At 33.2% G+C, this 72,089-nt stretch overlaps 7 protein-coding genes across 12 annotated transcripts in view; 3 read left to right on the top strand and 4 right to left on the bottom strand.

Moving 5' to 3' along the window:
• The window catches only part of LOC112290470 (uncharacterized), an 8,470-nt gene extending 3,810 nt beyond the window's left edge, over positions 1 to 4,660 (bottom strand). The window contains exons 1-10 of the mRNA XM_090255404.1: positions 3,686 to 4,660; positions 3,092 to 3,245; positions 2,761 to 2,918; positions 2,421 to 2,564; positions 1,844 to 2,002; positions 1,475 to 1,675; positions 1,073 to 1,152; positions 697 to 847; positions 305 to 514; positions 1 to 28 (exon numbers count right to left, since the gene is read on the bottom strand). The exon at positions 1 to 28 is cut by the window's left edge and continues 32 nt beyond it. Coding sequence (XP_090111530.1) covers positions 1 to 28; positions 305 to 514; positions 697 to 847; positions 1,073 to 1,152; positions 1,475 to 1,675; positions 1,844 to 2,002; positions 2,421 to 2,564; positions 2,761 to 2,918; positions 3,092 to 3,245; positions 3,686 to 3,910 — 1,510 coding nt within the window. The 5' untranslated portion in view covers positions 3,911 to 4,660. The remainder of the gene's footprint in view (positions 29 to 304; positions 515 to 696; positions 848 to 1,072; positions 1,153 to 1,474; positions 1,676 to 1,843; positions 2,003 to 2,420; positions 2,565 to 2,760; positions 2,919 to 3,091; positions 3,246 to 3,685) is intronic.
• Positions 4,661 to 37,637: 32,977 nt separating this feature from the next.
• Positions 37,638 to 39,007, top strand: LOC112290867 (disease resistance response protein 206). The gene has a single exon (XM_024537665.3). It carries the CDS (start codon positions 38,233 to 38,235, stop codon positions 38,791 to 38,793), a length of 561 nt encoding a protein of 186 aa, XP_024393433.1. The 5' UTR covers positions 37,638 to 38,232; the 3' UTR covers positions 38,794 to 39,007.
• Positions 39,008 to 39,298: 291 nt separating this feature from the next.
• On the bottom strand, positions 39,299 to 42,617 carry LOC112290866 (uncharacterized). Its single transcript, XM_024537664.3, has 2 exons — positions 40,729 to 42,617; positions 39,299 to 40,627 (listed from the first exon to the last, which is right to left on the bottom strand). The coding sequence occupies exons 1-2, from the start codon at positions 41,428 to 41,430 to the stop codon at positions 39,701 to 39,703; spliced, it is 1,629 nt and encodes a 542-aa protein (XP_024393432.1). The 5' UTR covers positions 41,431 to 42,617; the 3' UTR covers positions 39,299 to 39,700.
• Positions 42,618 to 48,831: 6,214 nt separating this feature from the next.
• Positions 48,832 to 52,520, bottom strand: LOC112290775 (PRA1 family protein A1). Its single transcript, XM_024537444.3, has 7 exons — positions 51,991 to 52,520; positions 50,728 to 50,768; positions 50,390 to 50,468; positions 50,025 to 50,111; positions 49,650 to 49,735; positions 49,284 to 49,355; positions 48,832 to 49,087 (listed from the first exon to the last, which is right to left on the bottom strand). The coding sequence occupies exons 1-7, from the start codon at positions 52,146 to 52,148 to the stop codon at positions 48,984 to 48,986; spliced, it is 627 nt and encodes a 208-aa protein (XP_024393212.1). The 5' UTR covers positions 52,149 to 52,520; the 3' UTR covers positions 48,832 to 48,983.
• Positions 52,521 to 55,235: 2,715 nt separating this feature from the next.
• LOC112290847 (putative N-acetylglucosaminyl-phosphatidylinositol de-N-acetylase) lies at positions 55,236 to 59,235 on the bottom strand. The gene is made up of 11 exons (XM_024537626.3): positions 59,194 to 59,235; positions 58,787 to 58,879; positions 58,515 to 58,578; positions 58,260 to 58,333; positions 58,042 to 58,106; positions 57,531 to 57,575; positions 57,269 to 57,349; positions 56,822 to 56,889; positions 56,526 to 56,604; positions 56,167 to 56,327; positions 55,236 to 55,908 (listed from the first exon to the last, which is right to left on the bottom strand). Coding segments are annotated over exons 3-11 (645 nt in total). The 5' UTR covers positions 58,517 to 58,578; positions 58,787 to 58,879; positions 59,194 to 59,235; the 3' UTR covers positions 55,236 to 55,838.
• Positions 59,092 to 61,356, top strand: LOC112290848 (uncharacterized). Of its 2 annotated transcripts, XM_073538209.2 has the most exons (6): positions 59,092 to 59,214; positions 59,449 to 59,634; positions 59,941 to 60,037; positions 60,385 to 60,463; positions 60,696 to 60,777; positions 60,926 to 61,356. In XM_073538209.2, the coding sequence occupies exons 2-6, from the start codon at positions 59,602 to 59,604 to the stop codon at positions 61,064 to 61,066; spliced, it is 432 nt and encodes a 143-aa protein (XP_073394310.1). In that variant the 5' UTR covers positions 59,092 to 59,214; positions 59,449 to 59,601; the 3' UTR covers positions 61,067 to 61,356. The 2 variants fall into 2 exon arrangements, with proteins under 2 accessions (XP_073394310.1, XP_024393395.1); XM_024537627.3 differs by lacking the exon at positions 59,092 to 59,214 and having other exon boundaries at positions 59,215 to 59,634.
• A 5,590-nt stretch (positions 61,357 to 66,946) lies between these two features.
• The window catches only part of LOC112290566 (AT-hook motif nuclear-localized protein 7), a 6,089-nt gene continuing 946 nt past the window's right edge, over positions 66,947 to 72,089 (top strand). Inside the window, exons 1-9 of one of the 5 annotated variants that reach the window (XR_002972197.3) lie at positions 66,947 to 67,194; positions 68,230 to 68,544; positions 68,997 to 69,467; positions 69,745 to 69,809; positions 69,969 to 70,100; positions 70,361 to 70,525; positions 70,739 to 70,801; positions 71,456 to 71,623; positions 72,076 to 72,089. The exon at positions 72,076 to 72,089 is cut by the window's right edge and continues 92 nt beyond it. Coding sequence is in view for 3 of the 5 variants with exons in the window: in XM_024536955.3 (XP_024392723.1) it covers position 68,544; positions 68,997 to 69,467; positions 69,745 to 69,809; positions 69,969 to 70,100; positions 70,361 to 70,525; positions 70,663 to 70,801; positions 71,456 to 71,623; positions 72,076 to 72,089 (1,155 nt within the window). In the remaining 2 variants the exon portion in view is untranslated. Of the gene's footprint in view, positions 67,195 to 67,410; positions 68,545 to 68,996; positions 69,468 to 69,744; positions 69,810 to 69,968; positions 70,101 to 70,360; positions 70,526 to 70,662; positions 70,802 to 71,455; positions 71,624 to 72,075 lie in introns of those variants that run through there. The other 4 variants (XR_002972196.3, XM_024536953.3, XM_024536955.3 and 1 more) reach the window with 4 other exon arrangements.

Raw genomic sequence — 72,089 nt, 5'->3', positions numbered from 1 at the left:
ATGCATAAATTGCTGCAGATTTGCCACACTGAATACCCACACCAATCACAGGTATCAATCCACCCCGTCAGATACATCTGACTGAGAGTTACAAGATTGTGTAGAAAAAGTTGAGAATGGCAGAACCGTAAACGTTGAAGATTACTCTGGCCAACTGACTCCTTACATGCACTGAAATAAAAGGACTTGAGACTCGCTGGTACAAAATGTAATGCAGATTAAACAGATCATAATAAAATAAAATAAAGTTTAAAACCCTCAACTTTCGCAATTAAATGAACAAATTAACTTTGAATGAGCTTACCCCAACAGGTCCCGTGACAAGGAGACAATTATATAAATCGTCATTGTCATCGATTTCGGAAGGCGAGTCTTCAAAATCACTGTCATCATCAATGAAGCTGCCTTCTTCTTCTTCTTTATTTTTCACTGAACCCTTTTGTTGAAGAATCTTTTCTCCCCAGCTCTGAAGCCAGGAGCTTAGAGTTTTAACACACTCTTTATTTCCACAAACCTACAAACCACATAGTAAAATGCTTAGAAGACTCAATGACCAACTGAGAAGCCGTTGAACTACTTGCATCTTGCAACAGAGAAACAAATTCTGCAGCAGGAAAGAACTTGTCAATATGAAGGATTCATCAATTAGATGTTATTGGAATCAAAACACTGACATAGCGGCAAAAAACTAATGACCTCTTGACATGTTTGAGGCTGATATTGATCAGTCCACAATGCGTTCCGACTGCTATTAACATCTTTCAATTGACGCTCTGTCGAAGTTTGTAGTGCTGAATTTGGCTCAAGGAAGTCTTTATGCACATAGGGATAGTAATACGAGGAAAACCTGTAAAAAATCAAGTGTTTCATCCACTTAAGTCTCGAAAACAAAAAGGAATCCCAAATATCAAGTCCACAGAAAGAACTAGGAAAGTTGATGTTAGATGCAAAGTTCTAACATGAGCTGCGAAGAGGACCTCAACAAAAACTGTGGCGTAAACAGAAGCGGTTCAGGATATTAGCACAACGGAGTTTGAGGAAAACATGAGAAGGAAGCTACGACGAAACTCACATTTGCACCAGCTTATGGGTTTCAGCAGCGACAGATTCCACCTCCTCACCAAGCAAGAACTGTGTACCTGCATCTTTACCCTGTCACAGCAGGGTACCAGCCTGTTCAGCACAAGTTCTAGCTATCTAAAACCTCTTGAACTGAAGTATGCCAATTCCTGAAAATGAGTTAATTTCAGAAATCCTTTTAATTTAGGTCTCATTCAGCTCGCATTAGATTGTTCGCCTAGAAGCTTAGAATGGCCTACGCCGACTCATGATGATCCACTTAATATCTTGGCACAAGACCTCGATCAATTATATAAACATCTTGACCCAAGATCCTAAGAAGACGAGAAGGTGGTCTACAATTTCCATCCTTGGATAGTGAAAAAGATCTTCTAAGAGCTGGTGTGACATGTACCGTCAAGTAGTCGATAACACGCCTAAAAGCATCAACTCTTGAAAGGGGTTGCATTTTCCGCTTCTCTGAAGACGGCCAAGTCCATGAATATGAAGGCTGGGAGGCTAAGAACGAATAGACCCCCTCAATTTTCTGATCTGCTTTAGCAGGCATATCACGCCACGTCCAGTTTGAATTCCATACCGGCTTTGTCTCATCCTCCTTAAAATCCTCATCCCACAACAGTCCAATGTAAACGAACACCTCTTGTGCAGGTAGACCTTACAAATCCAACTGATTCCTAACTGAGATTGATGCGAGCAACCATCGCTAGCAGCTTCACAAGCGTAGCATAAATGAAAGCATGAGTCCATCGATCTAACAACATACCGCCATATTTTGTGTTATATGAAAGGGCGCAGAAGGAGGCAGACTGTCGCTTTCCAAGCTATGCAGAGGCTCATCAACTGTCATGGCTTTTGCACCCCCCAAATTTTGTCGAGCAAAAAAGGGGTGAGGGGGTTTAAGGGGGCTCATTCGACGAGGTTTCTGCAGACAGACGATGATGGCTGAAGTTGATCAAATAAAAATAAGGTTTTGATTTACTTGCTTCCAGTTCTGGTCAGCTAATCGGAATTTTATTTAAATTAGTAAACATGTAGTGGCGTCACACGTTGGCAATTTGACATGTACATCATTCACCAAAAACCTTCGTGCTTGCATAACATACAGAACTCAACTAAAAGAGAAACATACTTGTGGAAATTGTTATTGAGGATCCAAATTGGTGATGGCTTGTCAGTGGATATTAGACACAGAACTGATTAAGCAATGAAACAACTCGTATAATCTGAGCAAAATCCGTCAAGAATGAACCAGCACATAGCTTCTTTGCAGTCCAACACAACGTAAGTACAGAATGACATGTTCTGAACAAAGAAATACCCAGCAGATTCAGGATTCGTACCTCGGCACAGTCTGAAGCTGAATTAAGACTCCGACCTTTAGTGGCATGTATTGCCTCGTCTGTACCCAAAGACCGTGCACCACCCGACTTTGGACGAGCAAAGAAAGGATGTGTTGCCTTGCCTGCACTTAACCTCGTATTTTCCTACAGAAAACACGATGATACGACGTTTAAGGGAGAGTGACACCACAAGCTGATGTGTCATCACACATCAGTTTACCCCTACTTGAAAGCATATTACGAAAATAATCCGCTAGTGGGTTGAATATCGCAATGTCAGTAAGATTTTATGAATAATTACTAAAGTGACAGTATTCGTAAGCAGACTTGGATGGCTTACCTCTGCCGCAAGCCTTGCTTGCAGAAAAAGGTCAGCACCATGAACTCCCACAGATGGCTTAGTATCCAGAACACTCTGCTGAGGTTTACGTTTCTTCTTTGCTGTGGATGTCTTCGATGATTTTTTGGAGGGTGATTGCCCCACTTCCTGTTTATGTTCTGAGAACGAGCCAACGGACATTAAATGACATTAATTGAACCGAAAGCCAAGAAAATATGAGATGTTGAGCGAGTACAAGAAAGTTACCAGTAGAAAAATAGAGAAAATCAATCCTAGTATTAACAGAGTTTCAAAATGAAATGCGCGCAAGTTATAGGCCTAACGAATATACCGGGGGGGCACTGAAGTTGGGATCCTCCCGTCTGAACATCTTGCAATGAAGGTACATTTTCTACCTCCTTTTTCTGATCTTTTCGTACATTTGCCTTCTTACGAGATGGTTTCTTGTCAAATATTGTCGCCAGGACCGACGTCACCGAGGGCTCCTGAATAGATTTGGCAATACGCAAATTAGCCAACATATAATTCAAGCTCGAGTGGAACCCAGCCCAATTGAACACAGACGAACGCATTGAATTGAAAAATAACATAGAACCCAGACGCCCCGCCAACTGAAATCCTCCTCTAAAATAATAAAAACTTTAAAATACTGAGCTTCACCTCGAAGTAATGGTATTAAACTCATACTGAAATGTGTAGCTCCTGAGGTTTGAAAGTTAACGGCAGATTGGGACGCAACCTTATCGAGGAACATTCTCCTACACCTATCTGTCTATCGCTTTAGCCATTACTGGACAGTTCTACCTCAAAATTCAATATTAGGCTATGTTTCATTTGAGTTCAATGTAAACACATACAGTACGGAAAAGCATCACCAAATCAAACAAATTGATGGACTCGGCGACCAGTGAATGCTAGGAAGCACCTGAAAATCGTCGTCCTTCTCTTCCCCTGCAACGCTTGCATTCTTATTAACTTCTACCACAAGGTCCGCTACGGGGGCAAGTTTCGCCTTTTTGGACAAAGGTATGAAAAAACTGGCAGCGGCATTTAAATTTCTCTTGCCCTTCGCCACGCCTGAATCATGCTCAGCTGTAGCAACCACATTTGCATTAGTGGGGTCATCGTCCCCACCGCCACCAGTCGCCATCCTGCGTGCAGAGACCTGTCAACCACCCGTGTTGCTCGAAAAACCCAAAACCTGCGGTTCCGAAACCTCCGATAACACCCAGAACCTGCAACCTTTCCATGTGCATCAAACCCGACACAATCCGGCGTCTTCAATTGCCCCCCACCCACATGGAACCAGAATAGAAAGCCCAGCGTCAACCTCAAGCTCCACTGCACCAATCCCCGTCCGACGCGACACAGCCGCCCTGGGTTCCAAACACACGGCTCCCCTGACTGTTCTTCCTCCACCAACACAATGCACTTACCACCTGCTCCTTCTCGGAGAAGCAAGCACATCACAACAAGAACCCTGATCGGAGCCTCCTCCTCCTCCCCCTCCTCCTCCTCCTCCTCCTCTTCATCAACACCCCTTCATACCCCACCACCAACGAAACCTTCCCGACCCGACCCGACCCAATTCAACTCCATCGTTGACCCCCCAAATTCCTCGAAACCCAATACCGTCGTCAAATCCCCGCTACGCACTCAAAAAAAACCTCGACGTGCAATCAGAGGTCGGACGAGGCACGAACAGAAGAGAGTAATAAAAAATAAAAATTAAAAATTAAAAAAAAAAAGTGAGAGATCCGGATACAAAATGAGCAACCCACGTGAGTGGGTTTTATGAAACTCGAGCTAATATAGTTCCGGAGCACAACGGCGGTATCGCCATAGCGATGGAGGCACCCACCCACCCAACCACGATGATCCTGTTCGGGTTTCTTCTTCGGGTTTCTACTTCTTCTTCGGCTTCGGCGTCGTCGTTTTTCTTTCTCCCGCTCCGGGATTGCCTCCCCCCCTTCCTGGGCGGAGGCGGGAGCGGGGTTCCAGTTTGGACCAGATCTGGGGTCCCATTCCCACCGCCACGTTCGCTCATCGTTAACTAGTTGTGTGAAAAGGGATATATCATATGTGGCATTTGGCTTTCGCTAACGTGTGAAGAATCAGACTGTGGAAACTATTTTCTTTTTTTTATTATTTTTAGAAGTGACATTGTATTATTTTCAATTTTGTATTTTGGATATATATTTTTAAAATATATATTTTTTACTTCTTTTTTCATATATATATATATATATATATATATATATATTTTTTTATATATATTTATATTTATATATGTTTAAACTAATTATTTAGTTTAGCATAACTGAATATAATCATTGTGTCCAAATTATTGTATTAGAAACTACAATATATTATTCCATAGTTTAATACAGCACTTTGAGAACAATCAGATAAAATCCCAAAAGATACATAATTTTCTTCTTGAACAATTTTTTAAATATTGCACATTGATTGAACCAATAAACATAGTATAAAAGTAATTGTAAACCACATTTTAATTGGATTTATATATGTGTGTGTGTGTGTATGTATATGTATATATATATATATATATATATATTTGTTTATCAATCTTTTATATACACATAATTTGTGGAAACATTATTTATCAAATTTTGTAACAATTAATTTTTTTTTTTCCTGTAAAGTCTTCTTATAAATTCACTAAAGTACATACATAATACTCACATAGTACATGTGTAAGTATTTTACATAATGCATTACAATAGGATTTGATACTATATTTCTTGTCTTAATTATTTTGTGTTCATCGTAGAAAGTTATCAACTACAGTACTAGTGCAAAAAATCAACTTTTTAAAGTAAAAGGAAAAAAAAAAAAAAAAAACATAATTATACATTATAATATTTTAAATTTTTTAAAAAATATTGGTCAACACTCTTAATAGTAACATACATCTTATATCATATAAAAAAACAATAAAATATTATGTTATATATAACAAATTTTATTAAAAAAAAATATTGTGAGTTTCTATTAGTATGTAAAATTCTACATATTTTTTTTTATGTAATAGAAAAACAAGTGCACATGAATAATAATTAAGTTTCTAAATTTTTTAAAGAATAATTTTGAATTACTAAAATTAATTAAATATAAAAGATTATATATTTTCAATACAAAACTTTAAATTAAAAACATGATTTTTACTTAGTTTATTCTTGTTGTGCTCTTATGTTATTTATTGTAAAACAATATGATACATGCAAATAATTTTTTTAAATACATTTAATATTCTTGAAGATTTTATATTCAAGTATATATATATATATATATATATATATATGTATCTTCTTATCTTTTTGTATAGTATATATCTATGCTATTTGCTATGATATTATCCTACTTATCAACTCTTATTACTATATAATAGAAAATATCAAATATTGTTAAATCAAAAGGAATCCTTATAATTAAAAAAATTAAGTTTAAATTAAATTATATATCTATATATCATTTAATAATAAATATAATTTCAAATTTCATATTTTAACTTCAAAAACAGAATAAATAGTATAATTAATAGTTTTTTTAAAATTTAAAAATGTATTGCTAATGTCATGATTTTTTTGAAGTATATATATGTATATATATAATTTATTTTATTTATAAATATATAAAAATATTTTCATAGTTTGTATTTTAATAAAATTTTAAGGATACATAAAAGAAAATAAATAAGATTTATATATAATAAAACTATATTTACTTACATTGATAATATTCTATTAAAATCTTTTATAAGTTTTTGAGATTTGTAATTTTAGCTGAATAATATACATGAATGTAATTTATTAAAGTTTTTGAAATGAAACGATATTTTATATTATTAATGTTTATATACCATCTCATTAGAAAATAAAAAGAAAAAAAAGAAAAAAAAGAATCAAAGTCAATAATAACTATAGTAAAAGGAAACAAAGGAATAATACAGTTTTTACATATTAAAAATATTCAAATTAATAAATGTAGAACTAGTACAAAAACCATATAAGAATACACAAAGACTAATTAACTTAAATATTAATGCATCAAATATATAATAAATGTCAAAGACAAGCAATACAAAGACTATTACAATTTTGTAAGAAGAATAATAGTAAAAACCAAGGTGGCTATATATACTATACAAAAAAGTATAAAGAATAATGTGACTATTGCAAAGAATACATATTTCTACAAATTTCAATAAAAACGTATCAATAATATTATTACATAAAATAAGTTATTAAGAACATTTATAAAATTATATCAAAGCTTAGATTTAAAATGAAGTTTTTTGTAAGATTTTAGCACAAAAATAATATTATATCATCAAGACTTTAGTAAGAAATATGATTCTTTAGTAATTAAATCTAATATATCATGAAAAAATTATTTAATATTCAGATTTTGATTATTTCATAAATATTAATAAATTAAAATATTTTTAATATATTTATTTGAGTGTAGTTATATTTAAAAGATTTAAAATTGAAAATAGATTAGAATTTCATCATAATAAAATATTTCAATTTCTATATATAACTATTTATATGTATACATATAAAATACTTATCAAGTAAAAATAATCATTAAAATGCACACAAATACTTTTAAAGTTAAAAAATAATTTAATATTTTTCTTTAATTTCAAATCACTTGTATAATTTTAAATTTAATATTAAATATAATTTTGAATTTTAAAACTAAAGTTTTAGAATATTTTTAATTTATTATTTCTTATTTATGTTTTAAATATTATTTTATTTTTAATACAAAAACTTCAAAACTGAAAATTGATTCAATTGGCTCCAATGACAACTATCAAATTATGCTATAAAATTTAAAAATTTATTAAAAATAATTTTACCAAGTTAATTTTTTTTAAATCTAATATTTCAAATTTTTGTAGAATCAATACTATTAAAAATAAATCGCTTTTGAATAGAAATCTAAAATTCAATGAAAAAAATACATCAAGCATAAAAGAAATTATTTTGATTACAATCAATTTCAAATAAGAATCATATATATTGATTTAAAAAAATAATATAAGAAAAAATATTTTAAAAAAAATTATATATTTAAAGACAAATAACTATTTGGACATTAAATAAAAGTAAAATAAAAAACCAAATAAATCCTATAATAAATTATTTTACATATTATAGCTCAATTTATATTGCATGTTGTAATACTTAAGAAGAAATAGCTTATTTTAGACATATATCTAATTTGTATCAAATATATATTTTGTTTGATAAGCTACTAATCATTTATTAATAATAAGTATATAACAAACTATATCTTGATATCTCACATGTATAATATTTATTTTTATTTTCAACATTACTATGTTTTTTTTTACACATAGAATGATCAATTATTTTTTTGAAAATATAATATAAATAACTAAATAAATACTTTACTAATAATATTTATATTTATTTTGATAGTTTTATTTTACAAATATGTACAATCAACCTTATTACCAACAATAATTGTAGATGATTTTTGAATTCTTTAAATTCAAGAATTATTATTATAATATATATTTCTAGTAATGTATAATTATGATCATAAAAAATAAGAGCAAATCCATGATTAAATCATCAACAAACTTTTGAAGAATATAATTATTAATTTTAAATAATTCTTTTGCATTCCTTGAGAATTTCTTTGGAATGGATGCTCCATCTAGAAGGAAGATTTAGCCACTTATGATTTTTATCTCAACTAATTAGAGGAGACCAATGATACTTGACTTGACTATATGCAAAGAATTTGAGTCCCACTAGAAGTCGATATGAGTTCATGGAATATAATGAATTTGATTATGGAATAGATAAAATACTTAGATGAAAATCATCTATAAATACATGGAATATGTAGTCTAGTACAAACAATATATGCCTCAATATTTTTTAAGATTATTGTGTTAAATAATCTTTTATATTAAAATAAAAAATAATATTTTTATCAGTCCTATAAGTATGGCTTGACTATCATCTCATTGGACAATAGAAGATTTGTGTTAAGTCCATTTCTTATGTCTATACTTATAAAAGGATCTCTCCCTCTCCTTCCTCCTCCTCTTTCCTCTCTTTAAAGAAACTATGCTATAACAATGTTGATCCTTGAACTACTTTGCATGTATTGAGCATTGCAATTAACTAAATTGATATTGGTGAGAATAATGTGTAAGTTGCATTAGACTAAATCTTATTATGGAACTAAAAAGAATATTAGGGCAAGTTTAAATTGAATTGGCTAAAGTTGAAATCATTATTTTTTTCATCTATGGCAATAATGCAATAAGATCTTATAAACTTGGCCCAAAATATGCCTTGTTTTTTATGTCACTTCTTCTTATAGTATGAAACTACATCAATGATGATGAACTCTCTTGTATATATAATATTTTTTTTATAGCCATCATTTTATAGATATTGTACTTTTTTAATATTATCATGGACTTAAATGCATAAGTAGTTGATATAATATAGTAAATGTTTTAGCCAAGCATTCAAGTTAGCAGACTTTATTACTATGAAGGCCAAATCCAATAGAACTATAAGTAATTACAATTTGGAACCATACAATATTTCAAAGAGAGAGCATCATGTACTCAATTGCATACTTATGCAATAGGCAAGAATGATTGCTAGTAGCATTATGTATTAGTACTCATTATTTTTGCCATTTTCATGTAGTAATATAACTATAAAATAAAAAATAAAAATATGGATGTTATTTTAAAAGATTCTAATAAAAAAATGTAGTAAAAAATAAGTATAAATAATAAAAAGATAATAAAAAATTTAGTCTTAATATTATATTTTGTAGAAATGAACTTCTATTTACTTTATAGAAGTATACATAAGCCACATCAAAATAAATAAAATAAGATATTAATATAAGAATATTTAAAAAATAATTAATAATAAGTTAATATAAAAATTATCTCAAATTATTAAAATTTGATATTTAGAGAGGACTAGTTGTCAACCAAGGTCGAAATCAGATTCTAAGGCATAAAACTAAGCATTTACATTATTTTTAGAGTTCTTTTGTAAATCAAAGAGTAGAATTTGGAAACAAACTTGAAAAGAGATTTTTGAGAGTTTTTTTCATATTATTTGGATAGATATTAAGGTTTTGAAGGCTTTTCAAAGTTAGAGATGTACTCAATAGGTTTAGATTTTGAAAAATAAAAATAAGTTTATAAATTTCAAGATTTTATAAATAATACAATATGTATATATATATGTAAATTTGGATGTTTTTTTTATTATCCTTATTATAAATATATGTAAGAAATTTAAAGTCTATCAAGTAGTCAAATTTAAGAGTACTAAAATTTATATGGATTATGGTCTTTGATAATTGAGATTTAGGATTAATAATTTTTTTATACAATACGAAAATATTTGCTAATTTAATTATTGCAAAAATTGATGAAAAAAAATTAGATTTAAATATCTATATATAAATAAAATTTTGAAGCAATTGAATAATTCAACAAATAGAAATTTGTCTTAAAAAACCAATGTTGAAGTAAAAAAAAAGGCAACTAACAATCTGAAGGTTTTAGAAGCTTTTCTTGCAATTAAGAAGTTTAATTCTTCTCAAATTTTTTATGCTTATTAATTTCTTAATGATTAAAGTCAAGATAAAAATTGAGTCAAAATCTATTATTCACTTAATATTTATTGAGGTTTCAAAAAGCTATAGTAATTGATAAAAATTTATAGTGTTGTATTTAATTAAAGATTGATTAGTATTATTATAAATTAATTAAAATTTATTTAGGATTTTATTAGAGTTTTTAGGATCATTTTGTTGCAAGTTCTATTTTTCCATCTACAACTAGGTATTCAATACATTCTCAAGTAAACTTCACGTAATACAACACTATATTTTTCAATAAGAAAGCATAACATTTGGTTAAATTTTAAAGTCAATTCATTACATTGCAGATGGTATGATAAGATAGTTCTGTGCTTTCTATGGAGGTAGATGGCCAAGATATCCATCAATACATTATAGAATTTACTTTCTTTGTTGATTAATATTTCAATGAAACTACTATGCAACATTATGATGGAAGCAAAGAAGAATTGAGAAATTGGTTTGCAATCTTTTAACTCCAATGCCTAAACTTCTACAGATTTTGTGAAATAATAAGTAATAATTATCATATACTTGTGACCATTTATTGTTGTTATTGATAGTTTATAAGATTTATGCCAACTTAAGCAGAAAGTTCAAAAACAAAAATAAAAGTTAATACATGCAACTTGATACTTTTGTTATAAATACACTTCACTTGGCATATTAGGCATTCATGGATAAAATTTATTTTGTTGCTATCTGTACTAATATAATAATAGATTTTATGTAATCATTTAAAAATTTGTTGTGCTACAAAATGTCTCGATTTATGTGCCGTATGATATAATTCTAAGATTTAAGAGAAGTTAGAGGCTTTGAAAACTCCCAAGATATAAATATCTTTTGAAAGTATTTTTTTATAAATGAAGATGTATCAAGGACATAAATCTTAAAGAAAAGAAAAAATTCAATACATTCTTGTGTTATTGAAGAGAACTAAAAGGTCACTCAAAAGGTGATGTAATATTAAACTAGAATAGCTATTGCTAAAAACAAGAAGTCTGGAAAGTCTAGAAATAAGATTAAGGACTAAAAAAGCATTGATAAGAGTGAAGAACGCTTCATTCTTGCCTCCATATATACTCTCTAACTAATAGCTATATGGAAATATTCTATAGGACCTCCAACATGTGTTGACTTTATTAGCTACATGTCTTAACTTACAAGACAAGTTATCTATATATGTATCACGTAGTTAGCTTGTTCTACAAACTACTATATGGAATTAACTTGTTCCACAAGCTATCAACACGTGGTTAACTTGTTGGCCAAGTTTCTAACCTACAAACACATCTAAGGTCAAAATTGTATCTATAAATCTTCTAGGAAGTTTTTCTAGAAGGCTTTATGAAATTAATCCATATTTATCTATTTTTATCTAATTATATAAGTAACTATTAGAATAAATATATGTATCTGTGACATTATCCTTCTTTTTTAGGGACAAGCTCCATGAAGAGCGGTCATCATCTTTGATAAATCTTTACAATTCTTCAACTTGGTTTTCATGGGTATCGTCAATGAAAGGCTTCAATCTTCTTTGTTACATTTGCGAGATTTTTAGTTGGTTCCTATGTATATTTGCTAATATCATATCCATACCTATAAACAAGATATTCTAACATATTTTGGCGCTGTCTTCAGTTTAAAACTTCTTCCATCTTGAACTCTTGATTATTATCTATTTTTATAGGAAGAGGTGGCATTAATTTTTTTCTAAAGATATTCATTATCTTATACGGCTCAAGAAAGAATACATAAAATACAGGGTGGATCTTCATAAAATCAGGTAGATATAATCGATAAACAATAGGATTGATTTATTCACAAATAGGAAAATGTCCTTGTCTACAATAGTCTAACTTGTCATAAAAAATAGTAGTTTTGATATTATGACAAAATAACTATATCTTGTCATCCACATTGAATTGTGATTGCTTCTTGCAATAGGCATCTACATATGTCTTTTGTTGTTCTTGAGCTTCTTTTAATTATGTCTTTATTTTTGCATGTAGCTTTGACAAATGATTTGTTAAAACTTCTACTGCAAGATTATCTACTTTTGAAAAGTCAAAAGTATCAAGATGTGGATAATAAACATAATTAACAAAGAAAGGTGTTTGTTGAATAAAATAATATACCAAATTATTGTATGCAAACTTTGCTAATGACAAAAGTGTTGTTCAATCAACTTGATGATAGTTGATAGTACACCTCAAATATTCCTCCAGAACTTGATTCACCTATTCCGTTTACTTATCAGTTTATAGATGAAAAGTTAAAAAAAGCTTTATATTTATCTTTAGAATGTTGAATAAGATTCTTTAAAATCTTCATACAAATTGAGTCTACCTATCTGATACAATATCCTTTGGTAATCCATGATAGCAATACATATTGTCAATGAAAAGCTTAGCTATTTCTTCACATGAAATAGATTTTGTATATTGTACAAAATGTGTCATTTTAGTAAAGCAATCTATAATTATAAATATAGAGTCATTTAAATTTGAGACTGGAAGATCCATGATAAAATCCATAGAAACAGAAGACCATGGTTGTTTTAGAATTGATAATAGTTGAAGTAGTCTATAAGCTCAATGGCGAGGAGTTTTGGATTTTGAACAAGTATCACATGATTGTACAAAGTCTTTGACTGTCTTCTACATTTGAGGCCACCAAAAATTTCGTCATATTAATTCCAAAGTCTTATTGTATCCAAAATATCCGACTGCTGAAAAATCATAACGAGCTTGAAGGACACATAATTGTGCCTTGCCTTTTGGAATATATAGATATTTTTTTAAATATAATAGGTTATTTTTAAACTCAAATTTTGAAGTATTATAAGACTTAGAAGAAGTATTCTTGATATCATGAACAAGAAGATCAGAGAATATACTTGATTGAATTTGCTTGACAAAGGTTGTATCAACAGTCAATATTGATTTTATTGCTCGAAGATGAAAATGCTCAAGCTTCAAGAGAATTGTATTTTGTTGATCAAAAGATACATCTCTTTCTTTTGGTACAAGATAAGAATGTCTATAAAAGGTGTCAAATAGACTTTGTTATTTTTCAAGTCGATAATTGATCTTGAAATTGAATCTAAATAAAGACATGCTCTAATGGGCCTGACGACAATTCAAAACATGTACTGACATGAAGTACTTGAGGTTCTTATAATCTATATATATGATGACTGGACTTGAAGTGCCTTCTAGATAATGATGCCATTCTTGAAATGAATCCGAAATTTCAAAGAGCTCTTTATCATGGATCTCATAATTAAACTTGGCTACTGAAAATTTCTTGGAATGAAAAGCTACTGGGTGGAATTTATCGTCTGTTCTCATTTGTGATAATACATCATTTATAACAAAGTTTGATGCATCTATTTCTATAAAAAATATCTTAAAAAAGTTGATACAATACAAGATTGGTGCAAAAATAAAATCCTTCTTTAAAGCATTAAATGATTCTTTTGCTTCTTTATTCCATTGAAGTTTGTCTTTACAAGTCAAACATGTAAGTAGAACTGCAACTTGAAAAAAGTTCTTGATGAAGATTTGGTAATAATTAACAAAGTTTAAAAAGTATTTCATATTTTGTATTGTTTTTGCAATCTTCCAATCTATGATAGTTTGAATCTTCTTAGCATCTATCATAAGGCCTTTGTTGGAAATGATGGACCTTAAAAAATCAACTTGAGTAGTGTAGAATATATACTTTTTCAACTTGGCATATATTCTTGCATCTCTAAGTTTTTGTAACACATATTGAACATGTAGTTTATATTCTTCTGTATTCTTAGAATAAATTAGAATGTCATTTAAATAACAAACAAAAAAATCATCTAGAAACTCACAAAAACCATCATTCATAAGATGTTAAAAAGCAGCTGGTGCATTTGTGAGTCCAAAAGTCATGACATTATATTCAAAATATCCATATCTTATTTAAAAAGTAGTCTTCTATTCATCTCTTTCTTTAATACAAACTAAGTTATATGCTCATCATAGATTTATTTTGATATAAATCTTTGTTTGATTGAGTTGGTCAAGAAGTCCTGAAATCAAAGACAAAGGATACCTATTTTTGATGGTGATCTTATTGAATCCTCGATAATCTATACACATTCGCAAAGATCCTTCTTTTTTCTTCACAAATAAGATAGGAGTCTTGACTGAAGATTTAGAATGGCATATGAAATTCTTTGCCAAGTCCTCATCAATGTACTCCTTTAATGCAGCCAACTTATTCTGCGATAAGCTATAGATTGGTCCGAATGGTTGTTGAGTTCTTTCTTGAACATCAATTGAACAATCATAAGGTCAATGCTTTGGAAGAATATCTATATTATTTTTTTTAAAAATGTGATGAAATTCTTGATATTGGCTAGGAATACCACTTGATATTTTTTTACTATTAGAAATGGGCATTGCATATATAATAAAAGATGATCATTCTTTTGTAGCATGTATGAAAGCTCTTGTACATATCAGTAAAGGTTTGGATGTACAAAATTTATGTACTTCTACTTCATTAACTTGATCTTGAATTATACTATTACAAAAATTAAGATTAGAAAAAATCCAATCTATTTAAGAGTTATATTTTTTTAACCACAATAATCCTAAAATAGCCAGATTGGTAAGAAATCTTTTTATATTAAATACTACAACATTGTTATAAACTTTAATTGTTACATTTGAAGAAAAAATTTCTTAGATAACATTTTCAAAAGATAACGAATGACCATCTATGACTTCTACATGTATGGGTTTAGTTTTCTTGATTAAAAATATTTTTTGATTTTTAGCAAAATCTTTGTTTATAAAACAAGCTGAGGCTCTTGAATCTAATAAAGCAAAGACTTTGTAATTTTTAGGTCCTACATACATCTATTATAAAACAAGATTAGAGGGTCTAAGGAGAAAATATGACCTTTATTAGGTGTTGCATATAATTCCAATCGCACAGTCCCTATTATAGTTGAAGCAATTCATTTTCCAACACATTATCTTCTTTGGTAATTATGTTCTTCATTTTATAATTGCCTTACTTCTTTAGACAATGTTGAGTAGTATGCTTAGCTTCTCCACAATATAAATACAAACCCTCCTAGTAATATTGAGTCTTGTCCTGCTCGTTGAGAGGTTTAAAACATATTGTATCAATTTGTATTTGTTTTGACCTCGATGAATATATTTCAGAAAACTATTACTTGACTTATTTCTTTCCAGCCAAATCTTTATTCTTCATACCTTTTAAATAATTAATTATTACATGCAATGGCTTGAGTAATAAATATTTTTAAAGATTTTGCTTTTGATATTCTTAATAACAAATCTTTGATGCTATTCTTCAATCCATATCAAAATTGATTGATAAGTGCTTTGTCATTTCAGTCCACATTGTAAGCAAGGTTTTAGAATTCAGCAACATACGTGGTGGCTGATTGGGATCTTTGTCGTAAAGATAAGAATTTGATCTTTGCTACTTGTTCTTGATTACTTTCTCCAAATGTAGGCGTAAACACTTTTAAGAATTAATTTAAATCATAAAAAATTTATGAATTTTTTTCCATTAAAGATATAAATAAAAAAAAAGTACTTTTAGATAAAAGTGTATCTATAAAGCCAACTTGAGTAAATCCATCTGCATATTGGAAAGTGTGTAATCTTAAGTAGAACTTAATTTTTTGTAATAACCTTCAAAATTTTGATCTTGTTCCATCAAACTTTTGAGGCATATTAATTCTTGTCTCTCTTGAGCTTATAGAAGTAAGACCTCTTGAATTTGGCTTTGAGGTTGATTGACTTATTTCCTTCAAGTGCACAACTTTTTGACTTAGATTCTGGACTTCTTCTATAAGTATAGGAGTAATACTCCCATAGTTGACTTTGGTAATATGTAAAATTTCCGCCCTAAGAATGTTGTCAATTTCGTGAAGATCCACAATAGTTGCAACTCTATTCTTATTTTTGCTAAGAGTAAGATCCATAATCTTTCCTTCCATAGATAACTCAAACAAATCCAAAAAGTTAAATTAGAGGAAGGTAATCCACAATCTCTAATAAAAATTTCTACAAAGAAGGATAATTCACTTTCTTTAAGAAAAAGATTAATATTAAAAAAGAAGATTTTTTGTTTAAAGGTGGATAGTCTACAATCTTCAAAACATAATAATGGAAGTAGAATAATCCACTTACTTCTAAAATAAGATAGAAATAATATGTTAGTACTTTTGTCAAATTGTCAAGGACATGAATCTCGAAGAAAGAAAATCTTTACTATACTCTTGTATTACTAAAGAGAACTACAAAGTCACTCAAAAAGATATGTAATATTAAAATAGAATAGCTATTGCCAAAAACAAGAAAACTAAAAAGTCTTGAAATAAGACTAAGGACTAAAAAGGCGTTGACAAGAGTGAAGAAGGCTTCATTCTTGCCTCTATATATACTCTCTAACTAAGATCTATATGGCAATATCCTATAGGACCTCCAATATGTGATGACTTTACTAGCCATATGTCTTAACTTGCAAGATAGGTTATTTATGTATGTGACACGTAATTAGTTTCTTCGACAAGCTATTATATAGAATTAACTTATTCCACAAGTTACTATATAGAGTTAACTTATTCAACAAGCTACTATATAGAGTTAACTTCTTCTACAAGCTACTATACAGAGTTAACTTGTTCTACAAGCTATTATATGGAGTTAACATGTTCTTCAAGCTACCAATACGTGGTTTACTTGTTGGCCAAGTTTCTAACCTAAAAACACATTTAAAGTCAAAATTGCATCTATAAAGCTTCCAAGAAGCTTTTTTAGAAGAATTCATGAAATTAATCTATATTTACCTACTTCTATCTAATCATATAAATAACTATTAAGATAAATATAGATGTCCATGATAAGATGCCATCTTGTATAAAGTATTAAAGAATATGGTATTTCATTCTTATGGCCAAAATTTTGTTTAAATTAATGGCAATTAAACCAATTTGGCAAGTATTTTCAAGTATTTTAAACAATATAGCTTCTATAACAAATATTCACTTTGTATATCAAACAACTTGTCTTTTTGAGGATTGAATTAAAAGTCTCTATTTTTGTAATTTCTATCCTTAAGCATTTAAATGGTATGTCACAAAAGTAGAGCTCATTATGATTTAGTCATATTTTTAAAACATCCTAAGAATATAAGCTAACTCCATATAATATAGCCTTTATTATTAATTTTAGTATTTAATAATTTACAAATATATAATTTTAATGAACTTTGAACTCAAATCAAAAACAACAATAAATATATGATAAACACATAATATAATTAATTACTTGAATTAAGATGTTATATTACATGAAGTCTTACTCGAGAATGCATCAGACACCTAACTGTAGAAAGTAGAATGGAAAATATAAAAAAAATCTAACTCTAATAAAATATTAAATAAATTATAATTAAATTTTAATAATAGTAAGAAATTTTTAATCAAATTCAAAAGAAACCTTAAAGAAATTACAAAAGAAACAATAAGAAATATTAAAGGAGTTAAAAAAAATTCATAATAAATCTTAAAAGAATCTTTAAGAAATTTGAAAGAAATATTAGAATAATAAAAAATATATCTTAAATAAATTTCAATCAAGTCTTAATTTAATCTTAATTAGGACCCTAATGGACTTCAACCAAATCTTAGGCAAAATTTCAAATCCTAAGCAAATTTTAAATCCTAAGTAATTCTAAATCTTATATCCTAAACTTTAAATAAATCCTAAACTTTGAATCTTAAGCAAATCCTAAATCAAATTCTAAATCCTAATTTAAGCTTAAATCCTAACCAAATCCTAAACCAAATCTTAACTACAATCTAACCAATTCAACTTAATCTTAGCACAGCTTAGAACCTCAATATCTATCAATTAAACCATTGATCTTGCTTAAAATTTCATACACTTTTTAATAACTAAGTTGGAAAAAAGCACAAAAAATTGAAGAAAATCGAACTTATTAAATACAAGAAAAATATCAAAATCTTGTCAAGTGTCAACCAGCCTCCTTTTTCAACCTTGATGTTAGTCTTCTAGTACCAATATCTCCTTTTTATACTATCTATTTTTTTTCAAAATTCACAAATATATAGAAAATTAAGTCTATTATCTTTATACATAAGTTTTACTTAAATTCAACTAATAGATTGCTAAAGATCTTAGAAATTCTAACTGCCTATCAAAGTCTAATTTTAGAGATCTTAATCTACTTAAAATTCAATAACCTTTAATTCAACTATTTGATCAAGCTCAAACTTATAGCATATACTCCAAAAAATTATTATCACAAGTCCTAAAAATTTGAACTATAGATCTATCATTAAATTCACAAAATTTTATAAAACATAATATCTTTTTTATTTTATAAATTTTAAAGTCACTCAAAATATTTGTGACTTTGCAAAGCTCTTACATAGTTATTACATACTCAAATCAATCAAAATAAATGCTTAAAAAAACCTTTTTAAGTTTGCTATCAAGTTCTATTCTTTGATCTGCAAAAAAATCCTAGAGTCACTATAGGTGCATGGTTTTGTATCTCTAGGTCTGATTTTGACCCAAGTTGGCAATTAGCTCTCTCCGGGTATCAAATCTTGGCTTCTTGAGGTAATTTTTGCTAAAATCTACTCTTAATTCCCTCCTACACATGTTTATATCATTTTATTTTCCAATCTACTTTGTTTCACCTTATTTATGGCCCTACAAAATAAATAGAAGCTTATTTCATAAAAAGGCAGTAATAATACTCTTTAGTTTTATGATCTTTTGACTATTACCTATTTTCTAAGATATTTTCTATAATATTTTAAAATAAGAATTTTTATAATATAATATTTTTCTTTCTCTTTCATTCATTAGTCATGTTACATCACGACAACATGCATAAATCCTTCCAATCTTTTTTCTTAGAGGCATATAATATATTAAGTTAAAGTAGTAAGGAACTAAGATCCATGAAGTTCTTTAGTATTGAAGAAGTAATAAAGCTGATGTATTGAGTTGAAATTGCAAAAGATAGAGTATGGTTTTGTTGTAATAAATTTGGCCCAAGTTTATGCATTGACTTGCTTCTAGATGATATCATGTAGGTTTCTTGATTTGTGGAAAATTATGAAATCATAAAATAGGAAGAATAGTGCCTATTGTACAAATTATTCTATTAAATTTTGCAACTTCATTAAGATGCAAAGAAGTATACAATTAATTTTTATTATAAATTATAATCTATAAAGATAAAGTTAGAAATGTTTAACTACAAAGACAACAAGACCTTCTTTGTTAGTGATCTTATAGTTTTTTCAGCTTTAGAGAGTTGTATCAAAGCATTAGCTACCATATATTTATCATTATCAATTTTTTGGCATAAAATGGCATCTAAAGCATCATAACCAGCATTGGTTTCAAGAATAAATGGCATGTGAAAGTGGAGGAATATAAAATGGGAAGTTGTATATAAATTGAGCTAAAACTTCTTATAAACGAATTATATGATTGATTCTTAAATAAAGTCTATTTTTTTATCAATTTATAGAAGAATGTGGTAGTAATAGCAAAGTCACATACAAACCATGGATAGTGATTGAGTAATCTAATAAAAGATTGAATATACTTGAAATTAATAAGAATCAAGAATTAAAAATCTACATAGATTTTATTGAGGTGTGATTGTAAACTTACAATAAAAATAATGTATCTAAGGTTGGTGAGCTTTAGTAGTCCAATACAAATTTTTTTATCTTAAGCTTGAACTCAATATCTTGTATGCAAGCAAACATATATTAGATGCTAATAAAATAGAAATCAATGTCTTTAGGATATATATTGATATTATGAATATATGCCAAGACACATTTCTATCAAAGCTTTCTCAATATCATATCCATGAAGGACTAGAAGACATAAGTTGAATTACATAGCTATATTGATATTGTGTTAAATTAAAATAAGTTATATTGGTAAAGAAGGACTATTTTTTCTTTGACAACATTAGATTGAGGTACTTGCCAAAGTCCGTTGACTAAGTTAAGTAACAAAAATATGGTGGCTCCTTGAAGTTGATTCAAAGTATCATCAATATATGAGAGTAGATATGTATTGTTCTTTGTGATAACATTTAGGCATTGATAGTTGATATAGAAGTGCATATTCTTATCTTTATTTTATTATCACAACAATTAATAATGTCCATGATAAAAGGAAGATACTAGCAATGCCAACATCAAAAAGTTTTTGTACATCGTCTTTGATTACTTCATATTATTTGGTGCTTTGGCACTAATCAACTTATTGAATGGATGGTGTGGTCATAATGATGTTATAATTGAACAGATTGATTCTACCATAGTTAATTAGATAAGTACTATATTTATCAAGGTTTTTATAAATTAGCTAAATAATATAATATTGTTTCTTGGTTATTTAGTTGGTATTGATTTAAATATCTAGCATGGTTGTAAGAAATTATTGTTAGTTGGCTAATGAAATATATATAAGATTGTATTGTGTATCAGCTAATAACATGATAATTTTGAGATAGGATATATTATTGATATCAATGTTGGTACCACTGGTGAAGGAGAATTAAATAACTACCTTAGTAGAAATGGAAATGAATTGAGCCAAGACTTAGTATGCTTGTATATAAATTGGAGTAGTAGAGGGTTTATCTACAAATATAATATTCTTACCTTAATAGTAATGATCATATATCATGTGAACTACTATATCACAATACTTTTTTAAACAACAATTGTCATAGTTGAATCTTTAAGTAGTGATGAGAAGGACATGTAAAAATATTGTTAGTACAATATATGTATTGAAAAAATAGGGGCATTATAAATACAACAATTATGTAGACAATGGTGGATTTTTATAGCATTGGTATTAAAAACTAAGCTTTTTGATTGTGACTTAAGAGCATTCTAACAAAAAAACAATCAAACTATCAAATAAGCAAAAATTAAAAGCCAATCAATTGTAATGCTTGTGGTTGGCTAAAAGACCAAAAAATGAGATGGTTGTGGTGGCAATTTCTAAGGCTATGGTTATACTAAATAATAAATTTATTTGTGGTATTGCATTGGATAGATTAAGTATTATGAATCAATGGACAACATCCAATAGGCATGATGTTTGAATCATCTAATTGAAACCAAGCAACATTGTATCCTTAAAGCTTGTAATAGCATCTACAAAGGCATTGATTCTTGTCATATAGATAATAACTAAAACTTTATTAAAGAAGCAATAGGTAGCACCATTGGTAATTGTGACATAAATGTCAATAAATTTGATGTATAAGTTGAAGGATTTTATAATGGCTAAAAAAACTCATCTTATATTGCATCTTATATTAATAATTAATGATTTATTGATGCCTTGAATTTATCTTGGTGTAATTTAAGATTGAATAGAAGCAAGCTTATTAAAAAGAGAGACATAATTGAATTGAAAGAAGACAATTGATATTATGATGGATGATCTTACAGAAGTCTTCACATCTTTATTATTTTGAAATAAACTATTTTATTTAAATGGAGCCTTGATGTTGTTTGGACCTCCAACTTCTTTTTTATATTTTCAAGTTTTTTGAACATTAAAGGTATCAAGTATATGAATTTCAAAGAAAAAAATCCTCAATACATTCTTGTATCACTAAAGAAAACTAAAAAGTTACTCAAAGATGATATAATATTCAACTAAAATAGCTATTGCCAAAAATAAAAAAATAAAAAAGTCTTGAAATAAGATTAAAGATTAAAAAGACATTAGCAAGAGTGAAGAAGGCTTCACTCTTGCCTCTATATATACTCTCAATTAGGAACTATGTGGTGATGTCCTATAGGACCTCCAAAACATGTTGACTTTGCCAAATAAATATTTTAACTTGTAAGAAAAGTTTTTTAAATATATGCCATATAATTAGCTTATTTTATAAGCTTTCAATACGTAGTTAACTTATTGACCAAGTTTCTAACCTACCAATCAACTACAAATACATGTAAAATCAAAACAATATTTGTACAACTTCTAAGAAGCTTCTCAAGAAGATATTATGAAATTAATCTACTTTTATTTATTTTTACCTATTTCTATGTAATCATATAGGTATTTACTAGAGCATATATATATATATTTGTGACATTACATGTTATATGAAGCTTTGTTTGAAAATACACAAAGCACCTAGCTGTAGAAGTTAGAAAGAGTATTGAGACAACAAGATTCTAATTTTAATAGAATCTTAAATAACTCCAATTAAACCTTAAAAATTCTATAAAAAATTTAACCAATCCAAACAAACTTCAAAGGAATTACAAAAGAAGCATGAAGAAATCCTAAATAAATTTAAAAGAAGTATTAAAATAAAATCCAAAATACATCTTTAAATTTTTTTTAAATAAATCTTACTTTAATCTTAGTTAAAATTCTACTAGTCCTTATTTAAAATCTAAGTCAAATTTTAACTAAATCATAAACAAACCGTAAATCTTAATCAATTCTTAAATCCTAAAATAAATCCTAATCAAATTAACATAATCTTGGGGCAGTTTAAAACCTTAATATCTATCAATTATATCATTGATTTTGCTTAGGATTTTACACACCTTTCAAAAACTAGGATAGAAATAAGCACACAAAATTTGAAGAAGATCAAAATTACCAAATAGAAGATCAATCCTAAATTTTGCTCGTATATTGGCCGACCTCTTACTTCAATCCAAATGTTGAACTTTCAATGCTAATATCTCCTTCTTAAATCATTGAATTACCTCCAAAATATACTTGAATTGTGAAAAATCAAGTTTAGTCTTTATACAAAAAAAAAAAAAAAAAAAAAAAAACTTCAATCCAATCAACAGACTATTAAAGATCTTAAAAATACTCACTAATCCTCAAATTTCAATTTTTGAGACCTCAACCCATAAAAACCTTTGTACACTTTAATCAAACTATTTGATTGATCTCAAAATCTTCACACACATTAACATCTATCCAAAATTTATCCATATATATACTACAAAACTCAAGAAACCATCAATTTTGTAAACATACCTTTATTTTTTTAAATCTAATCCAACCAAGAATATTATTAATTTTGAAAATCTTCCAAAAACTGAATATTAACTTGATTGGCATAAAACTAATGCTTAAAATTCTCTTTGCTAGTGTCATCTCAAATCCCACTTTTTGATCCACCAAAGAACCTCAAAATTGCCATAGGTATGTGATTTTGTGCCTCAAAGTCTGATTTTAATCGAAGTTGATAGTTAGTCTTCTCTAAGTATCAATATTTGAAACTTTGAAGTAATTTTTGCTTACATATATTGAAGTAATTTTTTCTTCTAAATATGTCCATATTAATTACTTATTTCATTTACTTTAATTTTAAGTATTTATGTTCCTATAAAATAAATAGAAGCCTCTTCTCTAAAAAGCAATATTGAGACTAAAATTTTTATTACCTTCTTATCACTTATCTTTGTTTTTCTACTATATCTTTCTATCAGATTCTTCTATAATAACATCCATGTTTTTATTTTTCACCATATAGTTGTATTATTATATGACAGCGATTATCATGTATTTACTACATAGTCTGATCTTTATTTTTTTTGAAGATGGTTAATAGGTCCTCTCAGCCATCAATAGTATTCCATACCAAGGCAAAAAACCACCCTATTATTTGATTGTTGTTTAAATATTTATAACTTCCTTCAAATAAAACATTTGAAATACCATCCAAAGTTGGTTCTATCTCTAATAAAATTACCATACATTAGAAGTTTCTTCCAAGGTTGTGATACCAAAGACATTATATCTTGTCATCTTTTTGAGGAAGGATATGTCGTCCTTGAAGATCTTTATCTCAATTATGTCATCTTGAAGATTGTGACAATTACAATGTCTCATTCAATAAGTCAGCAAGTAAAAGCTCTTGAATTGAATCTGCTGATTATTGGTTCTCCATCTCTTTAGTGTCACAAATACATAGAAGCTACAAAAAAAGGATAGAAGGTAGAATGTTGTTTTTTTTGGATCTTCTTTCTTTTACAGTGAAGATTTGCTATTCTTCATCTTGGTTTTGATGGATGTTGTTGATGAAAAGCTTCAACTCTCTCTGCTACATTTGCAAGATTTTTTGTTGGCTTCCATGTATATTTGCCAATATCATATCTACACCAATGAACAAGATATTCCAACCTATTTTGGTGCCGCCTTTAATCTAATACTTCTTCCACCTTGAACTCTTGATTATTATCCACTTCTATAAGATGAAGTGGCATTTATCTTCTTCTTGAGATATTTACTATCTTATATGGCTCAAAAAGAGACATGTAAAATACAGAGTGGATCTTCATAGACTCTGATAGATATAATCAATAAGTAACATAATTGATTCGTTTACTAATAAGAAAAGGTCCAAGTCCATGATAGTCCAACTTGACTTAAGAAGGAGTAGTCTTGATATTGTGAGAAAGCAATCATATCTTGATATCCACATTAAATTGTGATTGTTCCTTGTAATAAGTATCTGCATTAATCTTTTGTCATTTTTCGGCTCTCTTTAATTGTATCTTCATTATTGTAGGTAGCTTTAACAAAAAAATTACCAAATCTTTTGTTACATGATTATCAATTTTTGATAAGTCAAAAGTATCAAGTTGTGGATGATAACTATAATTGACAAAGAAAGGTGTTTATTGAGTAGAAGAATGTACTGAATTATTTTATGCAAACTCTCCAAATGATAAAAAAAATTGTTTAATCATCTTGATAATAGTTGATGGTACATCTTAAGTACTACTCCAAAACTTGATTCATCTCTTCTATTTGCCCATTAATTTGAGGATAAAAAACCAAAGAGACCTTTACATCCACTTTTAAAATCTTGAAAAGAGTTCTCCAAAATCTTGATATAAATTGAGTCCTCTTATCCAATATAATATCTTTAGGTAAACTGTGATAGTGATAGATATTATTAAAAAAAAACTTAGTCATTTCCTCACTTGTGATAGATTTTGTATATGATACAAAATATGCCATCTTTGTAAAATAATCTACTATCACAAATATAAAATCATATGAATCTGAGATTGAAAGATCTGTAATAAAATCCATAGAAACAAAAGACTATAATTGTTCTAGAATTGATAATGGCTGAAGAAGTCCATAAGGTCTATGGTAAGGAATTTTGAATCTTGAAAAAATATCACATGATTATACAAGTCTTTGACTGCCTTTCACATTTGAGGCCATCAAAAATCTCTCGATATTAGTTCTAAAGTCTTGTTATATCCAAAATGTCTAGCCGGTGGAAAGTCATGACAAGTTTGAAGAACATATAATTGTACCCCATCTTTTGAAATATATAATTGTCTCTTAAAATAGAATATATTATTTTTAAATTCAAACTTAGAAGTATCATGAGACTTAAAAGAATTATTTTTAATATCATGGACTAGAGGATTAGAGGATATACTTGATTGAATTTGCTTTACAAAAGTTGAATCAATAGTTTATATCAATTTTATTTCTTAAAGGTGAAAATACTCTAGCTTCAAGAAAATTGTTCTTTGTTGATCAAAAGATGCATTTTCTTCTTTTGATACTAGATAAAAATGTTTAAAAAAGGTGTTTGACAAACCTTGTTGTTTTTTGAGTCAATAAATGATCTTGAAATCAAATCTTGATAAAGACATGCTCTAATAAGTTTAACAACAATTCAAAACATATATCAATATGATATACTTAAGATTCTTGTCATTTGCATATATGATGATTGGACTTAAGGCCCCTTCTAAATAATGATGCCATTTTTGAAATGAATCTATGATTGCAAGGAACTATTTGTTGTAGATCTCATAATTAATCTTAGCTACTAAAACTTTTTTGGAATAGAAAGCTACTACATGGAGTTTGACATCTGCTCCTATTTGTGATAATATTACACATATAGTAAAGTTTGATGCATCTATTTTTATGAAAAATGCCTTCAAAAAGTCAACACAATATAAGATTGGTGCATAAGTAAATTTTTTTTTAAAGTATCAAATAGTACTTCACCTTCTTTATTCTACTTAAGTTTGTCTTTACAAATCAAATGTGTAAGTGGAGCTATAACTTGAAAAAAATTCTTAATGAAGGTCCAATAGTAATTGGCAAAGTCCAAAAATCATTGCACATTTCTTATTATTTTTGGAATCTTTCAATCCATGATAGTCTCGACTTTCTTTGGATCTATCATTAGTCCTTCTTTGGAAATGATGTATCTAAAGAAGTCAATTTAAGTAGTGTTGAATACATATTACTTTAACTTGAAATATAATCTTGCATCTCTAAGTTTTTGTAATACATGACAAAGATAAATTTTATGTTCTTCTTTGTTCTTAAAGAAGATTAAGATGTTGTCCAAATAATAGATAATAAAATTATCAAAAAATTCATGAAAGACATCATTCATTTAATGTTGAAAAGTAGTTGATGCATTTATTCAGTCCAAAAGATATGACATTATATTCAAAATTCCCATACTTGGTTCAAAATGCAATTTTTCATTGATCTCCTTCTTTAATATATATCAGATTATATGCTCCTTATAGATCTATTTTTCTATAAATTTTTGCTTAATTAGGTTGATCAAAAAGTCTTGAAATCAAAGATAGAAGATACCTATTCTTGATGGTGATCTTGTTGAGTCCTCGACAAACCACATATATCTACAGAGGTCCATCTTTTTTCTTCATAAATAAGATAGGAGCCCTAACTAGAGATTTAAAATAGCACATAAAATTCTTAGCCAAGTTTTCATCTATATACTCCTTCAATGCAATTAATTTATTTTGTGATAAGCTATAGATTGATCTAAATGATGATTGAGTTCTTCATAAAGATCAATAGAACCATTATAAGAACGATACTTTAGAAGAATACTTATCTTATTCTTTTCAAAAACGTCCTAGAAATCTTAATATTAATTAGGAATATTAATTGTAGTCTTTTTATCATTAGAAATAGGCATGGCATAAATAGCAAAAGATAACCTTTTTTTTTACAGCGCGCATGAAAGCACTTGCACCTATCAATAAGAATTTGGATGTATTAGACTTGTGTATTTTTACTTAACTAATGGAATTTTGGATTAAACTATTAGAAAAATTAAGGTTATGAAAAATCCAATCTATATAAGGATTATATTTTTTTAACTAAGATAAGTCTAAAATAATCAGATTGGACAAAGATCTTAGTATATTAAATATTACTATGCTATTATGATATTTAATTGTTACATATAAAAAAATAGTCTTAGGTGTAACATTTTTAGAAGATAGCAAACAACCATCTCTAACTTCTATATGTATAGGTTTAATTTTTTTAATAAAAAATATTTCTTATTTTTTGATAAAATCTTTGTTTATAAAATAAGTTGAAGTTCTTGAATCTAATAAAGCTTGGACTTTGTGATTTTTTGGTCCTAAATAAACTTCTATTATAAAACAAGGTGAGGAATCTGAGTAAAAAATAGAACCTTTATTAAGAATTATGTAAGATTTCAACTGTACGGTCTCTATTGTAGCTGAAGAAACTTATTTTTTGATACATTGTCTTCTTTGGCAACCATGCTTCTCAGTTTGTTATTTTGTTGTTTCTTTGGATAATATTGAGCATCGTGTTTAACTTCTCTATAATATAAGCATAAGCCTTCTTGACATTGTCAAATCTTTTCTTGTTTCATGAGAGATTTAAAACATATTATATCAATTTGTATTGGTTTTAGCCTTGATGAATAAATTTCTAAAAACTTAGGATTTGCTATCATTATTTAATTTTTTCTTTTCTAGCTAAGTCTTTGTCCTTGATATCTTTTAAATAATCAATTGTTACATGCAATGGTTTGAGTAATAAATTATTTTAAAGATTTTGCCTTTAACATTATCTATAAAAAATCTTTGATATTATCCTTCAATCCATATTAAAATTTATTGATAAGTGCTTTATCATTCTAATTTATGTAGCAAGCAAGGATTTGAAATTCAACAACATATATGGTGGCTGACTATGATCATTATCATAAAAATAAGTACTTGATTTCTACTATTCTTTCTTAATTACTTTCTCCAAATCTAACTATAAATAGTTGAAGAATTGAATTCAAATTATAAAGAAGTTGTGAATTATTTTCCATTAAAGATGAAAATAAAAAGAAAGCACTTTTTGATAGAAGTACGTCTATAAATCTAACTTGAATAAATTGATTTAAGTATTGGAAAGAATGTAATTTTAGATAGACCTTGACTTGTTGTAGAAATCTTCAATATTTTGATCTTGTTCTATTAAACTTCTCAAGCATACTAATCCTTGTTCCCGTCATACTTGTGGAAGCAAAATTTCTTGAATATGGTTGTGAAGTCAATCTACTTGCTTCTTTCAACTTTACAACTTCTTATTGTAGACTCTGAACTTCTTCCATAGATGTAAAAATAATACTTCTATGATTCACATTGAAAATACATGAAATTTCTACTCTTAGAATATTGACAAACTCATGATGATTTGTAATAGTTGCAAATCTATATTCACTTCTAAAGAAAGTAGCATCCACAATTTTTTCTTCCATAGACAATTCAAAGTAATTCAAAAATTAAATTAAAGGAAGATAATTTGCAACCTTTAATATAAAATAAAATTTTTTACAAAGATAGATAATCCACTCTTTTTTAGGAAAATATTAGTATTAGAAAACAAAATTCTTTGCTGAAAGGTAGGTACTCTGAAATCTTCAAAATACAATAGTAGAAGTAGGATAATATGTTCACTTCTAAAACAAGACAAAAATAATAAGTTAGCACTCTTGTCAAATTATCAAGGACATGAATCTCAAAGAAAGAAATCTTCAATATACTCTTATATCATTAAACAAAACTAGAAAGTCACTCAAAGATGATATAATATTGAAATAGAATCGCTATTGCTAAAAACAAAAAGACTAAAAAAACTTAAAATAAGACTAAAGATTAAAAAAGCATTGACAAGAGTGAAGAAGGCTTCACTCTTGCCTTCATATATACTCTTAACTAGGAGCTATGTGGGAATGTCCTGTAAAACTTCTAAAACATATTGACTTTGCAAGACACATATCTTAATTTACAAGAAAAGTTTTTTATATGTATGCCACATAGTCAATTTGTTTCACAAGCTATCAATACGTGGTTAATTTATTGACTACGTTTCTAACCTATTAATTGACTACAAATATATGTAAAGTTAAAACAACATCTATGTAGCTTTTTAAGAAGGCATTATCAAATTAATCTACTTTTATCTTCTTTTACATATTTCTATGTAATCATATAGGTATTTATTAGAGTATGTATATATATTTGTTGTCATATTGTGGTTTGGCTACCATGTGAAATCATTGTGTTTATATATTTGATATACAATTTACTAAACAACATAGTAAGAGCCATGTTGGTAGATTTTAATTGGTTGTAAAATATAATTAGATTATTATTTTAAAACGAAGTTTTTTAAAAGAAATACTATTAGAATTTACATAACTTTATTTTTATTTAATATTAGCTTTTAAGATTAATTTTAGTTGATAATAACTTTTACATATTTAAAGTCACCTTTGTTAGACATTGGTGATCCTTGAAGTCTTATTTTGTTTCCTTATTTGATGTTTTGAACATATATTATATAAATCTTATTAGAAAAAGGATTAAAAAAAGATTTTGGTAGAAAAAAAAAAGTTAAGACATCCATATGGATGAATGGAGATGGATGATAAAAATCTCTATTCCTATTGGCCAAAAATCATGTCCAATGGATTTCAAGGAGGTTGCTTGAGGTCTTATTAAGGTTTAGGATTACTCTTTTAAATTTATTTGAGCTTTGAAGGCTAAAATCAGCAAGTTTAGGATTTTGGCTATGGTTTTGATATAAATTTTGTGTGATTTGGAATTTATATGAAAGAGATATGGACTCTCAAAGTTAAGGTGATGATTTTGTATCTATTGTCATTCTTTTGAATATAACGCATGTATACGGAAAGAAATAAAGGATTGGCGATTGAAATTGGAGAGGACACTTTTTTGGCTACACTTTTTGTATACTATCTAATGAATTCCAACTTGGGATAAAGGAGATATTAGAAATTAAGGTTAGGACTTCAAATCTAAAAGTAGTAAGTGACCTAATTCACTAGTGGTTGTGTTTTGAGCTATATCTTGAGCAATTTGACAAGATTTTGGCTCAAAATTTCTAAAAAAATATATAATCATGTTAATAAAAATTTTGAATAAATTATGGCATTTGAATTTTGGATTTTTGAGATATAAAGAAAATAGTACTTGGGTACTTATAAGTTAAGATTTAAGGCACCTCCTAGGATTTCTAAGATGACAAAAGATCGGTAGCAAAATTACAATTCATTGTTTTTGTAGTAAAGCTTAAGGATAATAGCTACATTATTTAAAAATTTGAGAGAAACTGAATAGTTGGATCAAGAGATATGAATTTCTAAAATGCAAGAAGAAAAAATCCTTTGTAGGAAAAATATGTTTTGAGGGATAATTTTACAATTTGAAAATTTTATATAAAGTGAAGAGATTTTGGAAGCCAATATTTTATATATAAGTTTAAGATAGAATAAATCACTTATTGGAGCTTAACTAATAAGTTAAAAATAAACTTTCTATAACTAGATACCTTGTGTATTTACAAGTTGCAAATCATGTCATATGACACCATGACAAAGGGTCATAATGAACAACTTATCGTATTATATTCTAAGGTATTGTAAATGTTGCATAACTATATTTTGTGCTTAAATCTTCTTGTACCAAAAGTATCTTTGGAATTTTTGAGCTTATTCTAGTAGATGTTATTATGTAATAGGACTAATTATTCTATGAAGCTTTTTAAGGTGAGAGTTTATTCAATGCTCTTTTAATCATGTATGTATTGATCATTAAAGCAAGAAAAATCAAGTACGTTATGTTAGTTGTGGCGGCTAAAATAATAACTACTTATTTGATTTTTATTTATTAGAAGGATGATGAATCTAAGTTTTGAAGATAAACATTTAGATGTAATAACATGGCTTCATTAGATGAAAACATGTTGATCGTGGCTTTGTATATCAAGTTGGGCAAAAGGAATCAAATGAAGTGTTGTCATGCTACTTGACACATAAATTTTTCTTCATTGTTCATGGCAAATTTAGTATGATGGATAAATAATGAGAAATATAGATCTAAATTATTTCTATGATGATACTTAGTATTGTTATGATAGTGTCAAGGACAAGAACTCGATGAAAAAGTAATTGAGATAAGTGAGCCTTCACTCAAAGAAAGATAACAAAATATAAATAAACAAGTATGTATATTGAAAGAGAAACTCGAATAGCTATTGCCAAAAGACAAGAAAACTAGAGACCCTTGAAACTAGACTGGAAGCAAGAAAGAAGTTGACAAGAGTTAAGAAGGCTTCACTCTTGTCTCTATATATACTATCTAACTAGGGGCTACATGGCGACATTCTATAGGACCTCTAATATGTGTTGACTTTGTAGGACACATGCCTTGACCTACAAGGCAAGTTTTTCTACATGTGGGCCACATAGTTACCTTGATCTTCAAGCTAACAACATATGTGGCACATGGCCAACTTGTTGACCATGTTTCTAATCCAAAAAGTCAATTAAAGACACCTATGAAGTCAAAGCAACGTCTATGAAGCTTTTAGGAAGCTTCCATATTAAATACTATAGAATTAACTTACTTTTACCTACTTTTATTTACTTCTACTTATTTATATATGTAATTACTAGCTTACATGAGTATGTCCATGACAGATAGTTAGAAGCTAGATTTTCTTGATATACAAGTATGAACAAGATTTTATCCAATTGTTGTATTTGTATCCAAGTCCGTGGAGCGGTTTGATTAAGTCATAAATTAAATAGATGACATACATCTCCTAATAGAAAAGGTACAATATTGTAAGACATAATATGTATCTATGTCATGATATACATTGACAAGAATGATAAAGTTATAAATGAATTTAAGATAGTCATATTGCAAGGAGAATTTCTCAAAGGAAAGTATAGGTAGTTTATTAAGGTTGGCACAAACGTTGGAAGCATACTCCATATTAGTAGCTATAGCTTGTGTAACTCATGACATGTAGGTGACAATTAGAGTAGTTTTTGAAGGTACTAGATTATCAACTATCATTATAATATGTCAAAGTATATGTAATATATAGTCTTTGAGTAAGAAGTGTATTAATTGTTATAAAGACATAGAAACTAACTATTCTTAGAGTATTGAAAGTAGATTCTTAAAGATGATACTTAGTTTTGTTTCTTGTATTGGAAATGTCAAGGTCATTTAGATTCGTAACTAGATAATTTTTAATACCATAGATATTATGTTTGTTACAAATTCCTTACTAATCAAATAAAATGATGTATATAGATGTGTCATATTTGTGAATAACTTTGATACTATAAGTTTTTTAAGTTTAAGAAGAATGAATAATATAAAAAAAATAAGGGATCTACTTTAACAAAAGGTCTCTAGTATGGATTTGATTGGATATGTATTTTAATATTTTTGTAAGAACATAATAACTATGGATTAATATATTTATTTTTAACTAGTGTTAAGCACAACTCTAAGAAGCCTTCCTTAGTGCATTGCAAAGTTGTTATATAAAAATATACTTGCTTGTCTTTGAAAGATAGAATAATGTCTTATAATCCAAAGATATTATGCTTCTCATGCCTCACATCTTAGTTATTAAAGAGTAGTAGGTCAAGAGTGTTTGGTATGATACAAAAGTTTTTGCGCTAGATATAGAAATTACTTAGTGGAATCCACTTCCTCAATTAAAGAACCGTCCCTAGGTATTTATTGAAAGGATAAGAGGTTTTGTTGATCTTATGTAAGTGATAGTATAATGTGTTACTGAGTGAAGAATTGTGCTTCTATCAAAAGGTTGGTTCCTCCTATCGAATTAATAAAATATTTGAGCTTTGATTAGGATATTGATATAAAAAAGGCATAGACTTTTCAAAGCAATTTGTATGACAAGCAAAGATGAAGCAAGTAGAATCAAGAAAAGAATCTTATGCCATAACCACTTGATTTGAGGAGAATGTAGAACTTTGATGCTTATCGATGAAGTGCATGTATTATGAAGTTGGTAAAAAATTCTCTATATTATGTGTCTCCAATAGTTGTTGGTATAAGTCTTGGTTATCCAATTCAAATGAAAGTTGTGTGGGACTTATTAGTGGGATGAAGTAGCTTCTTTGGTGGATGTCTCTTGTATCAAGTTATTAGATTTCATATGCTAGGTATTTATCAAAATCTTGTGACTTCCCAAAAGACTTCCAAACTCACTGACTTAAGATTTTTCTAGTAGCCATCACAGCAACTTATATTGACATGGTTTCTACATCCCAACAGCAAGCCTCAATTCTTGTGCATCTTAGTTCATGCAATATTTTATCTCTACCAAAGATCTAACCAATTGCAATTGTAGTCTCAATCAATGAAGAGAGACCAACAAAGATTGACATGACAATCTGCAAAGTATTTGAGTTTCATTGGAAAAACATTAACTTAGTGATAGAGCAAAGAAAACACATGGATAAGAATTATTTATATGAGACATGGAATATGTAAACTAGTGCAAATAATGTTGATCTAGTGATGTAGAAAGTTTGTCTTCCTGGTAATTATCAAAACATGGTGACAAAGAAAGAACCCAGCTATGAGAATCAACCCACTCTGGAGTTATGCTGCAAACGTCTATGAATTCCTCCTTTCTAAAATCATGTTGAACAACACAATACAAATGTAATTAAAAAAACCAGGTTCAGGATGTTACAGTAGGGAATTCGCTTTCTTCAGGTTGCAGAAATCCTCCAGTGCAAAGCATAACAAAGGTTTCCTCAACATTGCTATCACGCTTCGAAGTTCTACCTCAGCACAACATTCAGTCTCACCACGTTGTTCTTTGTGCCAAATGAGAACTACTATCTTCACGAATCGTCAACCCCACCTTGCCTCAAAGTGAATCACTCAGGTCCATGAAGTGTTGTTGCCATCAATCATCCGAGACGCACAACCAAATCCTGAGATACCCACCTCTAATTTGGCATGTTGGAAACTCTTCCGTGCTGGTTGCTAGAATTTGGCAGGGGCATAACATTCTGAGAGTCACTGAAAGCTAATTTTACTCAGATCTTGCACTTCCTTTGAGTATTGTACGCAGAACAGAAATGAGATATGGTCTGTGGTCTGCATATGACCACGAAGATGCCCTGCTCTCCACAATGGGAAGCCCAAGAAAACAACATCCCATGATTGGCAGCTCCAGCCCCATGTTGTCAATGAGAAATAGTTCAGGTGGCACAGAAAGTTTGAAACAGACAGCTTGTAATTGAAGCCATGTATTGGCGTGGTCCTCGAAGCAAGAGTACGTATTCTTTGTACCATAAAATTTTGTGTAATATTATGGTGGATCTGGTGCACCACGACTATAGAAGCGAAACAGTATATGAATCATGTGACTGTTCTGAATGTTTTGGGACCGCATTTCAAGTCCTCGACCTCACGAAGGAGTGCACGCTCCACACACGCACAAGACAAAATATAAAATAACAGCAAGACACAACGTGAGCGCGCGCACACACACGCACGCACACACACATGAATATATATATATATATATATATCTGTAGGAAGCTATTGCTTTGAGACTGGAGGGAACTAATAGTTCATTCAACAAGGAAACAGTACAAGATTGGGGAGCAGCGCATGTGATTGCATGGATGATGAACGGAAAAGGAAACTACGAATGAAACGCTAACATTGGCAGCTGCCAACATTAACATAACTGCAATCTGATTATCCCATAATAACGCTAAAGCCATGCAGCCACACATGAAGTCAAAACAAGCGTAGCGCGCTCTCCAACGTAACGCTGGCAGGTGGGGCCACGAAGATTCACTCGGATGGTGAGCGATTCATTGCTGCACAAACCCCATGTCGTATTCCTCAACATTTTATTCTGAGAATTCGATGAGTGAGCAATATTGGGTTTGTGAAACATGTAAGTAGCCCACCGATCCAAACTATTCATCAATGAGTGGTCTTTTTGCATGGTTCTTCTAGCAATAATCCTGAGGCACATGGACACCCACGGACAAAACCAAACGATGTTGACCTTGCAAAGGAGCCCCAAGTAAAAGGAAAAGATGCTGCGACGTTTATATTGACCAGGATTGTGTATTGAAGAGCCAGTTCTTTGGGATTATTCCCTCAATCAACATCCTTGTCGATAACTAAGCCTGTGCTACAATTATGAGGAGAAATACCCTGTATATTCAACAGAATTATCCCTAGGCAATATTTGTCGACTCTTGTAATAGTTTTAGCATTTAGAATAGATTTACGGAGAATTTTTGAGCTGTAATTGGAGCATTTCTTTTATTGGCAAAGCAATTCCAACCATCTCTTTACATCAGTTTTTGACTTGGGCAATGGAAAAAAAGTACTTGCTCCGTTGTTGCCATGCTCATCATCGAATCCTGCCCTGTTCTAACGAGAAGCAGGAGTAAAGGTTTGAAAGTCCACCATTTCACATTCATGATTTATCCATTCGTCACGAGTGATTCTGAATACTGTTTGTGTTTGTGTGTGTGTGTGTGTGTGTGTTTGTGTTTTATTTATATATATATATATATATATATGAATAGAGAAAATGCCCGCCAATGTCAACTTGATCAATAACCAGTCTACTAATCACAAGTCAGGTTATAATTTTTTTTAATTTTTTAATTTTATTTGTTCACCTCGTGCTTTCAACGCTCTGCAAATCTAGAAGAACCAGAGCTAACCTCAGGAACATCAAACGAGACTAGCAGCACAGTTGATAGGATATGCCGTCCCTGAAATGATTCGAATAGTGGCACTGATTATGTTCTCCAGTTAATGAAAGTGGCTGAGGAATTCACTTTACAGCACCGTAGTTCTGTACTCAGCCAATAATTCATTCGATATGCATGATGCCAACCTGAGGTTGCTCAAATTCCCCCAAATTTCAATGCGTGGTCCCATTGTATTATTCACATGTCGAAGTGGATAAGAGGTGTTGGGTGAAAGCCGTTGCAGCCAAGGCCCCCTATCCACCATCTGTGCAAGCTTCGATTAACTTCAAAGCAGGCAGTCTTCGTTCAAATCAGACAAAGTTCTGATCGGAGATGGGACCCTCGGTGATTAAGCATACTTTATGCCATCAACTAGACAGCTACTGAAATAACCCTAGAATGGTACAGAAAAACAAAACAAAGCCCTAAAACTTGAGCTCTCTGCACAGGAACCCATGACTCAAATGATTGACAAACCATTGATTAAATTGTGATTCATGCGTAATCAACAACTGATCGAATCGTCACCAACCTAGAGAACGGCAGTGTTGATGAACAAACTCGTGGGGGAGGGTGGATCTGTAAGCTCTTCCGGAGTCACTGCTGTGGGTTTTGGTAGCGAAAGATGTCAACTACATTGGTTGATGCGGTTGGGTTGAAGCCTGTACACTAGTTTTGACTGGGCTCTGATGTGATTTGACTGAAATTCCGGAGTTTACAGTGATATCGTACTGAAAACATTGCAAACCTGTTAGGAGGCACTACCGTCCCCTCGATCAACCCAGCGCCAGATCATTGGCTTTGCATGCACAGGTTCTAAACCACGGCGATCTCCCCCCCCCCCCCCCATTCCAGGTAAAGCCAAAAAGGCTTTAAAACTTGTGTAAGTCAATGAAAGAAGAACTAAGTTGACCTCACAAGACCGCAAGCATGACATACTGAACGACCTCAGTTACCGATTTGCGTAAGATTCTGGAAGCGTGCCGGCCATACTCGCACTAGAGCTGTAGAGATTTTACCTCAATGTCACCTGAGGCATACTGCAAGTTTCATTTTGGGCTCTTTTTTTTTTTTTTTTCTTTTTTTGTGTACAATCTGAGAGTTCAATTACTTTTGGTTTTCAATGTGTTTCATGCGCACTTTTGTCGAGAGATGACAGTGACCGGGTAGAGTCGGCAGGTAAACGGTCTCCACCAGCACCAGTTGCCGTCACCATGCTAAGTACAAACGTCTACATCCGTTTCTATAATTTGCACTGGGGGCAATCCCAGTGTCCGCACTAGGGTCGTCCTCTAATCCTGGACGACTACAAACGTGCTTGTGAGCGAGCTCTCGGCTTGAAAACATCCCCCTTGCAATCCTTTCATGGTGATACCTATGCCAAGCATCACACTTTTCAGGCAGTCGCTGCCGTTTTACGCATTTCTCTTGCACATTTGAAACGCTCCTAGGTTGTGGACCCTAGTCATTGTTGGTTGGTCGGTATTCAAAAACGTCGCCGGGTTTCTCACTTTCCCTCACTATATTGGCTTTAGCTTCCGCTGTTCTGCTGCGATTGAGCTTGAAGTAGAGGAAGGTGCTGTTGAATGGCGACGTAGATGGGTCGCCCATTGACAATAAGTCTTCCAAATTGATCGACGTGTGCAAATTAGTCATTACTTGAGCTGCAAGATTGGAATAGAAACAGTCCAGATTGTGTAGAGTTCCCGACGCTGTTAAAACCTTGTTGAAGAAAGGGTGGTTCTGGTGATGGTTATGGCGAGAACAAGATTTGTGATGTGGGTGTTCGTCGCCTTGAGCTTGTCCATGCGAATGCCTCCCTCGGTTGAAGCTTCGCGCGATGGCCCGAGTAGCATAGAATTTTACGTACACAATCCCGGATTGTTCACCCCATTCCCCAACCCCACCGAAGTTGTTCAACTGGCTATGAAAGGTTCCGAACCAAGGCCACGAAGCTTCAAGAGTCGCATCATCACGTTCAACCACGCCATCACCGGGACACACTACAAGAATTCCCCCGTCCTTGGCAGAGCTCACGGCATCCGAGTGGTAGACAAGGTGGGCGACGGCCCTTTGGCTTTCACGTGGCTTTTCACCGCCAGCTTCAACACGAGCTCATTCGACGGCACTCTGAGCTTTCAGGGGACCACACTCAACTTTCCTTCCTCCGACTTTAGCGACGTTGCCGTGACGGGCGGCACTGGCAGCTTCAGATTCGCTCGTGGCTACGCGACCTTCACGAATTTCTATAGAGACGACGAGATCTCGGTTCTGGAAGGTCAACATTTCCAAGTCTTCCTCCGATACTAGGTTGCACAATTCATTGGCTTCATCAGAAGATGGGGTGAGTGGATGAATTAGAATCTGTATCAAGATGTATGTAGATAGATGGAGCGGTCTTTAATTCTGCGAGTTAATGGGTGGGAGACGTTTTAACAACCTGAGGATAAAAGTTTTAGAAATCCATTACATGGTTTCGTACGCAAATGACGCTCTTCACTCGAGCATCGCTTATTCGACTCCACTGGACGCGTTCTTTCATTGCCCATCCTGATTGTTTGAGTTTGTGACGTAGATTCTTCTTTCATAGATATTCGTGGCAGCTACTGTGCAGCTATGTTAATGGAGTGGCGCGTACTTCACGTTTGCGAGTGCCGTGATAAGAAATTGAGGCCTTCTTGAGGCGTGATGTATTACAAAATTATGCTAAAAATGAATGTACAGGTTCGTCAAGCTATAGAGAGAGTGGTAAAATAGTTCAACATGAAGCCAGAGTAGTGTGTAGCATCACTAAGGTTTAAATCTTCCATCACGCTTGAAATATCGAACACGCCACCAGAATTCAGATTGAATTATATCTGCTGTACACGCCCACATGCTTACGCTTGCAAATTCTACTCTAAAAACTATACACAAAATCGAAAATATTATGATAATCTACAAACGTGCATTGAACTTTACGGTCTCTTGGCCAAAAGCTCGCTAACGAAATTGTACACTCAGACACAAAGGGGGCCATGGCTGTCCTCAAAGACAGGGGACTGATCGTTCAACAGCCAACTGCATGATGGTTTCGCGGTTGTTGGTGACCAGGATTAGAGATACCACAATGCAAGTTTGGTTTAGAGATACCACAATCCGGATCAGAGATACCACAATCAGTGGAATCCATTCTGATGGAAAATAGTCAAGCCGATTATTCTCGCACTGCTTCGCACTAGAACGGGGTGTGCGGTTTTTCCCAAACGGCCGAGAAATACACTTCGTCCTTGCCCTTGTCCGTTTTCGGCACGGTGACCCACATGTGCGCCTTGTAGCGGAGGCGCTTGAAGTAGAACATATACTCGGCAAGCTCCTCCCGGTGGCAGAAGAATCTGTCCAGCCAAAGGAGGCCGCCCCTGCGCAGGACACGGTCGAAGTCGAAGAGGATGAAATCCAGAACCTGGTGGTCAACCCAGGCATCAAGAAACATGGTGGTGTGCACAATGTCCAGCGTGTTGTCGAAGAACGGGAGGCGCTGGTTGATTGATATGTAGAGCGGGACCAGGCCACGAAGCGCAATCGTCTCGCTGAAAGGGGCGCCCAAGTTGAGCGTTGTGGACACGATGGTAACATCGTGTTCCTTCATGCGTGCTGCGAAGGTGCCTGTGCCCATGGAATAGTCCAACCCGATGCGGACCTCCCCGGGCTTCAGCGCGAGCACGTCGGTGATCAGAAACTCCCCGTCGGTGGTATTCGGCACCACCCAACGCTGCTTCTCGAGGATTTCTAAGTCGAAGCATGGACTGCACTTAAAGAATTTCTTGCGGTGCACGTAATCTGCTAAACATGAGAAATTCTTACAGAAGTAGTTGTCCCACCGGATGTTCTCATTAGCGGGAATGGCCCACAAGGACTCATTTGCAGGGGGAGGTGGCTTGTATACCTTCGGACCCTGCGCACGGCATCGCCGCCGCGGAAGAGGTTCGCATCCCCTGAGGATGAGCTGCTGTGCAATCACCCAATCGTCCCTGCAAACCTCCCCTATGTCGTAATCCATGTACTTCTCTAATAAGCCCTTGCTGGACACACAGGCGTGCCCAATTGTGCCATAGGTAGCACTCACGCCCATAAAATTCTTGGCTCCTCTTCGATTCTCCCTAACCTGTTCCGCCACCGAAAATACACAATCTCCCTGTTAAACCCTACAAGCAAGAAAGAAATGTGCCACAGAAAATCCAAAGAATTTGATGGGATTGGTAGTACCGAGAGGTATTTGCGAAGCTCATCCTGAGCGAAAAAATCGTACAACGGTTCTGAGGGCGCCGAGTTACTCCCCTTGACCGATGGTGTTTTCACACGATTCACCAGCTTCGTGTCCTCCATGGACACAATCCCTTTGTCGCCGCCAGCAACATTGGCCAAGAGGTTGTTGACATTGAACTCGGTCGGATTCATTTCCGATGACTGCCTTCGCTTCAGCTCCTTCAGACTCTTTGCGATACCATCCAGCCCAATGATGAGATCCGAGAGCATGCTATGGGTTCGTGACCTCTCGAGCTTCAAATCCGCGACCGCGGTAGGTAGGGAGAGAGAGAACCTTTTCTTCCCAGCATTTTGCGCATCAATCGATGCTTTGAGTGCCTTCTCCTGCAAGGCACTCAGCTTGAGGAGCAAAAATTCGAGGTGAACGACAGTGTCATCGGGAGTCTGCGAGCCCGATGGTGCAATGAGCTGCTCGGATGGGATGGACGAGAGGAAGAACAAGGTACCCGCCAAAAGCGTGAGAAGAACGGCAAGGAAGACAAAAGCCCAATTGAACGCTGCTTTACGAGGATTCCGACTGGGCATCAACCCATGCCTCGGCGAGTGTTTGGGAGTCTCACGCACCAGCAGCCGGTGAGTCTCAATGCTGAGCGACCGTTGAAACTCTTTCATCACCGACGGGTTCAGCCCATCTCGGATCATCGTTGCACCCGCCCGAGGAACCAAACTTGGTTTTCTAGAACCCTAAACCAGAATCCGAATGTACTCGCAATCAATTTTCTAAACACTAGTTCGGAATACACCGCCAATGCGACCGAGCGGCATTGTTAAGCAACACTAGCTAATGCGCCGGTAGTTACTCACTCCCACAAATGAGTACACAAGTCCATGACGAATAATCAGACCGAGGTATATCCTGGCTCAATGTGTGGGCAACTGCAAACGCGCTAAGTCTCAAATCAATAAGCAAACTTGCTTGCCAACCTCCATCACATACATTAATTACCCTCGTCCACCAGAGATAAAGAAGCATCTTGAAAATCTAACTGCATCTTGTAGTCCTCACTGTTCCTTCCGCTCCCTAGTCTAGTGTGTGATGACGCCAGTAAGTCTGACTCAAAATTACGACACATCAAAACTTCCGTTGCGCATTCACACGCCTTTTCCAAAATCAGTCCCAAAAGTGCTTAAACCTTCTAATCTCTGCTGCTCGTGCACTCCAGCGAATTCAGACTCAAATCTCGGATCCAAACCATGGTTAGATAATACTTTTTAACTCAACCTAATGGACTGCTGGTAATTGCTAAATATGATAAAAGTCAGCACCTCGTCAGACTTCGGAGTGACCTGTACAGTAAAAGTATCCAGTTTCTACTTGTTTTCAGTGAAGTCTGTCGCTCCACAGCACTTTCCTGCATGGGACGATCCGTTGGATTTTCTTCGCAAGTTTCGCCTACAATCACATTCCAACTCCATGTCGACCTCCCCACGAACGCCAGTAGTTCCTGTTGTGATGATTTCTAGAACCAGTGAAACGGCTACCTTCGCGAGGGCGTCCACTTTCTGCGGCATTTCCAAGCACGGGGCTCCGACCGCAGTAGCACACATGCGTTCCACGATTGTCAGCCAACACGCCGAAAAGCCTCATCGATGAGACATCAACGAATACTTCAATTCCACTCCACCAAATTCAGCCTCTTGTGAGCTACAGTACGCTAATTCGCTAATATGATGAAAATGAGCGATGAATTCGAACCAGCACCCACCGACTTGCTTATTTCGGAGGCTCCACTGCTCAATCACACACGAAAATGTGGCGGCCGAGTCCTGTCTTCCGGAACATCCAGCGAACACCAGACCAATCGTCAAAATCGACTCGACTGATCAGAATTGTACGAACGCGTCACGGAATTCCGAAGCTCGGCGACAACAAGCAGACGAGCAAACTACACGTATTATAACGCGTATTCATTATGATATGTTACTACGATACAAATTATACGATACGTAAAACATGAGAGCGTACAACACGATCTTCCGGACCACGTTAAAGTGAATAAAGGATCTCGCCACTACAGCACCTACTTCCGGTTTCTAAATAAAGTTGGCCGGTAAAAAGTTCCACACCCCAACGGACGCAAGAAATCCTCATCCCGGTAAAAACACGTGCGCTGCAATGCACAGTTGTCGGTACAGAGCCGTTACTCGGTCCTCCCTCGTCGAGAATGTTGAGTTGAGCTCAAGCCAATGCTTGTGTTCTGCTATTCACCACGCGACGAACGGGTAAATTCAGTGGAACATAAAGTAGCCTCTACGTTTTCGTATTACAGGAAAAAGTAACGGGAAGTTTTTCGTTCTACGTTCATCCGCAACAGCGATACCAACGCGTGTTCACACTTCGTTTCTTGTAGATAGAATTAACCTGTTTAGTTTATAATATTAAAGTCCAATGGCAACGCAATAGCTACATAGAATTTGGGCCACTTTTAAGAATTACCCATCGGTTATAATGGATTTCTTTTTTGCTAAAATGCAATTGGCTCTATCCACAATGACCTTAAAACATTAGAGGATGGTATAGTGTTGTGCCAATAACATTGTTAGTTAAAAACTTTTTGGGAAAATTTGCCCTTGTTTGATGGGAAATTGCATAAGGGTACTCATTAATTTTTTTCGTATTTTAAACTGTAATGCAATTGATGTATGCCAATATTTTTGATAATTTATTTTATTTTTAAAAAAAATATGAAAAAAAGTACTGCCCCTAAAGTTTGACTATTATACATGAACTGATTGATTTTTTGATTTTTTTTTATTTGTAATTTATGTCAAAACCTGGTCAACTGTGAATTCCAATGAGCATTTAGAATAAACTTCATGCTGAAACTGGTATCTGGTCTGTTATACAATAATAATCTTTAATCAGATAAAAGATTCCTGATTTTCAGTTCGTATCTATTAATAACAAAGTAAAATAGTTTTTTTTTTTAATTCTTTAAAAATGAAATAGTAAATTTATTCCTCAAAAATAAAATAAAGTTTGTATTAGCCTACAAATTTATTTATTTTTATTATTTTTATTGCAAATATATCATGTTTTGAATATATATATATATATATATATATATTAAAATCGTGATTAGCATGTTTAGAATGATTTATTTTATTCATTATCATATTATAATATTCTTGCATCTCCTTTTAATAAAAAATTATAAAATAAAATAATTCAAATAAATAAATTCCAAAGTGTTGTGTAGAATTTATATTGACTTGATTAATATAGATGCAAAAAAAAAATTAAATTTTAAAAAAAAATTAAAAAAGTCACCTATCTATTATATAAGACAACTATGGTATAACACAAAGAGACAAAGAAGTCTTATGATTGGTCATGAAGAAGGGAACATGGGGAATGTGAGAATATGGAAACAAGATAGTATGGATGAATGAAGAAATGGATGGATGTGTGAGAGATTGTAGTGCCCAATCACATGGATTTTTTGTTTGCATCAATATAAGTCCAAAGTGCCAAAGATTACTTCATTTTGAGGTTTAGATGATAAATTTTAGATCAAATAGAATAACATGACTTAATCAAGAATACTAAGTCTTTAGAGAAACTTAGCTTTATAACTTGTCAAAATTGTTCAAAACAAACAAATTATTGGCATCTAAATAATATATGACATGTAAATACTTATTAATATTACTTACATCAACATCAAAAACAGAATGAAAATAGATGGACTTTTACTTAAATATATAAAAATAGACTTTTACGTGAATAACATATTTTAATCTTTTTAAAATAAAAAACAGAACAAAGATAGATAGACTTTTACTTAAAAGAATTCAAACATTAATTTTCAAAGATTATATATATATATATATTAGAAGAAAAAAATAGATAACAATATTTATCATAGTTTTTATCATAATAATTCATTTATGTTATTTCTTCTCTCTATTTGTGTTAAAATCAACTTTAAATGCCTAAATTAATACAAGATGGAATAGAGATTGTTGAAGCATGATTAATATAGACTTGTAAACATTTGCATAGAATAGCCAAGATTATATAAAATTTTCTTGAAAGTTAATTAGTAGCAAATAGTACAATTAAAAATATATTTTATAGATACAATTAGTTTAAAATAGTAATTTTAACAGAGAAAAAATCATAATAAAAGTATATGCATAAGTCAAAACATAAAACATGTAATGGATCTATAAAGTTTAAAGATGAAAGTACCTCAATATTTTTTGTTGTAGAGATAGTCAATTATGAATAATTTTATTTTATAAAATAAGTAAACAGTATTATTATTATTATTACTATTATTATTATAAAATAAAATAATCTTGTGATATTGCTACATATTGATTTATAATAATAAAAAAAAAGACATATTTATGTCAAAACTCCTTCATTTTATTTTTAAAAAAATGTATATAAAGTCTTGTGTTTCTGAAAATAATTAAAATAAATAAATATATAAAATATTAAAATAAAATATGTATGTTTAACTTAGCACATAATAGATGAAGTTATGCTTAATTGTTTTGTTTTATATAACCTTAAGATAATCTTTGTATGGCTTGAAATTTTATTAGATTGTATTCATAATAAAATACATTTTTTAGGCTTAAAAAAATGAACTTTATTAGCATTACTAACTTCAGAGATAATTTCAAACTGATTGTAAAAAGCTTACATAAATACTATACATAGTAATTACTGGAACAATAGCTTGGACTAGAAGCAATATTCTTTTAAAGTAGAACTTATATAATTTATCATGTCCAAAGTTGTTTAAGTTCTTCCTTCTTGTTTATTTCTTACATTTATGTTCTAATTATTTCTTCTTAAATATTAAATGACGTGATATTAAAATAATTAAAATATATATTAAGTTATATATATATATATATATATATATATAGCTCATGCCACTGCAACTTGCCATCCACTCAACATACTTTTTTATTCTAATAATAAGTTGTTATATTTATTATTTTATATATATATATATATATATATATATATATATTAGTTTTAATAAAAAATAATAAAAAATAGATTTATAAAATTAAAAATTAAAAAACTTATTATATATATATATATATATGTGTGTGTGTGTGTATATATTTTAAATTATACTTTTTACTCAACATTAACAAAAGATGTGGATTGCATGTGGTGGCAGTAGCAAAAGACTATGATGGCTTGTGGTGGTTGGCAAATAGTGTTTAGGTATCTTTTATACATTGCAAAAAATCCACAAATAATAAAAAATACATGTATCAAAATTTTGTTATGCATGTTTTCACAAAATGTATATATGGTTAAATAAAACTAATGTGTTATATGTAATTTAAATATTGATAAAAAATAGACTAAAAAAACAACATGACCATATATATATATATATATATATATATATATATATAAATCTATCAAATAATACACATATAATCTATTGGGATCTATATTTTTGGCTTACGTGACCATATAATAAAATACATAATTTGTATGGACACTGCAATTTTGATAATAGATGTTTGTTAAATCTTGTTTTATAAATCACTAAAAGTTTAGTAAAATTTTAAAAATTTGAATTATCTCAAAGATGAAGAATCTAAGAAATATATATATATATATATATATATATATGTATATATATTTAAAAATTACAAAATTAATTATATGAGTAGATAATATGAAGCAAGTTAGAAAACAATTTAAACTACAATGACTAGCCAAAAGCATAATATGAAACATTAAATTTAGCCAAAAGTTACCACAAAATTAAGATAAATAATTTAGTATATATATATATATATATATATATATACATACACACACACATAAACATAGTAATCTAAAGAATAAATGATGTGAATGATATTTAAAATAATATTTTAAAAATAAAATTCTAATTAAATAAAAAATTTAAAATTTAAAAAAAATGTGTAAAAAGTGCTAAAAAAATTATTTATCTCTAAAGTTATTAACCCCAACTCTCTTAATATATGTTCGAATGGTAATAAGCTATAAAAGGTTATAATAATAATAATAAATTATAGAAATTAAAATTACAACTTGAAACTTTAAAACTTTTGGTTTAAAATTTGGTAATATATATATATATAGTTATTTATTTATGAGGATTTTTTTAAATAATTAAAATAATTAATCAAAAAATAGAAAAATATATGCATATAAATAAATAATCATATTGATAAAACTATATCTCTTTTTAAATTGATTCTAAATCTATTTTCAAAATATAATGTTGTAAAAACTATTTTTATTTTTTAGAAAAAATAGAATCATATGGTTAGCAAAGAAAGAAAGAATAGAATGAAAAAAAAAAAAAAAAAAATCAAATTAAGCCATTAATAAATTGAAAAAGAATTCTTCAGTCCATAAATTAATTAAACAATGTTATATAGTTAGAAGTTGTTTGAATGAATTAAATTGGCATATAAATCTATAGTACATTTTCTAATATATACATATATATATATATATATATATATATAGAGAGAGAGAGAGAGAGAGAGAGAGAGAGAAAGAGAGAGAGATGTTAAATCAACTTACATATTTTTTTAAATAGATCCATTATCAGTAGATCTAAAAGTTGAGTAGAATAGATCTAAGATTAAAGCATAGTGGACGTATATTTTGCTGACAATGGATCAATTTATGAGTTGATTTAAGATTCTCTTATATATATATTTATGTATGTATATTTAGATAGATAGAGGGAATTGTTAAATTGATCCATACATTGACTAAATCAACTCACCCATCATCATTGGTTGAGGATTCAATCATTTTTCATTAATTTTTTATCAATATAGATCCAACATTGGAATTTTCTTTTCATGATGATTAGAATGAGTGGATCAATTTAGTAAATTCTTGGGTCAATTTTAGAATTTCCTACATACATACATACATATATATATACATACATACATATTTTGATTGCAGTTTGATGTTGTCAAACATAGCAAATCAGACAATGGAAGATGGATTGCAATTCATATTACAGAGTTGCATACCTTTCAAATCGATTGGAGGAGTAATGAAGCTGGCAACCCATTTCTTCATTTTGACTTAGGCCAGCCAGAGATGTGGAACACGAGGTGCTCGGTATTGGACAATTCAAGTTTGTGTGAACTCAGAAGATTTTACTGGAAAATCCACATCAACAAGTCCGCAAAAGCACGAGATTCTGGATAGTTCGAAGTTGGGGGTCGCAGATGTAATGAGAAAACTTCAGCAAGAAGGAACCCACCTCCCTTGAAAACACTGAAGACAAAGTTATCACTCTTTCCAGCAAATAGAAGAGTAAAGGTGTATCAGCAAGGTTCAATCAGCTGCAACCCTATAATTCAAATATAGTGTGAGATTTACATCATTGGCAAAGCCCGCTTTAATTATGTAGTATGAGATCTCCAAAACTACAACTACTATCAGCACTAGATCAATAAATTACTGAGAGTAAAATCAGATTGAGCGATCTGGTTGTAGAAGTGATGTTCTGTGGCTTCAGCGTTTCGAGTCTGCCGCTGCTACTGAAAACGATACTTGCAGTCTGTTTCGTAACTTGGGACTCGTTCCATGTGTGGACTAGAAACTGGGACGACAAGTATTGAGACTTATATGTCAATCACAAGTAAATCGATCTACAAATGTCTGTCTAAAGACTTCAGGTGGCCGAAGAAAAGAGGTTAGGGTGATTTCGATTACAATTCAAAGAGCTATCACTAAAACACTATTTCGTTGAGGACCAAGGACACAGTCGCAAACGTTCAGAAACACATTTCCCTATTACGGAATAATCGGCATTACGTGTGCATTAAGAAAACTTTCCTTTTGCACAACTGGCGCATTCTAAAAGCAGAGAAGTGTTCACTTCGAGCCGTAGCCCCGTCTAATTACAGTTGACAAAGACTATATACTTCAGCAAATAAAATGAGAGACATTGTCTACTGGAACCTGTACAGTGGTAAAATTCTGAACACACGGATTGATTAAATCGTGAACTAGACAATTAAAGTAGCTTGCCACAGGATTGGTAGCACATCTAGAAAAATGAACGAACTTATGGTATTCGAAGTACAAATTATAGTAAAGCAACAAGTATCCAAGCTTTCACAACGAGACTGTTACCATTCCTCTACAAATAAGGTGGAAAATGACGTCCAGACTATTCTTGGTTGTCTCAAGAGATGCCATTTTAAGCATCACTATAGCCTCTCCAAACTGCACGAAACTCCTCTCGGAAAGAGTTCAGCCGGGCCTTCAAATTTGGAGTACGGAAAGTTGCATGTAGAAACGGTACTGCGTCACACGAAAGGCACCATGTGTGTTAACCCGAGGACCACAATGCATTTGATAAAGATAGATATTGAAGCAGGAAAACGTGTGTCGAAATGAGTCAATCAAAATCTTGAGAGCGAAGACTACTTCTGGGAAAGAAATCAAAGTCACGACTTGTGTGGCTTTCTGTGCCCAGAATACTAAAAAGAAGCCTTACATGCAATCCCAATAAGTAGAGATCCGAAAACGGTCAAGACAGCAGCAGAATACCACCATACTAGCGTGGTAACTGCACAAGATGCACCAAATCACCGGTCAGTACTACTTTTCCCAGGGTACAGAAGATGGAGTTCACACGTCAGCAGTAGTGCACTCACTCTAATTCACTCCACCACAGATAGACATGGAAGAATCATATCTGCATAATGCCACAACAAACGAATGGAAAGGATCATGAACACTTCGATTATTACTTGTATAATTAATTAAGAAGCGCAACGTCTTCACTCCGATGGGGAAAAGAATGCGGGAAACAAAATCAAACAGTTCTTGAAAACTTCAGAAGTCCGTTAATTTCACATACCAAATCCCAAGCCAGCTACGAAGAGGCGACGATCACGACCACAAATGTAAACGTTGCCTTTCAATGGCCGCCCTCTTGTTCCCGTCCTGCACAAATCAGACATGCATCAGGTTTTTGACGACCGCTTGTCTATTGCACGCGCATATAAAATTTAGATAACATTAGGCTTGATAGAATAGAATTGTATATTTCACGCAAATCTTCTTTAAAATTATCTTAGTGTAGCTTTTAGATAGTCCTGAAACAGTTATTGAATCCTCTTTAATATTACATAACACAACACAGCTAAATACATGCTATAAGGTGCCAGATATGCTCCAGTAGGTAAGTAGGAAAGTGATACGAAGTATTAAGCGAGAGGAAAGTGGTCCTTACGATACAGGGGCACGCAATTTGTGAGCGAGTGGAGGAGAAAATCTTCGTACTGTCCTTGTCAATTTTTCACTAAGCGCCACGGCAAAACTGGATCCCACCCAAGTACCCCAAAGGATAAGCTCCAAGTGATACAAACGGACAAATAACATAAACCAACCCACCAGAACAAGTAATGTCGTACTACTGGACATCACTGTGGAGTACTTGCAGACAGTGCATCTAGGGTCCTCGGACATTCCTATGCATCAAACTCCCTACCATTCGACAATATATTTCGAAGGAGAAACAGAGACCCGCCATAGAAAAAGGTATCGACATAAAGGTAAACGTGGAAATATCCATGGAAACAAGGTCACATGTCTTACCTATCGTTAAGACAGGCTAGAGTAAGAGCTGTCAAAAATACCGCCAATAATGCCAGTGGATTACGCATGAAGGCAATCACTGCACAAATCGGGTGGTTAAAAGATTAATAGACTGTAAAACTAACAATGGCGCTGAGCTTAGGATGCCAGTAAAATCACGAACATAGCAAGCTGTAATAAGTTCTGAACAATAATCATCAAACCATCCATCTTCCTCAGAAACTGAATAAATGATTTGCGAAAACACTCAGGTTGGTATTAACATAAACCAACAAAGAACTAATAGAAAATGAATGTAGACATGTGAGCTGATCAAGTATACATTGAGAAAGTCTTACCAAGAACGAGAATCAACAGACAAAAGTAGTTTGTCCGGTAACTGCATCAAAATACAAAATAGGTTAGTGCCTACTGCTATAGATACACGAAGGACCTCTTATACTGAACAGAGAAACATTTTGTCTTAACCCTGAAACACCTGAAGGTGTGAAGACCTAACCCAGATCATTGTGCTACGCCATCATATTAACATCCTCACTGCATGGTATGAATTTTAAAACATGTTGCATCGAGACGAATAACTAAAAGTAAATAAATAAAACACTATCATAATGATGCATAATAAAATGAAGCACACCTGCCTTCGATTCAATCTAGCCATGCGCAAATAGAACATTTGAAAAACGTAGACTGCAATACATATTTGAGAAACTCACAAAAAACCCTAAATAACATGCCTGCGATAATACTGACTTAAAGATCAGCAATGTACCAGGTACAAACCACGCATAGATAGTTAAAATGCTCTGAATGCCTCAATTAAAACACAACGATCACCTAGTATTCAACAAGTGTCTGACAGCACGAAAGGCTTCAATATAACAAGGGGAGCTACACGTACTCCAACGCATGCATCAACCCATTAAAACTAGTTCCAGTAGTGCATCAACAACTAAGCAAGCATCAGGGAAACGCATCTCACTGGAAGACGTTGAATGTCCGCCATAATCAACGGGCTCCTCCACAATAAGACTGCCGAGGTCCTTCAGATGCAGTTTGGATCTGATGGACACAGGACCTCTCCAATAAATAGACATAAACATGCAAAACGAAACTAGAACTAGAGTTTATTCGTGAGCTAAACCTAAGAATGGACAACAATCAGTAACACAGATCATAAGAGTATTTTGAATGAAATGCTGCCAATATCTCTGAAGTACAGCATAATCCAATGTATCCTTAAAGCGTCTACTTTCATACGAGTCAACACATAGCGGTCCTTTCAAAAGCTCCTGTAAGTGCATATCACCCTGGTTTCTCATCCTAGGGGCAACCAAAAAAAATAAAAAGTAAATAAAGAGAGAGAGAGAGAGAGAGAGAGAGAGAGAGAAAAAAAAAGAAAAAGAAAAAGAAAAAGAAACAAGCGCACAAGCGTAAGTGGACTTAGAGGAGAGTGCGTTGTAAACTCAGCGGAGTCGATTCATCTGCCAAAACCTAAATACTCAATTGGCAGCCCCTATATCGATAGTGACGGAGGCACATTCCCAAAAACCCAACCACAAGAATCAGACGCGACAACACGCGGAGCAAGATGAACTTACTAATAAATGTTGCACTTGAAGCGCCCATCCCATTTCGATTGCGTTTTCGGGACAGCAAATTTGGCAAAGAACTCTGTCAAAGGACGGGGCGGTTGCGACCACTCGACCTCCTTCAAAGCATCCGCAAGCTCATCTATCGTCACATTACTCCAATCCATCGCACCTTCTGCCGACGACGACAACAACAACCTCCTCCAAAGTAACTAAACCAAAAAAAAATAACCTTCTTCAAATGCCAACCTCTCCACCACCACGACTTCACCCTGGTTCCACCGCCTCTGCAAATCCAAATCCTAAAACCGGCACCTACAATTACCGCAACAGCCTTCACCACACCCTTTCCAACTCCACCCTTCTTCACAACCAAACCCTGACGCGACACGAAACCCTAGTGTGGCCCTATCAGCCTCAAGACGTAGTCTCCGAGATCGAAATTGGTCTCTACAGAATGCCCGAGCAATGGTGAAAACGAAGCAAGAGGAGTGGCGACTGAGCGGTGCATGCAATCGAGGGAGGGAAATCGGATTGCAAGGGAGAATTGCACAACGGCGGCGAGGTTGCGTCTCTTAGAGAGAGAGAGAAATATGGTCAATGCCGTTTGACTTGGCCCCCAAGGCATCATCCTTGCCTGCCTCTTTCCGCGTTCCTTCCTCCTCCTCCTCCTCAAGTTAAAAACCATGACATTTGTATATAAGTTTCTAAAAATATGTATATTTTATTTTCAATATGGGATTGTTAAATCGACTTAGGCGTATACTAAATCAATCCATCTATCTTCATGCATGTGCACATAAATTTTTGAGCTCCCCTTTTCATTAGTTGTGGATCTAATAGTGGAGATTTTTTGGATGATGGTTATGGCATTGCCACTATTGGTGCAAATTACAATGTTGGATGCCTTGGCCTTGAAATAGGTCTTGTCATGGTCTATTCAATGACCTTGGCAAGTTTGTCCTTAGAAAGATAAAGAATTTCCCTAAGAGCTTGTCCTTCCTCCTATTCCTCCAGATTTTGGCCAATTTGAACCATTAGTGAAGGGACTTCTCGAAAGTATTGGGAGGGGGGAAGGGTATGAGTGGGATTAGCTGGCCTTGATGGTGCCAACAAGTAGACATGCCCTTAAAATAAGTGATTTGATTTAATAAATACATGGATTGATTTAAGATTTTTTTATAAATATTAACCCAAAAAATTAACTAAAAATGACATGATTCAATATAGTCTTATATTTGAATATTAAAATAGTATAATAATTGATTTATTTACTTTTTTTAAAACTTGATTTCATTAATATATATACATAACCATCAAAATATATAACTTTTTAAATATATCATGAATATTTGTATTATTTTTATTAAATAAAAAGGAAAAAAAACTTAATATTATTATAATTAAAAAATATTTGAATATTAAAAGTACATAATCTTTGATAATGTTTTCTTCACATTTTGAAATCAAAATATAATAATGCTTATATTCTTTATTAAGATTTTGCAATATATGAAGATATTATGATATTCTATTGAAAAAATTAAAAATTAAAAAAATTATACATTACAACTAATAGATTTTGTTAAATTAAAACAAAATTTATAATAATGTTTTTACAATAATTTTATTAAAATATCAAATTTATTATATTTTTAATATTTTTATATTATATATTAATCATTCTATACTATAATATTGGTTTCTGGATTATAATAAAATTATATCTAATGTTTAAGAATCATTTCATTTTAGTATTCAACAATGGCAATAATGACTAACATGTATACTTTAAGATTGAATGTTGTAGAGAATTTAGAGGTAATATTTAAACCACCTAATAAAAAATGGTTGTCCAAATCTTGACTTAATTATTAGACATTGGCCAAATTTAAATTATTGGAAGATGAAGTAGGTTAAGATGAATAGAATAAAGCTTAGTTTGCATGATTGAAGAATAAAATAAAATAAAAATTATATTTCTATTTATTATAACTTGCATGATCTAAGAATTATATAACTGTCATGGACATATATATTTATTCCAATAATTACCTATATGATAAAAATAAATTAATTTCATAATATCTTTTAAAGAAGCTCAGTAAAAGCATTATAGATGCGGTTTTGACTTTACATATATTTGTAGTTGATTGGTAGGTTAGAAACTTGGTCAATATGTTAGCTATATACCATACATGTTGATAGCTTGTGGAACAAGCTAACTATGTGGCATACAAAGAGAAAACTTTGTTTGCAAGTTAAAATATGTGTCTTGCAAAGTCAACATGTGTTGGAAGTCTTATAGAACGTCACCACGTAACTCCTAATTAGATAGTATATCTGGAGGCAAGAGTGAAGCCTTCTTCACTCTTCTCAATGCCTTTCTACTCCTTAGGCTTGTTTCAAGACTTTCTAGTCTTCTTATCTTTGGCAATAGCCATTCTAATTCAATATATAACTATCTTCGAATGATTTTCTAGTCTTTTCAAGTGACACAAGAATGTATTGAGATTCTATTTCTTTGAGATTCATGTCTTTGACAATAACATAGTTTAATTTTAATTTATAAAACTAGAATGCTCAAATAAAATGTTATCAATAAATATTTTATTGATAATATTTAACTTCATGATATATAATATAGGTTTTTAAATCCTTAAATTATTAATTTACATATGAATATTAATTAAAGACTACCATAAGTGTTATTTATAATTTCTTCATAAATACTAAATTAAAAAATATCTTTGGATTATTTTGTTTATTTATTATTCATATGTATTTGATGAAGTTTTTAACATTGATATATAATTTATAATTTTATGCCACATATTTATTTATACTAACTAAGGCTTCTTTTAACTTTTGGTACAAATCACTAATTAAAGCTTATAGAGAAGTATATTAATAAAAATTATTAGTAAAATTACAACAAAAAACTTCTTATGAAAGCTTTTTAATATATTTATAATTCAAAAGTTATATTAGAATAATGTAAAAATTTCCTTTAATAATATTGGATGTTGTAAAAAGTTTTAACAAAATGTACAAAGTTACAAAAATACACTACAGTCTAAATCTATGATATTGTATTACAAAAATTAAAATATAATATTGAAGTTGAGCAATAATATTTCAATAGCAACACTGTACAAAGACAATTATGTTATAATTGTTAAAATGTTTAATAGGGTGAATACTTCTACCCTCAAATATTATAATGAAAAAAATGTAATATTGAACTAGATGTATGAAACAGCAAAAAGAAAAGAAGGTAGCTTTTAGAAATAAATTTGGAGACATCATCTGTGAGATTACAAATCAGCTACTTAAGCTATAAATCCTTCCATTATCATAAAACCTCCACTGTACACTCAGCCTTGCTAGGGAGGTGTTTTCATGCCACATTACACAAAGCAACTGAATAGCACATGATCAGCCTCATTCCTTCACTGTGGTTCCTGTGAAGATAAGAGTTGTATGTCATAAACCTCCTTGCGGAAGACCTACAATTATACTCTAATGCTCTCCAAAACGGCAGAGGGGCAAGTGAGGCAAGGGCTCAATAAAGGTTGTAGAAATGTGAACTTTATGAAGTTTGTGGATTCAACTGGGTGTTATCAACGAAGCAGCCACTCACAAGTATTGTTTTTTCGTAGCCAGCACTTCTCCACTTGATCACTTGGCGGTTTCATGACCTTCCATTATTTCCTTTGTAAAATTGACCTTCTAATCAATGAAAAGCCGAGACAAGCATCACAATGCATGTAGCACCAGACCTTACAACTGGTGGATAAATACCTTGATGTTGTAGAATTTCGTAAGCGTTTACAGATGTAACAAAGCAGCATTATTCATCCAGACATTTTCTTCAGCGTGTTAATGTATGTGTAGCGAGAGAATAAAACAAAAAGTCTTCGATACCTGTAACAGCAGAACACTTATTTGACATCAAAGCAATGAACTTCAAGACGTTAAAACACTGAAGTGCAAGCAAATGCAGCACTGCAAAGTGCAGCCACCATTGCATATGGAAGTAATACATGCACATTTCTATTAATGTAATAACGCTTGTATGACAGCTCATTCCCATACTGCATGTTCCAAGGCAAACGTGATCAAACAAAAAGAAAAAAAGAAAAAAAAGATTGAAAAAATAGCATATCAAGTTCTAAATCTTACCAAACCCATTGGCTTCTATGCTGACTCATGGCCACAATACTTGTCCTAGGACTTGGATTGACAAGATAATGCAACTTTTCTTCGTCAATTGAAATCCTCTTGAGCACCAGTGCACAAAGCTCAAATGGTCCAGAGTACTTCCGCAACATGTTTGTACTTGCCTACAAAATTTTCACAGATATTTTAGGTCCTGCTAGGCATGTCTCAGCAAGCCTCAAAGTTCTTTATCTTCTTCTAGTAAATGCAGTTCAATATGACGCATCTACTTAGATGCACTTCCTTTGTAAGGGTTAGAAGTCAGAAACAATGGACAGTATATTAGCTGTGGCAACCTAAAAATAAGAGCAAAGAAAGCTTACAAGCTCCCATCCTTGAATAACCTCATCCGCAGAGCCTTCCTTGCTGTTTATCGTATTTCCTTCTTCAAACAGAAACGCTCTGTAACACACGATGTAAAGCATGTCATATTTGTTCTGGATTCGTTGCACAGAGTTCATCCTAGCCATAGTGAAACTTCGATGATAAACTTGTTGCAATGTTACCTACCGCAGGAAACCACGATATACACCTCGTAAGCATCAGCAGTATGTAGTAATTGCTATCGATGTACATCACATAACTCACGACTTTAAGGCTGCAGTTCTGTGCTGCTTACCGTACTCCACTATGAACTGCACGGTGGTTAGGATGTCCAGAGATGCCATAGCTATCGAAAGTCAGGATCTGCAGACAAAGCACGTTTACATTATTTCAGAGAACTTTAAGTAATGAGACATTTGAAAGAACCAACCCGAGGGTGACCTTCCAAGCTCGAGGCAACAGGACACAAATTTTGGATAGAAATGAGCTTTTTTATCTTCCTCGAGAAACCTGATTCTCGAAAAAATTCTCAAGAGAGATAAAAAGGATACCTTCTGCACAAGCATGTCATTGACGGTATCAAACCTGATCTAATGAGTGTTGCAAACAAAGAAAGACAAGACATCTGGAGACAAAATAACAATTTCGAGAGACAGGCCATGGAAAAGACAGAAACATGAATGCTGCGAAGTACTTAGAGTCTAATCAACAGAACCGATAGAATCTAGGAAGAGGGACTTACGATCTGTATGTTGTGATCTGCAACTGCCTGCCTTAAGAGCTTCACAATGAGTGATTGATCCCATTGACATGAAAATCCATCCTGTATCAGACAATAGGTGTTGCGGTTTAACACCTTTATATGCAAGAATATTTGAAGCCATTTCAACGAACCCAGTTTATGCCATGAACATCTGAACATGATCTCTGAAGAGACTAACGAGAACCTCAGTAAATGATTTTAAAACTGGACTAGTAGAAAGAACAGAGCAGGAGAAGCTTACTTGGAGGGATGGATGGTCAACAACATTGACATTCGCTGTTGGAATCTGCCCCACCATCTCAAACTTCTTAGAACGAAAATTGGGTCAGTTACATGTGAACAAGGACACTGCTAGCAAGAGACGGCAGATTTTTGCAACATCTATGCATCCGAACAAAGCAAAACCACTAATCTCTCTATCACTACCTCAAGAGGAAATATAAAAATACATCCGCCTTTACTTGGAAGAGCAACAAAACCACAGGAGTGACCAGAGAACTGATCATACAAACAATGGAATTGAACTCCGCTGCGCATGTAGTCAGTCAACAACCACAATACATTTAACAGTGGGCTAATTCAGTTGCTTCTGGGTGCTAATGTGAACGCAAGCGTAACAATTAGGGTTACGATGAAGATTTCCTTCAGAGTACTCTTGAATAACTCACTCATATTCTAATCATCAAATTCTTTCGATTTTTCTATCCCAAGATACAAGGGCTAAAGCCAGAACATAAGGCTGGGGAATGCACCTGGAGGACGGAACACGCGGTGTACATCTCCGACTTGCGCGCACTACCAAGTCCATCAGCGTTACCTATAATGTACCTCCGAACACTTCGATGTCAAAACAATGCACGAATGTTACTAAATACTCAGAGATCATATGTACTAACAGGTCCTGCAAAGGTAGCACCTAGCAGCTCTGAAGCAAAATCCTACAATTGCACGCCCTGGATAGAAATCGAACCTGTTGACATACAAATCGTGTGAATATTGTAGACTCCAAGCTTAGCAAGCGACAGCAGAGTTGGTCCAAAGAACCTATGTAAGAAACAATGGTCCCAGCAATGGTTTATCATGGCTTTCAACTCCCCTCACATAAATTGCAAACCACATCAATTCACTGCCGCTGCTATTTTCCAATGCAACAATACTGGCTAAATCTCAAAAAAATTAAGATCTCAAGTCTTCAAGGTTCGAAAAAGTAAGAAAGCTAGATTACATGGATTCGTCATCTGGGTGTGCCACTACCAAGAGGACATTGATATTTTCTCCATTTGCAGATTCTGGCATTGAGGCAAGCACAAGGGGAATGTGATGTTAAATAAAACTATTTCAGATTTACACATATCAATCAAGAACTCAAACATCGTTACTCAATGTGCATCCTACTCACAATAGATTGTATTACATAGTCGTATTCTGGAACGAGAAACAGTCTCACGAGGAGCCAGATTGCGCACTCAATCGGAAGATGTGACGTTGAAGACCCACTTTTAGTAGAAGGCAGCGGACGCGGCTGCAATGTGGAAGACTGCAGCAACAAGCAGAAGAAAGGCACTAGAAAGGCAATTCCCAACGCAAGCCCTGCCAGCAACATCATCATCGTTTGAGTTTTTACAGCTGCCCTGTACGAGGCGGAGTTTAGATCGGCGACAGAATCATGCATGAGAAGCTGTAAAAACAACCCAAATAAATGCAAAGACTCAGTGAAATTCAGCTTGCTAAATCTCTAACGCATGAGCCTCAGCTACTCTCTCCCATCAAGAAGCTAACAAATGAGTCTTATGCACGGGATTCTTCAACACCGACGATGTTGCTGCTGAAACCCAGTTTTGGTAAGGAACACGTGGCAAACCCTACTACTAATATTGCTTTAAGAGAAGGTGGCGGGGCCATACCATTTGAAGTAATAAGGCTCGGTTGGTAGTTTCCATCCTCTCTATCACGTGTTAAGGGATCACTTCATTAGGTTATGTTTGGTTTGAAGAGTTAACAGAGAGATGAAGTGACAATCGGCAACAAACATGCCGATCTTCTGATCTACGATTATCTGTGCGGGTTTTTTAGAGACGTTCTGCAACTGTTTCTGGTTGTGTATATTTGCTTGATTGGGTGTGCACGAAGCTGAGAGGCAGAGGATCTGGGGTTTGCAGGAATCGGAAGACATGCTCAGAATCTAACAGGCTGACGAATTGCCTAGTTGAAGGTTGGAAGTTCCTTGCGAAGCAGGATTGTGGAGGATACGCCGCGGAAGCGTTTTCTTAACGAACTGCCTCGATCCGCCTAGAAATCAAACCCATAGCACCATGATTGTTTGTGTAGCTGTCGTGGGACACAATGTATAGCATTTCAACCCATTGAATTGATTTTTTGCGTTTCCCATCCGTCTGCGAAGTTAGCTTAAAGTGATAGTCGCGCGAATAGGTCTAGAACTTGTTCTTGCTTCTGTTTGCGGCACGTCTTGTCAAAGTGAGACAAGAGTAGCAAGTGTGTGTTGCATGGAGTCGGCCAACCCGAAGTCTTGATGCCGCTTTGGATCCGTGCCAAACTTTGCTGAGTTCTTTCCCCGGAGCTCTTAAATCGATGGGGTTGGTCGATTTAGGTTATGCGAGTAGAGGGGATTGACATTGGTTGTGGGGTTGCAGAACAATCCACTATACCTGCAGAGTTTCGTTGACGATGACAATACCCTAAAATTTCACTACATTGTTCACTGCTCTCTGGACGTAATCGAAGAGAAAGGTAGCGGTTGCTGACTATCTTCTAGGATATTTTTGCAAATTTCCATCTGCAATAACCTAAATTAAACCAAGTTTATTACCTCGCCTCCATGACACCAAATAACAAACAGTTGTGGATGCTGCGTCGTTCTTTTTCCCGCAAAGAATTCTTTTCTTCATTCCAGGTTTTCCTCCTTCAGTGCTTACTTGCATTACCTTCGAGGGTATACAGCAGCAGCAAGGATCCGCTTCGGCTACTTCTGTAGCTAATATTGAACGTGTCAGTTTTTGGGATTGCATAGTTTGAGCCTCACAAGCGAGGATGCAGGCATGAATTTAAGGAATGCTCTTGTATTGTATCTGTGGCAGTAAGCAATTCTAAAAGAGCTGGTGTGAATCTCAATGAGACATTCTTGGGGCTTCTCTACCCTACAGAAGACTATAAAGTGTAAGTTGTTTTCTCAGCATTATGATTTTCCTGTATTTCAGGTTGTATCAGTTCTCATACAAGCCGTAAGTTGGTTTTTCTTCTTAAACCGAAGAAGTTCGTGTGCAATAATTCAACTTAGAAAAAAATTGAATTCGATCCCCTTGAGTATCAGCTTAGATTGTGTACCTGATTATGGGATGAGGGTGCTCACAGCCGCTAGCGTCGTTGATTTGGCTCCTTGACAAAGCAGGTTTGGCTATATGAGTAACACAAAGATTAAGTTTGTCCTGGTGACTACGGATCATGACTTGCGGGATGCTGATGTTCGAAATGTAAGTGTCCAGCAACATTGCAAATTCCAGACCTACCTAATTTTTTTCAGAAATAATTGATTTTCACATCAGATGAGAGTCAAATGTGTTATCAACTCTAGTGAGGAGCGTGGTCAGTTCCACTTACGCTCTCTCTTTGGATGTCCAGTTTTTTCGGCGCCTTCATGGAGCATATGTAGACGCAGCATCCAACCCCTTCCATGTACCCGGAAAGAGAATTACTTCAGCAGCCTTTGCTGAGCGAGTTAGCAACGTTGTGAAGACGTTTGGATTTGGTGCTGCAGCGTAGAGGAGTCAGTCACTTTTGATTCTCCATTGTTCAAGGTTTTAGAATCACGTAAACTCTGTTTACCCTCTGCAGTTGCAAGGGCATTAATGCAGGAAAATCATCTCATGACCTTCATTATCACTCTTACAATTCTCAAGAATTCAGTTCGTCGACGAGTCTCTTATCGAAGAAAAAGTTTTAATAGCCTTCTGGTTTTCCAACTGCAATAAATTTTGTCGTTTCAGACCAGCTGATGCCTATCCTTATCCTGCACCAGCTGATTTGGACGCAGAGTGAGGCTATTTCCTGAATTTGCACACATCGTCACGGATGCAGTTTGCTGTGATTGTTGATCCCTATGCATAGAAGGTTCTTTTCCAGCCACTGCAGTGGCTCATGGGAGCACACGCCACCACAATTACGCCATGGACAATCTGCATGAGATGTAAGCTCTGTCAGAATGTTCTGACTGACCTTCCTCTATGGGAAGGTGCAACCAGAGTTGAGCAGTTTATGCTTGCAGAGTGCAGCTGAAGATAGGTAGATTAGCGATTTGCTGAGCTTTTGTGCAGGATTGTCTGGTGCCCGGAATCTGAATGCCTCACTTGAAGTCTATGCACAGAATACGGTAACATACATACTCTCAGTGGGTACAGAGGCTTCTAAACCACATCCAATCCTAGGCTTAGTGAGTCTTTCTGCTGTCAACTCTGATATGGCACCAGTGTCTGTGGGAGGAGCTATGCAAAATACTACATTTGCCTGAAGCATCATAGGCGTTGATTTGATTTGATTCATGTCTCGAAAGCATGTAATTGCCACTTCTAGTTTGCATGAAAACGTATATAAGCGTTTTTATTCCAGAAAAAATTCATTGGTAGGAAAGAGTCACCTAGAATCAACCTCTAAATATGGCATTGGGGAGGATGACCATGTTAAACCATTGCTCGCCCTAATTAGAAGTTCACAAAAATGTAAGATCTTTAAGCTTGCCTGATGAATGAATGGCCCTAAAGGTGATAAGATTTGGCCAAGTGAATGTAGCCCAAGCAAAACTCAAGTGTGAATTTAGTGGTAGTAGGTGGACAATGTGTGGGTATCAATCCTCTGTTCTTAATTTCAACCAAGTAGATGCAAATGTTTTAGACAATATTTATTTGTAGATTGAATTTGGAGAATTATTTTTGGAACTTAGCAGGAAACATTAAATTGAAACATAATTTTTCTATAAATTTACATGATAAGATTGCCATCCATGTTGAAAGTGCTAGAAAAGAAATTTGTATGTCTATTGTGTTAAATAATTTAGTTATTTAACAAAACAAAGCAACTTACAATAAAGCAAAATTTTGCAATAATAGAAAATTAATTAATATTCAGATTTTTTAATCTTAAATATCATAATACTAAAGTTACTTGTAACAAAGTTGTATTTAATTATTTCTCTTCATACACAATATAATAAATATTTAGTTTTTTTTGGAAGGGGGATCTACTTTGCATCTAATATATGTACAAAATAATCTTTAATTTTGAGAATTGTTAATGCTTCATCTCCAATTGATATTATTACACCCCACATAACCTCATTGTAAACAACTAGCTAACAATATGCCTCTTTTTTTTAGCACATTATTTCCTCTCTTTGCTTATAGAAAGAGTGGTTGTTGAGAGGGAGACAATGAATATTTTATGAAAAAATAAGTTGTGAGTTATTCTCTCTCTCTCTCTCTCTCTCTCTCTCTCTATATATATATATATATATATATAATAATCCAAAAATGGTTTAATTTAAACAATTTTTTTTTATTTTGATTTTTTGCTGCCAAAAACACACAAAAAAAAAAAAAAAAAAAAAAAAAAAACTCATTTTTAATTTATTCTATTTGGGTCAATAATGAAGTTAAATATTAGACTACCAAATGTATCTTAAGCATAAAGGTACACTTTCTAGACAATTTAAGTCATGTAGAAGACATGTGAGGTGTAGCAATATCAATTGGGGATGTAGCATTATTAATTATCTTAATTTTCTATTAAAATATTGATTTTTGATTTTTCAAATATTGATGATGAAAAATCTTGTATATTTTGGTTTGCATTAGTTAAATTCTTTTCATCTAAATTGAATTCATATGTCATCTTTAAGAAGCTCAAAATTGATATAAATATAATATAAATTAATACTAAAAATACAAATATAAAAAATAGAGATTAAAATAGCTTCTTTAGTTAACAATTGAAGAAGATACACTATTAAATACTGAGGCCATTTGTAATCATCTATCAAATAAATTTAAATAGTTATGCCTTAAGATCCTATCTATCATGTAAATTTATTACTTTTTAGAAGCCTAATATAAGTAAATTATTCTGAGAATAATTCTTCTACTAATAATTCTAATTATAGATAATAATAAATTTTATTTTAGATTTTTATTAACTTATATTTGTGTTTTTTATAGAATAAAATAAGTTACTTGGTAAAATGGTTTAAATATTGCCTTTAAAGATTAATAAATAAATAATAAATTTTTAAACAATAAAAATGATACAGTTTTTTTTTATATAGGGAATTTTAGAATCAAATCATATAAATGTTGCTTTATAACCTAAATTTTAGCACATATATTATAAGATTGAATACAATTCCCTCACAAACTTTTACATTTTGAGCTACTAATAATTTAAAGACATTAATTGTATTGAAATATTAAAGCCAAAATAGACCATAATATTAAAAATATAATGTGTTTCAAAATTAAAAAGACATATAGATCTTAGAGATAGATGCAATAATTTTAAAAAAAATTGTAAGCTATTACTAAGTTCAAAATAATTACTATAACATCCATTTATTTATTTATTTTAATTATTTTGATATATTTTCAATCTTTAAAATTTTTCATATTTATTCTCTTATTATTGTAAGATATTAATCTACATAATTTAATTTAATTTAATTGCTTTGAATTGAGATTTGTTTTATTAGTCTAATATTACATCTTTTTTTCTTAGTCACCAAAGAAGACATACAAGTAAAGAATTTATATTTTTTATTAGACGTTATCAAGTCAACATGTAACTATATAATCAAATTAAGATAATTTTATACTCCATCTAACATATTGTTGATTCAAAATTTGTTTATTTAAAAAAATTCTAAATTCTTGTGGTTATTATTAAAAACATTTTTGTGCAATTTGGTTTTTCCAATATTCTTTCACTTAGCAGAATTTTCCGATTCTTATCTTTTGAAGAGAATTAAGTTTTTTTAATTTAAAGAATAAAATTTTTACTGTTGAATGGATTGCTAAATAATAATTAAATTCTGTTTTATATTATAAAATAAATAAAAAAAGCCAAATCAAATTCATGATGTTATTTCTATATATTTCCACTCTTTTTCCAATATATTTTCATTTAAAAAATTCAATACATATATTAATTACTATAATTAGAAGTATTATAATTATAATAAAATTATTAAAAATATTTTCATTTTAATATATATTTTATTTTTAAAATTAATATAAAATTTAACAAAAACATGAAAAATATTTAAAAATATTAAAAAAGAAAATGACTCTTGATTATCCACTATTGTTCTGTATTCATTAGCACAGATCTTTGCAATTAACAAGCACTAGAAATATTTTAAGTATGAAAGTCAAAAACATGCTACTATAACAGTTTTTAGTATAAAAAAACTATTTTTAATGATACTACAAATCAATATTTTCATTAAAAATGTGCAAAACTGATATGTTGTAGTCTTAATTTAAGTTAATGTTAATTATAATATATGAAATTATTCTTTAAAACTTTCTATACATAAATGTTTTTATGAGCATTTAAAACTTTATGTGACTATATATATATATATATATATATATACACACACACACACACTCACACATAAATTTATTCATATATCCCATCAACATTTTCTTTTTGATATAAGAATCAATACATTATTTTATTTACTTCCTCAACAATAACAAAAAAATAACAATGTGTATTATTTAGCCTCTAATCTTTAGCTACCATTTTAATATTTATATTTGTTCTTATTATTTCAATGATATAAACATTGATTTGTTATATTTTTAGGAACTCAAAATTTTTCATTGTGTAAAATCTTTTGTAAAATCTCTCTCTCTCTCTCTCTCTCTCTCTCTCTACATATATATATGGTTTTTTTTACAATTTAAAAATGCATTATAGTAATAATTTATTTAATTTTAATATTCTAATTGGATATGTATTTGAAACCAAATTCTTTTGCCCTTGAGTTGTAATCAAATCACTTGATGGATGTATAATGAACAAAAGATTTGATTTTACACTTACCTACATATTATTTTTGTGCATTTAATCTGTAAACCAAATCACTTAATATTTTCTCACAACTGTCCTCTGTTTTTATTCCCATTTATTGACCTTTTCGCTTTTGTAAGCAATTGATCTTATTTTTTGCATGAACAACTTTTTCAGAGCCCAAGTTACATGCATATATGTGTACTTCAAACAACTTTTTACTTTTGATGAAGTTCAACACAAAGAATGATGACAATTTGCTCTTTCCATAAATTTAATTCATTTTTGAAGACCATCACAAAGAATGAAGACAATTAGTTCTTTATGCCTTGAAATTATTTAAATCACATTTTATTCCTATCTTGACATTATTCTCACTGCAAAAGAAATAAATTAAGAGTAACTTAACAACATTAAACAAGTTAACTCATATCTTTGCTAATAATTCTCCAGGCTAGTAATTGATATCAGCTCCAGCCAAATAATTAGCTGCTCACTTTACAATATCATTGTTTGTACTTGTACCAATCAACTATATTATGAATGTAGCAGATGGTAAGAAACCCAATTAATCAAACATTAATGTTATAAAAATAATGTTACATGCTATAACATAAGTGCAAATAATATGAGTACAATGTTACACTCAACAACTCAAACACCAAATAATTCCATTCATTCATACATACATGCATGCATGGTAGAGAAAAGTACTGAAAAAAAGTCACAAACTATGTATTCTTTTAAGCACATGCCAACATTCTTATTCCCGAGATCTTATATTCAAACATGGTCCAATACGATATCATTTAATAATTGTGCACAATAGTATTAGAACATGGCATTATTGACGGCGCCGGGTGAACGAATGGAGCCTGCCCCACGGTCAACACATGAGGCAGCGAGGGCGAACGGGGGGTGGGGTGGGGACATCAGATCCTTGGGGGGGACATGACGGAACCTGGTCCATGTCTCGGTCACAATTAGACTTACTTGCAAGGGAGGGAAGGGAAGATACCGGACGGGAAGGGACTGGGTGGGTCGACAGAACTCGGCCACGAGATCGGTGCCCGCGGACTGGCCACAACCCCAAGCGAGGAACACGTCGGACGCCACCTTGGTGACGTGGCACTTGTAAGCGATCCTCCCCCCCTACATCCGAGCCAATCAGCCAGGTCAGCTCTCTGATAGCCTGTGACTACCCCTATCCCCGACCCTCAGGGCCAACGGACCTGGGCCGGGTTTAGGTCAGGCCCCGTGAGAGGGGAGCTATGATGAGACCCGTTCGCCTGCCTCCCGCCCGCCCGGGCGGGAAAGCAAGATGAGGGAAAGGGCGTGGAAAAGGAGCCCATCTCCGTCATTCCAAGCGAATTCTAAAAAGCTGCTATGGCAATAAACCAGGGTTGGGGAACTCCTAAGGCTAGGGCTAGGCATTGGCTAAGCTAAGCTTGGTTATATATGAATGACCCAGGAAGGAAGGAAGGGCGCGGGCGGGACCCCCCTGCGAATCCCCCCCGCGCGCAAATAGCGGAGCGATAATAGGCTGGGGGGGGGGATACGGACTCGAGTGATGGATCGTCGCAGAGAGGGGAGGTCAGGGCAGTGGAGTGGTGTCAGCTTTGAAGAGGAGGGGAGCCTCGAAAAAGGGCTCGGTGCTGCTCAGCATTCTAGGTTGGCGATGATCGAGATGGAAGTTAACGAGACCGGAGGAGCTAAAGTAGTAATAGTACCTCATGGATTGGCTTTGCTGCAGAGTGCTCGTCGCTGCAGCACCCGCTGCGTTCTCGGCTGGAAATCCCTCTGGCGTTGTCGTTGTTGTTGAGTCGCAGGTTTGGTGCTGCTGCCCGATGTTGTCGAATGGTGGTGGTGGCCGTTGTTACTAGAGCAGCCTGGTGCTTTTGAGGTTTTTTTGTTTTTTTAATTTTAAAGCGAGGTGCCTTTGTGGTTTTAGCTCATTCTCGCTATGGTTTCATGCACTCGGGTTGGGAAGTGAGAGAGCTTGCTGGTCTTTGTCTAGGATTTTCGTAACTCAATCGATCAATCAATCAATCTGTCAATAAATTTGGTGGACTTTGCAGGTGCTTGCGGTGCTACCTGTACGGGGTGTGAATGTGTTTTTTTTTTTTTTTTTTTTTTTTTTTGGTTCAGTCTGTAGGAGACAGTGAGTGGAGGCAAGGGTTGTGTTCTAATTTAGATGATTTAGGTTTATCATCCGAGATTACACGCGTCTTGTTGTTTTGTTGTGTATGAGTTTGCTCTGCTGTGAGGGGAGGTATTCTCGTGAAGGAATAGACTGATTATTTGTGTTTTGGTGTGGAGCGTACAAGGCAATCCGTGCAGCTTTCATGGCGGCTGTGATTTTGTCTTCAATTTTACTGAAATCAAGTGTGTCAGAGTAGTTGTAAGATCAGCTGTACATTTTCATTTTTGAGTGTGGTGTGGTGTGTACTTTTGTCATGTTGTATTCTTAGCCGTGAAGTGCGTGTAGCAAGTAGCCACAGTTGCTCCATTTAGCGGTTAGCTACGTGATCGAAGCTTTCTCAGTTAAGCGGCGAGAGATGCGCTGGAAGTACTCTATCTAGGTGAAATTTGACAACGGATCTCCAAATGGAAAAACATTATGCGTTAGAAACCACGAAACGGACTTGCAGCGGCCGAATGTTCTTCGTTTATCGTCACTGGTTGAAGCGAGGTAGCTGTGGTGTCTAGTTCGTTTTGAGGTCTTTGAGAGAATCACTAGTTGCTGCACTCAAGCCTATTCTGGCGAAACTTTGAAGGACCGAATATACTAAGGGAGATCGGCGATTGGTGGCGCGCGTTTACCTTCTTTCGATCCTTGACTCTGTGCTTCTTATGATTATCAGGCATGGTGCAGTGAAGTCGGCGCTTCCGCGAAGAGTAGAAAGTGTGAGCATCAGTGAAAATTTGCTGGGTCTCAATGACTCGTATTCTAAGCAGAAAGCCAGATTTGAGTCAGTTTCTACGGAAGAGCGAGCGCAGACGCTTGAAGGCGAGAAAGCTCTTGTGAAGAGTGAGTATTGCTAGCTTATTGTTAGACAGGCTTTGGGACATCAGTACCCACTATGCCCACTGCAGGATAGAAAGTGAAGATTGTCGAGGCGGGAAAGGGATTGTCCTGGAGCGAGCTCCAAGCGGTGGACACATCGGACATACAGCAAGTGAGAAAATAGACTCTTGTCCACCCACGAGAGGAGAGGCAGAGATCATGATATATTTGGGCTTCAGTTTTTAACTGCATGAATGGGGCACTACGTATATACTCATAGTTTGAGATTCTAGGTTGCTGTACTAAACTCAGTTGAGGTCTAAACCAGGATTTCTTTTAACAGTATAGAAACGTGATCATGCTATGTTAAATAGAATCTGTGCACCATTTACTGTTGAGGTGATAATAGCTTTGGTCTGAGAACATTCAGCTAGTTTTAACAGCAAGCGTGTTAGAAATGCGTTCGCTTATTTTCACAAAATTACTAAAGATTTTTACCTAAATATTGCTCTCACTGTGATCGGTCCGTAATACTGAATGAGGGCTTGAGTGCCAATTCATAGTTGTTGTACATTTCGTCTTTGCAAGGCAGTTTAAGTAATTTGAATAGCATGTCTGTTACAGTGGATAGGCAGGTTGCGTTCGGGAATTTTTTGCGCGAGTTGGGAGGTGAAAAGAGCGGTCCCAAGAGTGGAGGCATGGATGGTGCTGGTCCCGGTCAAGGGTCACACCCGCCAGTAGGTTTACGTCCGCACACTCCGATTCCGGTTTCGGGGGCCGGCAGCTCCACATTACAAGGTGGCTCATCAGTGTCCAATGCGAGTGTACCCATGGCTCCAAGAATGGAGATGACTATCGGTGGATCACCCCTTCAAAGGAGTTTACTGCCTTTGAAGAGAAAGAGGGGGAGACCCCGAAAGTACGCGACTGGTGATACACCTCAAGTTACTGCATCAGGTTTAGGGAACATTTCTCTTTTTTCTGCACTTGCCAAGCAAATTGCAGCTCCGTATACACCTCCTCCAAATAAGTCGGAAAAGCGGGGAAGAGGTCGTCCAGTAGGCTCTACCAAAAAGCAACAATTAGCAAATCTGGGTGAGGACCGCGTCCTGTACAAGATAAAGTGGATGTTTTCTAACCTACTTGTCCTATCAGAAGGACCTTTTTTTTAGGTTTCTTTTTGCGTACAATCTTTTATATTTTGTAGGATTCAAGTTATGAATCATAGATTTTTACAAAAGATCTTTCAGTTTGTATTGCGTAAAGCCGAATTGGTCTTCGTACAATTTTTTTAGTATATCTTTTCGATTATTTTATACGTTTATTTCGGTTCGCTACAGTCTGATCTCACAGCATCGTTCTCTCTTCTTAGGAGTTGTGTTAGCAGGAACGGGAAAAAGCTTCACACCTCATATATTGACCGTTAGCACTGGAGAGGTAAGTTTTTCATCTATAAATTTATGGCTTGTGTCAAGTGTAAACCTTTTCCCCAAAGACGTGACTAGAAGTGCAGTGGGGAGGCGGTGCTTCATCAGCCGACTTTGACACATCTATATTTGATTCAAGGTCTCACTAGAATTTCTTTGTTCAAAACAGGATGCTTCATCAAAGATCATGCAATTTGCACAGCATGGTCCACGTGCTATGTGCGTATTGTCTGCCAATGGTGCTGTTTCAAATGTCATGCTGCGCCAGGACTCGTCATCAGGTGGCACTGTCACGTACGAGGTAGGGGAAGGAGACATCAGTCGATTAACACTATTTAGAAAGGTTGCAATGAACAATACCAACTCAAGTCTTATAACTTCACAAAAAAATTGACTTATATTTCTCACCATGAACTGCTGATTAGTCTCCAAATATACAGGTCCAAACAGGGTATAGCGAAGAATGTCTTGCATTGGAGACATTACAATGGTCAAATTTTAAGGTGGTTTCAGATTAAATTTTTCTTCACTCTGAAGCTGCTTACTTGCTTTCTTCATCAGGGTCGGTACGAGATACTATCCTTGTCAGGTTCATATCTTCCTACAGACGGTGAAGATGGAGAAAAGCAACGAACCGGAAGCGTAAGTGTGTCTTTGGCGGGAAGCGATGGAAGAGTTTTTGGCGGGAGGGTTGCTGGAGTGCTCATGGCAGCTTCTCCAATACAGGTTGGTGTCTACATCTTACAGCTGATTCGAGTCCTTACATATGAAGTATACGATGTCTTAACCCAATGGTGCTCTATTGAAGATGATTGGCAACTAAGGTTATGTTTTGGGGATTCGACTTTACTTGGTATCTGCAGGTTGTGGTTGGCAGTTTCCTGTTGGGTTCATTAAAAATGGATTCTAAAGTTGATTCACCCCTCCGTTTGACTCAAGGAGACTCATCCTCCATTAGAACGCCTCCTGCAGTGCAACGAATACCAGCACCCAAAAGTTCAGGTACATTCATACTTTTCAACATTGGAAGATGTGGGGTAGGAGAGGTGGCGATTGCATATCCTTCTGCACGTCATTTTCCGCCACTGCATTCTTATTATGACACTTTTGAGTCTGTTCATGGACGAGAGGCACGGCAACATTTTAACTACAGCCGATGTATAGGAACAGTAGAATAAACTGAAGGTGGGAAGTAAGTGAAAGAATGAGCATTTACCAACGAGCACTCTCTGGGTGCTGTTCACTTGAGTTCAGCAAGTCCACGTTTCCCAACGCGTAGTTACGAGTTATTGAAACCATTTAAGGCAACATAAATGTCTACTGAACGGTTATCAGATATTGAAACTGAGACTCGACTGTCCACATCCGGAGAGCCTTCGTAGTAATTGGATATTGAAGGATAGGCAAGGAATTATTACCCGAGGAAGTTTCTAAGTTTTAGTAATAACAAATGGTCTTCTGTAAGCTTAACGTCGATGCAAGACTCTGGACCATATCTTACAGTTTCAATCAGGGTATGGGGTGATTATTGTTGACCTTTGTTTTCCTCATTCCAGGGCTACCAGGACGTTTCCATATAGAAATAAAATATGAATTTGATCCAGTACAGTCATGTTCTAAATTTAGTATTAACTTCACTGAACCTTAACGGCGCAGGTGCTGGACCTCGAGAAGGGCCTCAGGCGCCATCTCCAAGTGGTCAGACATCTGAACAAAGACCACAAGCTATTGGCGTATTCCAACCTGTTGAAGGCTGGGGCATTGCACCACATGTGTCCTTTTTGGGGGACAACCGGAGAGCAGATATCAACATATCTTTGGCAGGTGGTTGAAGTGAATGAGAACTAGCAATCTTCATGCTGTAGCCTTTTGCTGTTAAATATCTACGAACTGTGAGTCTCATGCGCGGAGAGTATGGGCAACAATGAAAGTCGATCCGCTGTCGTGGATCACTCGTACTAATATCTGACTAAAATCAATCTTTAAGAGATGAAGTGGATTTTCTGAAGTATGTTGCTTTTATCAAAAGCAGCAAAAGTTTTCGTTGAAGATGAAAATGTCAATAGAACATGAGAGGATAATCGGCCCTCCATTACCTCTGGAGGGTTGGGGATGTTGATTAACTCATTCTCTTGTGGTGTTCAAATCTTCCTCGTACAATAATCTGGTACACTTTGTTTTTTACCCACCACCTCTAAGAGTTCGGTGGATGTCTCTATGCTATAGAATCATGTTTCTTTGCTTTACAAAACATTAAGTACTGGACAGTAATGTAGGCAGGGTGAGAGCT

The sequence above is a fragment of the Physcomitrium patens genome, chromosome 13 (genome assembly GCF_059467195.1).
Source record: "Physcomitrium patens ecotype Gransden chromosome 13, ASM5946719v1, whole genome shotgun sequence".
In the NCBI taxonomy this organism is placed as follows: domain Eukaryota; kingdom Viridiplantae; phylum Streptophyta; class Bryopsida; order Funariales; family Funariaceae; genus Physcomitrium; species Physcomitrium patens.
This window is presented reverse-complemented; position numbering and strand designations above follow the sequence as displayed.

Coding starts and splice junctions, on each gene's coding strand:
- LOC112290775 (XM_024537444.3), bottom strand. CDS start 52,148: ATGGATTGGAGTAATGTGACGATAGATGAGCTTGCGGATGCTTTGAAG. Junction 50,769..51,990: donor TTCAAGTGCAACATTTATTA/GTAAGTTCATCT, acceptor ATTTTGATGCAG/TTACCGGACAAACTACTTTT. Junction 49,736..50,024: donor AAATTGCGTGCCCCTGTATC/GTAAGGACCACT, acceptor TGATTTGTGCAG/GACGGGAACAAGAGGGCGGC.
- LOC112290867 (XM_024537665.3), top strand. CDS start 38,233: ATGGTTATGGCGAGAACAAGATTTGTGATGTGGGTGTTCGTCGCCTTG.
- LOC112290847 (XM_024537626.3), bottom strand. Junction 58,107..58,259: donor CACGATTTGTATGTCAACAG/GTTCGATTTCTA, acceptor GGTACATTATAG/GTAACGCTGATGGACTTGGT. Junction 56,328..56,525: donor TTATTCAAGGATGGGAGCTT/GTAAGCTTTCTT, acceptor AAAATTTTGTAG/GCAAGTACAAACATGTTGCG.
- LOC112290866 (XM_024537664.3), bottom strand. CDS start 41,430: ATGATCCGAGATGGGCTGAACCCGTCGGTGATGAAAGAGTTTCAACGG. Junction 40,628..40,728: donor AGCTTCGCAAATACCTCTCG/GTACTACCAATC, acceptor GTGGCGGAACAG/GTTAGGGAGAATCGAAGAGG.
- LOC112290848 (XM_073538209.2), top strand. CDS start 59,602: ATGATTGTTTGTGTAGCTGTCGTGGGACACAAT. Junction 60,038..60,384: donor GGACGTAATCGAAGAGAAAG/GTAGCGGTTGCT, acceptor TATCTGTGGCAG/TAAGCAATTCTAAAAGAGCT. Junction 60,778..60,925: donor GGGATGCTGATGTTCGAAAT/GTAAGTGTCCAG, acceptor TTGGATGTCCAG/TTTTTTCGGCGCCTTCATGG.